General features: G+C 43.8%; 1 long non-coding RNA gene across 1 annotated transcript; it reads right to left on the bottom strand.

The window, feature by feature from the left end:
* Positions 1 to 15,816: 15,816 nt before the first annotated feature.
* On the bottom strand, positions 15,817 to 48,788 carry LOC122926406. The gene is made up of 3 exons (XR_006387663.1): positions 48,709 to 48,788; positions 44,452 to 44,549; positions 15,817 to 16,068 (listed from the first exon to the last, which is right to left on the bottom strand). It is a non-coding gene; the product is annotated as an uncharacterized LOC122926406 (long non-coding RNA).
* Between the last annotated feature and the right edge of the window lie 23,301 nt (positions 48,789 to 72,089).

Raw genomic sequence — 72,089 nt, 5'->3', positions numbered from 1 at the left:
GAACCCTGGTATTGTTATATCCCATAATGGCTGTGCTTCTTTGCACAAGCATAACTGTGAAGCAATGTGTATTTTTTGGGAGCTTCCCTCATGCATTTTTCAGCCATATTATTCCCTATTTCAGCTGCACTGCTAGATGCAGTTCACTCAGAAGCTGGAGGCATCTCTCTTATGTGTAATACTTCTCAATATGTTTGTTTTCAGCTCTGGAGCTCACAGAACAGAAAAGGAGGGAAAAATCTAACTTACAAAAAGGCAGATGGCTCCTGTGAATTCAGAAGCAGTCCCAGGATTAGGGTACATTCACAAGCCTGTATAATTTTATCTGGGTCCGATCCACATCCGTTTCTCATTTTGCAGAATAAATGTGGATCCATTCATTCCTATGGGTGAATAAAATGTGTAGACAACATTCAGTATGTTGTCTGCATCTATGTTTCTGCATTTCTCATCCACAAAAATATGAAGCTTGTACTACTATTGTCCGCACAAATCGGTCTGCAGCCCAATTCAAGCCAATGGATCCGCGAATTGTAAAAGACGTACGGAAACCATTCTGTATGTCATCCTTTTCTTATGGATCCTTTTTTCCACGTAATTGAAGTCCCTGCCTCCTGAGCTTGGTGCAAAATATTCTGATATTAATATTGCAAAAGCGGACACATGGAACAGAACGGATGCAGAAACAAATTACGGACACACGGTTCCGTTATTTGTGGACCAGAAAACGGAAAAGCATTACACAGTGTCGTGTGAATGTACCCTTAGGCTTCTTGCACATGAAAGTGGCGTGTTTTGCGGTCTGCAAATTGCGGATCCGCTAAGGACGGATGCAGCCCGTGTGCCTTCTGCATTTTGCGGAATGGAACAGACGGTCCATTATAGAAATGCCTATTCTTGTCCGCAAAACATGCGGACAAGAATAGGCACTTCTTGGAGTGTTGTGGATTTTTTATTTGTGTGTGTGTATGTGTATATATATATATATATATATATATTTATATATCTTATTATTCTTATATATATATATAAATTAGTTTCTGTCTGTATGTCTGTTCTTTATGTGTGACCAAAAGACTGGACCGATCTTCTCTCCTGAGATATTCCCAAAAAATGACCTGCATTAGCCAATACAAGCCTGCAAGTCTTTCACCTATATCCTAACTGCCATACACATGGTCACATGTCACCTTATCAACCAATAGAAGCTTGCAGGTCCTTACTCTCCACATACACACAGTTTTATTTCAGGTTTCCATAACCCTGCCATTTTTCTTCACTGCTGTAGGTCAGCTTTAGGCTAGGGCTTCACGACACATAGGGCACTGCTGCATATGTTGCACCAATGTCACGCGACTGCCATGCAACAGTCGCAGAAAAATCCATCTTGGATGGATTTTTTGCGACTGTCGTGTCTCAGTCGCAGCATGTCGCACGTCACAGTGCGACACCATAGCCTATCATTATAAAAATTGTTGAGACAAAATGTTGCGCGACACATGTCGTTTAGCCCTAGCATTAGATGGGCAGGGTGCTATGGAGGTCACTGTTAAGGGGGCAGGGGCCACTGTTAATGTGGCAGCTGCTGTGGAGGTCACTGTTAAAGAGGCTTTCACTGTGGATTTAACTGTTAAGGGGGCAGGCTACTGTGGAGGTCACTGTTAAAGGGGCGAGCACTGTGGAGGTCACTGTTAAGGGGGAAGGGTACTGTGAGGTTATTGTTAAGAAAATTGGGTACTGTGGCAGTCACTATTAGTGACACATAGGGCACAAATACACTGCTACATGCATCCATCTTGGATGTATTTTTTGGAACTGTCGTGTCGCAGTCACAGCATGTCGCATGTCCCATAGCCTATCATTATAAATATTGTTGCTTGATATTGGTATGAGAAAATGTTGCGCCACACTTGTCGTCATGTAGACCTAGTCTGAAAGGGGCAGGGCACTGTGGAGGTCACTTTTAAGAGGGCAGGGGCCACTATTAAAGGAGCAGCTGCTGTGTGGGTCACTGTTAAAGGGGCGGGCACTGTGGAGGTCACTGTTGAAGGGGCGTTCACTGTGGATATTACTGTTAAGGGGGCAGGCCGCTGTGGAGGTCACTGTTAAAGGTGCAGCTGCTATGGAGGTCACTGTTAAGTCAGCAGGGCACTGTGAGTTGACTGTTAAGGGAGTAGGTTACTGTGGAGGTCACTGTTAAGGGAACAGGGTACTGTGGCAGTCGCTGAGTAGAATAATTACTCTTTAAAACATAACTGTGGCAGTCACTGTTAAAGGGATGGGTGCTGTGGATGTCTCTGTTAAGGGGCAGAGAACAGTGGAGGGCACAGATGAGGGGACGGTCCCCTATGGATTGTTAAGGGGCGGGGTGCTGCATAGGTCACTGTTAAGGGGACGGGACCCTGAGGAGGTCAGTGTCAAGGGAGTGGAGTGCTGTGAAACTTACTGTTAAAGGGGCAGGCTGCTGTGAAGGTCAAAGTCGAGAGGATGGGCTGCTGTGGAGGTCCCATTTTAACCACTTCAACCCCCCTAGCTGAAACCCCCTTAATGACCAGGCCACTTTTTACACTTCTGCACTACACTACTTTCACCGTTTATTGCTCGGTCATGCAACTTACCACCCAAATTAATTTTACCGCCTTTTCTTCTCACTAATAGAGCTTTCATTTGGTGGTATTTTATTGCTGCTGACATTTTTACTTTTTTTGTTATTAATCGAAATTTAACGATTTTCTTGCAAAAAAAAAGACATTTTTCACTTTCAGTTGTAAAATTTTGCAAAAAAAACGACATCCATATATCAATTTTTAGCTAAATTTATTGTTCTACATGTCTTTGAATAAAAAAATAATGTTTGGGCAAAACAAAAAAAATGGTTTGGGGAAAAGTTATAGCGTTTACAAAATATGGTACAAAAATGTGAATTTCCGCTTTTTGAAGCAGCTCTGACTTTCTGAGCACCTGTCATGTTTTCAGAGGTTCTACAATGCCCAGACAGTAGAAAACCCCCACAAATGACCCCATTTCGGAAAGTAGACACCCTAAGGTATTCGCTGATGGGCATAGTGAGTTCATAGAACTTTTTATTTTTTGTCACAAGTTAGCAGAAAATGATGATTTATTTTTTATTTTATTTTTTCTTACAAAGTCTTGTGACAAAAAATAAAAACTTCCATGAGCTCACTATGCCCATCACAAAATACCTTGGGGTGTCTTCTTTCCAAAATGGGGTCACTTGTGGGGTAGTTATACTGCCCTGGCATTTTAGGGGCCCATATGCGTGAGAAGTAGTTTGCAATCAAAATCTGTAAAAAATGACCGGTGAAATCCGAAAGGTGCTCTTTGGAATGTGTGCCCCTTTGCCCACCTAGGCTGCAATAAAGTGTCACACATCTGGTATCGCCGTACTCAGGAGAAGTTGGGGAATGTGTTTTGGGGTGTCATTTTACATATACCTATGCTGGGTGAGAGAAATATCTTGGCAAAAGACAACTTTTAAATGTAAAAACACAAAATGCAATCGCACACTGCAACCAGCTCTCTGCCCTACCTTTATGCTGGATGTTGAATAAGGCATTGGTGTACATTTTGGCCAAAGCGTAATAAGCCACTCACCGCGTCAAGGTTGCCTTCATGAGTGGTCCCTAACACATTCTAAAAGACAACCCCTAAAAGACAACTTTTCCCATTTCTTTATACAAAGTTGGCATTTGACCAAGATATTTATCTCACCCAGCATGGGTATATGTAAAATGCCACCCCGAAACACATTCCCCAACTTCTCCTGAGTACAGCGATACCACATGTGTGACACTTTTTTGCAGCCTAGATGCGCAAAGGTGCCCAAATTCCTTCTAGGAGGGCATTTTTAGACATTTGGATCCCAGACTTCTTCTCACGCTTTAGGGCCCCTAAAAAGCCAGGGCAGTATAAATACCCCACATGTGACCCCACTTTGGAAAGAAGACACCCCAAGGTATTCAATAAGGGGCCTGGCGAGTTCATAAAATTATATATTTTTTGGCATAAGTTAGCGGAAATTGATTTTTTTTTGTTTTTTCTCACAAAATCTCACTTTCCGCTAACTTGGGACAAAAATTTAAATCTTTCATGGACTCAATATGCCCCTCAGCAAATACCTTGGGGTGTCTTCTTTCCAAAATGGGGTCATTTGTGGGGTGTTTGTATTGCCCTGGCATTTGAGGGTCTCCGCAATCATTACATGTATGGCCAGCATTAGGAGTTTCTGCTATTCTCCTTATATTGAGCATACAGGTAATGAGATTTTTTTTTTCCGTTCAGCCTCTGGGCTGAAAGAAAAAAATGAACGGCACAGATTTCTTCATTTGCATCGATCAATGTGGATGAAAAAATCTCTGCCAAAAAAAAAAAAGGAGGGGAAAGGCGTCTGCCAGGACATAGGAGCTCCGCCCAACATCCATACCCACTTAGCTCGTATGCCCTGGCAAACCAGATTTCTCCATTCACATAAATCGATGTGGATGAATAAATCATTGCCAGGTTTTTTAATTTTTTTAAATACAAAGTGTATATGCCTCGGCTCATATGCCTCGGCAAACGTCGATCGGTTGGTCCACCTGGAAGGTAAAAAAAACAAAAGAAAAAAGAAAAAACCAGGCCGCAACGCAATAATTTTATTAACTTTTGAACAGAACATATAAACTTTAACTTTTTGAACTGAACATTAACCTTTTTGCTTACTGGTGATTTATTTATTTATTTTACCTTTATAGGACAAACCTCTCCTTCCCCATGGGACAATGTGCAAAGCGCAAATCGCCCAAAGATGTGGCGAAGTGCGTTATGCACTTTGTCCCAGGTGAAAGGAGAGGTTTGCAGCAGCTCTGTGTGAATGGGCCCTAATAGCCCTGTGTGCATGTCCTGGTAAGATGTGATCCCTATGCTAGGTGTACCTGTGTGTGTTACTTCTGGAAACACTCCCCTAAGCATAGGGCAGGGTGGTCAGGGCAGTCAGGACAGAAATAGCGGGTGTCACGCCTTATTCCACTCCTGCTACAGACACGACATCTTTTTCGGGGTGACGGTTGGGTTGAGGTACCGGCAACGACATTGGGGAAATGTCGCTCGTGTAGACGGCTAACTACACTGGTGGATGGGGCCACGGAACCTCCTGGGTACAGGAGGTTCTCGATGATCTCTTCCTGAAATTTGAGGAAGGATCCTGTTCTCCCAGCCTTACTGTAGAGAACAAAACTATTATACAGAGCCAATTGAATTAAATATACAGACACCTTCTTATACCAGCGTCTGGTTCTGAAACTAAATACGGAGACAACATCTGGTCATTGAAGTCCACCCCTCCCATGTGAAGGTTATAGTCGTGGACTGAGAGGGGCTTTTTAATGACACGAGTCGCTCGCTCAATTTGGATTGTCGTGTCTGCGTGAATGGAGGAGAGCATGTAAACGTCACGCTTGTCTCTCCATTTCGATCAAACAAAAAAAGATGGTAGGACAGCACCACTTACTTGAATGCATTCAAGGGGCTTTGCGGCGGTGCTCGTGACGTCAGGTCTCGGCCTCAGAGACCCCACAAATACCAGTAAAGATGAAGAAGGTCACGGCACTCCAAAAGCTATTCAATGTTCTTTAATACACCACAGATTCAGCAGCTGCTGAATCTGTGGTGTATTAAAGAACATTGAATAGCTTTTGGAGTGCCGTGACCTTCTTCATCTTTACTGTCTCTCCATTTCACCACGAGCAGTTTTTGGTTACACAAGGCAGCCCTCTCCCCCCTTGCAAGACGGGTGGTAACAAGCCGTTGGGGGAAGCACGCGCGACTAGTTCGCGCGGTGCCACAGCAGCCAATCTGTTCTAGAAACAAATGCCTGAAGAGGGCCACACTTGTGTAGAAATTGTCCACATAAAGATGGTACCCCTTGCCAAATAAGGGTGACACCAAGTCCCAGACTGTCTTCCCACTGCTCCCCAGGTAATCAGGGCAACCGACCGGCTCCAGGGTCTGATCTTTTCCCTCATAGATCCGAAATTTGTGGGTATAGCCTGTGGCCCTTTCACAGAGCTTATACAATTTGACCCCATACCTTGCTTGGGATGTATTGTTTGAAGCCAAGGTGCCCGGTAAAATGTATTAGGGACTCGTCCACGCAGATGTTTTGCTCTGGGGTATACAAATCTGCAAATTTCAGGTTGAAGTGGTCTATGAGGGGCCGAATTTTGTGGAGCCGGTCAAAAGCTGGGTGGCCTCTGGGACGGGAGGTGGTGTTGTCGCTAAAGTGCAGGAAACGCAGGATGGCCTCAAATCGTGCCCTGGACATGGCAGCAGAGAACATGGGCATGTGATGAATTGGGTTTGTGGACCAATATGACCGCAATTCATGCTTTTTGGTTAGACCCATGTTGAGGAGAAGGCCCAGAAAAGTTTTAATTTCGGAAACTTGGACTGGTTTCCACCGGAAAGGCTGGGCATAATAGCTTCCCGGGTTGGCGGTTATAAATTGTGTGGCATACCGGTTTGTTTCTGCCACGACTATGTCCAAGAGCTCCGCAGTCAAGAACAGCTCAAAAAATCCCAGGGCCGAACCGATCTGAGCTGTCTCAACCCGATCTCCAGACTGGGCGGTGAAAGGGGAGACTACAGGTGCGGCTGAAGTTGGGGACTGCCAATCAGGATTTGCCAGCACCTCAGGGATTCTAGGGGGTCTACGGGCCTGTCTGTGCGGTGGCTGCGACGGGGTAACTACTGCACGTGCCACCGTACCAGCTTCAACTGCCCTTCTGGTGCTCGCCACTTCACCATGTTGTACGGCAGTGCTGGTACTAGGTCCAGGGAGGGCTGCGCTGCTGGTGTATGCCTCACCATGTAATCCGACAGCGCCAGCCCCACTCTGCTGTCCTTGAAGCGGATCCTGCGCAACCTGTGGTCTAGCGACACGGGGCCGGGTACGCCTGGTGCTATCAGGGACCTCAACCTCCTCGTCCGAACTTTGAGTCAGACTGCCACTGCTTTCTACAGGTTCATATTCTGACCCGCTGGATTCGTCAGATGAGGGTTCCCATTCCTCATCCGACTGGGTCAGAAGCCTGTAGGCCTCTTCAGAAGAATACCCCTTGTTTGACATTTGGGCAACTAAATTTAGGGGTATTCCCTGAGACTACCCAAGAAAAAAAGCAAGCCTGTCTTACAAATGGGAGGCTAGCGAAGTACCGGAGGCCGGTGCGGTTGATAAAAAATATCAAAACAGTTTTTTTATCACCGCAGCGCGTGTAAAGTGAATGTGCAGTGATCAAAAAATATATATTTTTTGTCACTGCGGCGGGGCGGGCGTGGGTGAACGCACGTGTGGGCGACCGATCAGGCCTGATTGGGCAAACACTGCGTTTTGGGTGGAGGGCGAACTAAGGTGACACTAATACTATTATATGATCTGACTGTGATCAGTTTTGATCACTTACAGATACTATAAAAGTACAAATGCTGATTAGCGATACGCTAATCAGCGAATCAGTGACTGCGGTGCGGTGGGCTGGGCGCTAACCGATCGCTAAGCTACCTTACCAGGGGGCCTAAACTATCCTAAAACCTAACGGTCAATACCAGTGAAAAAAAAAAGTGACAGTTTACACTGATCACTTTTTTCCTTTCACTAGGGTATTGACAGGGGCGATCAAGGGGTGATCAAAGGGTTAATTGTGGTGCAGGGGGGGTGATCTGGGGCTAAAGTGTGTGGTGTTTGGTGTACTCACTGTGAAGCCTGCTCCTCTGCTGGTCCTTTTGGTCGGTTGGTTCCAGCAGAGGAGCAGGCTTCACAGTGAGTACACCAAACACCACACACTTTATCCCCAGATCACCCCCCCTGCACCCCAATTAACCCTTTGATGGAAGCAGGGAAGCCATTTAATACATCATATTTACTAATATGATGTGTTAACTGGCTTTTGATTGGATTTTTTTAAAAACATTAGCTTGCCAGCCACGATCATTGGCTGGCAAGCTGATGACGTGACCCCCCTGGAAGAAATGCCGGCCCGCGATGCGCATGTGCGGGCCGGCTAATCGCGTCATCTTGCGTCTCGCGAGATGATGCGCCAATGCGTGACTCTGCCTGCAGCTGCCGCCTCCGGACCGCGATCCTGCGTTTGGCGGTCCGGAGGCGGTTAAGGAAGTGAGGCACTGTGTGGGGGGGGGGTCAGTGTTCAGGGGTGAGGGGCTGTGGAGTTCACTGTTAAGGGGGCGGGGTACTGTAGAGGTCACTGTTATGGGGGATACTGTCGATATCTTTTAATGACACACAGAAACATTAAATTAAATAGATGAAATATACCTGTGCAAAGCCGGGTTCTTCTGCTCATATATATACATATATATTAATAAGACAATGCACAAGAGGCATTATTGTGGGAAAAAAACATTTCTCAGCTTTTATTTACATTTGAGCAAAAAGTGTCCAGTCCAAAATTATTCATACCCTTCTCAATAATCAATAGAAAAGCCTTTTTTGGCTATTACAGCAATCAAACACTTCCTATAATTGCAGACCAGCTTTTCGCATGTCTCCACAGGTATTTTTGCCCATTCATCTTTAGCAATGAGCTCCAAATCTTTCAGGTTGGAGGGTCTTCTTGCCATCACCCTGATCTTTAGTTCCATCCACAGATTCTCAATTGGATTCAAGTGTGGATTCCAAAACGTTAATGTTGTCTGCTAACCATTATATCACTACTTTTGCTGTGTATTTTGGGTCATTGTCATGCTGAAATGTCCACCAGTGTCCAAGGCCAAGTTTTTCTGCAGACTGCCAGATGGTGCCATTTACTGTGATTAGGTTCCCTAGTCCATTGGCTGAAAAACAGCCCCAAAGCATTAGGTTCCCACGACCATGTTTGACAGTGGGGATGGTGTTCTTTGGGTTGAAGGCTTCTCCTTTTTTATGCCAAATGAAGGAAGCATCATTGTGACCAAACAATAAAATGTTTGTTTCATCTGACCATAACACAGAAGAATAGAAGTCTTCTGCTTTTTCCAGATGAGCTTTTGCAAAGGCCAAGCAAGCTTTTATGTGCCTTATCTGGAGAAGTGGCATCCTACTTGGTCTGCATCCGTGGAACCCAGCAGTGTGCAGTGTCCGTTGGATTGTCTGCCTTGAGACATTACCACCAACAGAGCCCATATTCACCAGGATGACCTTGGTGGTGATCTTTGGATTCTTTTTCACCTCTCTAACTATCCTCCTGGCCAGCACAGGTGTCACTTTTGGCTTCCGACCACGTCCTCTGAGAGTTTCCACAGTGTGGAACATCTTGTATTTTTTGCTCAAATGTAAATAAAAGCTGAGAAATGTTTTTTTTTCCATAATAATGCCTCTTGTACATCGTCTTATAATCTTTTGGGAGACACCTATGTCATTTCCCATAATAAAATTACTTGTTGGTTGAATAAAAGTAACTTTAAGTAAAAATTTGCCTGGGGTATTAATAATTATGGGCAGCACTGTATATATATATATTATCAGATATAAACAACAGCACTTCCAATGTTATGCAGAATTCAATCTTTATTCGTAAGGCAACTTCACATTCAAGTAATGTTTCGGTCAAAAGTGACCTTTTTCAAACACTGATATAATACTAACAATATAAGGCAGTCAAATTAGAATGACATCAAGTATGATCATGTTGAAGAAAATAAGTAATCAATTTGTATCATAGAGGTTTTCAAGTCTGAACAATAATTTATGGACATTGTGCTCATGCCATAAAATGTACTGACACAAAGTGTCAGAAAATGTTGAAATACATGGTAATAATAGCTGAATGGGTAGAGCTCATGGTATGACCTGTATAAATGGTTAGAATTGAAAATATAGGGTTAACAGGAGAAAAGGAATTTGTGGGGAGTAGAACACAAAACCCCTAAAGTAGATAATGCATACAGGGCCGGGCTGCTGTGAAGGTCAGAGTTAAGGGGATGGGCTGCTATAGCGGTCAAATTTTAAGGAAGTGGGGCACTGTGGGGGGTGGTGTTAACGGATGAGGGGCTGTGGAGTTCACTGGTAAGGGCCGGGGTATTGCAGAGGTCACTGTTATGGGGGATACTGTCGCTATCTTTTAACGACACACAGAAACATTAAATGAAATAGATGAAATATACCTGTGCAAAGCTGGGTCCTTCTGCTAATATATATATATATATATATACATATATATATATATATATATATATATCTATATATATATATATATACAGTACAGACCAAAGGTTTGGACACACCTTCTCATTCAAAGAGTTTTCTTTATTTTCATGACTAAGAAAATTGTAGATTTACACTGAAGGCATCAAAACTATAAATAAACACATGTGGAATTATATACATAACAAAAAAGTATGAAACAACTGAAAATATGTCATATTCTAGGTTCTTCAAAGTAGCCACCTTTTGCTTTGATTACAGCTTTGCACACTCTTGGCATTCTCTTGGTGAGCTTCAAGAGGTAGTCGCCTGAAATGGTATTCCAACAGTCTTGAAGGAGTTCCCAGAGATGCTTAGCACTTGTTGGCCCTTTTGCCTTCACTCTGCGGTCCAGCTCACCCCAAACCATCTCGATTGGGTTCAGGTCCGGTGACTGTGGAGGCCAAGTCATCTGGCGCAGCACCCCATCACTCTCCTTCATGGTCAAATAGCCCTTACACAGCCTGGAGGTGTGTTTGGGGTCATTGTCCTGTTAAAAAATAAATGATGGTCCAACTAAACGCAAACCGGATGGAATAGCATGCCACTGCAAGATGCTGTGGTAGCAATGCTGGTTCAGTATGCCTTCAATTTTGAATAAATCCCCAACAGTGTCACCAGCAAAGCACCCCCACACCATCACACCTCCTCCTCCATGCTTCACGGTGGGAACCAGGCATGTAGACTCCATCCGTTCACCTTTTCTGCATCGCATAAAGACACGGTGGTTGGAACCAAAGATCTCAAATTTGGACTCATCAGACCAAAGCACAGATTTCCACTGGTTTAATGTCCCTTCCTTGTGTTCTTTAGCCCAAACAAGTCTCTTCTGCTTGTTGCCTGTGCTTAGCAGTGGTTTCCTAGCAGATATTCTACCATGAAGGCCTGATTCACACAGTCTCCTCTTAACAGTTGTTCTAGAGATGTGTCTGCTGCTAGAACTCTGTGTGGCATTGACCTGGTCTCTCATCTGAGCTGCTGTTAACCTACGATTTCTGAGGCTGGTGACTCGGATGAACTTATCCTCTGCAGAAGAGGTGACTCTTGGTCTTCCTTTCCTGGGGCGGTCCGCATGTGAGCCAGTTTCTTTGTAGCGCTTGATGGTTTTTGTGACTGCACTTGGGGACACTTTCAAAGTTTTCCCAATTTTTCGGACTGACTGACCTTCATTTCTTAAAGTAATGATGGCCACTCGTTTTTATTTACTTAGCTGCTTTTTTCTTGCCATAATACAAATTCTAACAGTCTATTCAGTAGGACTATCAGCTGTGTATCCACCTGATTTCTCCACAACGCAACTGATGGTCCCAACCTCATTTATATGGAAAGAAATACCCCTTATTAAACCTTACAGGGAACACCTGTGAAGTGAAAACCATTTCAGATGACTACCTCTTGAAGCTCATCAAGAGAATGCCAAGAGTGTGCAAAGCAGTAATCAAAGCAAAAGGTGGCTACTTTGAAGAACCTAGAATATGACATATTTTCAGTTGTTTTACACTTTTTTGTTATGTATATAATTCCACATGTGTTAATTCATAGTTTTGATACAATTTTCATAGTCATGAAAATAAAGAAAACTCTTTGAATGCCCACTACTGGGGGCACTAATAGGGGGTAGGGCATTATAAAACAGGCCACACCACTACAGGGGGCATTATAATATAGTGGGCAGTAAAGGGGGGTTATAATACAGGGGGCATTATCATACAGGGGTCATTATACATATGGGCACTACAGGGGTGATTATAGGTACTGGCACTACAGGCAGCATTATAATATGGGGGAACTAGAGGGGGTCATTATAACTACAGGAGGCACTGCAGGGGGGGCTTTATAATGACTGGAGCTACTACTATTAAGGGCAGTCTATCACTATGGAGGGGACTATCTGTATGGCACTATTATTTTTAGCGTATTGTGTTTGTGGTCATTGTTTAGCACAGTGACCACAGTATTGGGGGTAGCAGCAGGATAATAATGCTGGGGCACCAGGAGAGGAGGCTTATGGAAAAGTGAGGAAGCTAAGATGTTGGACACTTTGCAAAGAAAAGATGCGGCTTAAGAAGCCACTAAAGTGGTCTGGTCCAAAAGATGAGAAAAGACAATGTTTACATTAGAGGAAGCATCGCTGCAAGTAATAGGTATGTAATGTTGTATTGTATTATCCTGTAAGTTTTTTTTGCACAGTATATAATGTCCGTTTTTATTTATTTATTTATTTTTATCAGTAGGGCTGAGGGGTATTATTTCAATTTTTACCTCAGGTAGCAGAAAGGCTAGGTGCACCCCTGGCTTTACTAAAGGCATGCAATTATAATACTTGAAAAAGTTTCACTGCATCTGCCTTTACATTTATTGTGAATTTAGCAGAGGAGATTACAAGATGCTTTACAAAAATTCTGATACTACTGGCTGTTGTACAGTTAGAGAGCAGTATGGCCAGTTGTGTAACTGAGCATGGGAACATTCCTTATACATGATGGTAGCTGTGTGATGTTATGTGTGGGAACAGATTTATCTGAATGAAAACATGTTATGTTGTCTATCACCATGTGATCACATCTTTCATTTCTCACCGCTCAAAGGTTCAGAACGAAAAATGCATGTCCTGTCACCTGTGTTTGTCATAAATAGGGGCGTCTCAGACTCATGGAGGCAGCCTTCACAATTATAGCAAAAGACAAATGTGCAGATACACAGACATATATACATTGTAAGTGGCCATATTTAATCAAACTCAATAGATAAGAGGAGAAACAAAACACATTTAGGGTAGTGTTAGAACAGGAAGTATATATTAGATGAAAGCTGTAGTTTTATTTGTGGGCTCCAGTTCATGGTTCATTAATGATTGTCCTGACCAACATGGCTTGCAGAGATGCAGTAGACTTTACAAAAGGGCCCAAATATGCTACATTTATACCTGATCCTACATACAAGCACACAAAGATACTGTTTGCATTTACAGTAGATTCTGAAAAAAGTGTTGTTTCTTTTGTTGTTGTTTTTTATTGGGTTTTATTTTTTTTGAAAATCCGCAATGAGCAGATTGATTAATTACAAGAAAAGGTTGTTAATGATACATACGGATAGAAATAACACTCTTCCATGGGATTCTTAATCTCAGGCAGAACTGCCATCAAACTGTAGTTTAAGGCTGTGTCGTTTAAAGCTCCCAACGTATCGTACATGCTGAATGTGTCTATTGGGTTACATTAGCCAGATGGAGATCAAAAGAGTTATTTTGGCCTCTATCTGGATGGTAGTTTTCAATACTGCATAAAAAAACAGTATGGAATAGCATAGTAGCCTGCCCTATTCCATATATTGGCATTCGTTAGAAAAAAACAAATGTCTTAATTATATATATATATATATATATATATATATATATAATTTATTTATTATTATTTCTTTTTCAACAGGACAATAGGTGATGAACATCACTTCATAGCATGGTCTGAGGCATCCCTTTAATGTATTTCTCATGACGTATTGACGTATACATTAAACGGAAGCCATAAACATGATGTCAGCATAGCATTATTCTTAGGTTCACACTGTATTTTTTATTACATGTATGTTCTGTAAAATATTGAATACTGTTAACACTCCCATTCATTCACATTTTTTGTATGATCAGTTGGGTTCTGTAGTTTTCACATGTTTACAAAAACCATGAAAAAAACAACAACCTGTAGCTGTGATCAGATTTGCAATTTTTGTGCCAGTTTTATGAGAAGAACATAGGAGTGGATAGAGAAGTATTAATCTTTCCTTTATATTCTTACTTTTTTTTGCATCCACTCCTGGCTTAGTGCAGAAGGGCCCAAAGTCTTCATCCAAACAGCTTTCTGTTTTGGATTGTTCCAATGATGGGAGAAGAACAATTGTATGAACACTTATTTCCAATAAGTGCCCCATGTAGATGTGCTGCCAATCACCCGTCAAACAAGCAAAACAAGAAAAGGTAATTTTTCAGGTGATCACTAGTGTTGATCGCAAATATTCTAATCGCAAATTTTTATCGCGAATATTGGCACTTCGAGAATTCGCAAATATCTAGAATATACAGGGAGTGCAGAATTATTAGGTAAGTTGTATTTTTGAGGATTAATTTTATTATTGAACAACAACCATGTTCTCAATGAACCCAAAAAACTCATTAATATCAAAGCTGAATATTTTTGGAAGTAGTTTTTAGTTTGTTTTTAGTTTTAGCTATTTTAGGGGGATATCTGTGTGTGCAGGTGACTATTACTGTACATAATTATTAGGCAACTTAACAAAAAACAAATATATACCCATTTCAATTATTTATTTTTACCAGTGAAACCAATATAACATCTCAACATTCACAAATATACATTTCTGACATTCAAAAACAAAACAAAAACAAATCAGTGACCAATATAGCCACCTTTCTTTGCAAGGACACTCAAAAGCCTGCCATCCATGGATTCTGTCAGTGTTTTGATCTGTTCACCATCAACATTGCGTGCAGCAGCAACCACAGCCTCCCAGACACTGTTCAGAGAGGTGGACTGTTTTCCCTCCTTGTAAATCTCACATTTGATGATGGACCACAGGTTCTCAATGGGGTTCAGATCAGGTGAACAAGGAGGCCATGTCATTAGATTTTCTTCTTTTATACCCTTTCTTGCCAGCCACGTTGTGGAGTACTTGGACGCGTGTGATGGAGCATTGTCCTGCATGAAAATCATGTTTTTCTTACCTTGCAGACTTCTTCCTGTACCACTGCTTGAAGAAGGTGTCTTCCAGAAACTGGCAGTAGGAGTTGAGCTTGACTCCATCCTCAACCCGAAAAGGCCCCACAAGCTCATCTTTGATGATACCAGCCCAAACCAGTACTCCACCTCCACCTTGCTGGCGTCTGAGTCGGACTGGAGCTCTCTGCCCTTTACCAATCCAGCCATCTGGCCCATCAAGACTCACTCTCATTTCATCAGTCCATAAAACCTTAGAAAAATCAGTCTTGAGATATTTCTTGGCCCAGTCTTGACGTTTCAACTTGTGTGTATTGTTAAGTGGTGGTCGTCTTTCAGCCTTTCTTACCTTGGCCATGTCTCTGAGTATTGCACACCTTGTGCTTTTGGGCACTCCAGTGATGTTGCAGCTCTGAAATATGGCCAAACTGGTGGCAAGTGGCATCTTGGCAGCTGCACGCTTGACTTTTCTCAGTTCATGGGCAGTTATTTTGCGCCTTGGTTTTTCCACACGCTTCTTGCGACCCTGTTGACTATTTTGAATGAAACGCTTGATTGTTCGATGATCACGCTTCAGAAGCTTTGCAATTTTAAGAGTGCTGCATCCCTCTGCAAGATATCTCACTATTTTTGACTTTTCTGAGCCTGTCAAGTCCTTCTTTTGACCCATTTTGCCAAAGGAAAGGAAGTTGCCTAATAATTATGCACACCTGATATAGGGTGTTGATGTCATTAGACCACACCCCTTCTCATTACAGAGATGCACATCACCTAATATGCTTAATTGGTAGTAGGCTTTCGAGCCTATACAGCTTGGAGTAAGACAACATGCATAAAGAGGATGATGTGGTCAAAATACTCATTTGCCTAATAATTCTGCACGTAGTGTAGTGCTATATCTTCGTAATCGCAAATATTATAGATTTTTTTTTTCATCAGTACCCATAATCCCTTACTGCTTCTTGCCTGTGGGACAATGAGAAAGGTGCAATGTCTTTGACTTTAGGAGTAGTGTTGATCTTCATTTAGCAGGAACTGCGCTGGCATCACCACACTCACCACGTGGTGAGCGCGATTACGTCATCAAAAGTCCTTTTGCAGGTCCTGAAAGAAGAAGAAAGAAGACGATGTCAGCTGCGCAAACAAGTGGATGAGGGGAGTTTATAATTTTATTTAACCCCTCAATCGACATCTTAGTAAGCATTCTGTATTAAGAGTGCTATTATTTTTCTTTATAACCATGTTATAAGGAAAAATAATACAGTGAATTTACTTTAATGGGGTCCGGGGTTGCTCATCCCTATCATCTCCTAGCAACCATACGTGAAAATCGGACCACATCCGCACTTGCTTGCGGATGATTGCGATTTTCACGCAGCCCCATTAATTTCTATGGGACCTGCGTTGTGTGAAAAACGCAGAATATAGAACATGCTGCGATTTTCACGCAATGCACAAGTGATGCATGAAAATCACCGCTCATCTGCACAGCCCCATTGTAGTGAATGGGTCCAGATTCAGTACGGGTGCAATGCCTTCACCTCGCGCATTGCAACTCACCCGTGTGAAAGGGGCCTTAGTGTTGATCGAGCATGCTCGGCCGAACACCAGTTCGGCTCAAGCATCTCGATACTCGGCATATGGCAGTATTTGGCTGAATACCGCATGTGCTTGAGCTCCATGCTCAAGTCTCCTCCCCGCACGTTTGTTGGCTGCTATGCAGCCAATAAACGTTCAGGTGAGTACTGCCCTTTCGCTGTAATGCCGTAGCCATGTTGGTTACTGGCATTACAGTGATTGGGTGGCCGGAACGGGTCATCAGGTGCTATATAGCACCGATGACATGTGTTTGGCTCAGTGTTAGTCAGGGAGAGCTGTGCTGAAGAAGGGAAAGATAGTGTAGGGAGTGAAATTTTCTTTTTTTTAAGTTGAAAAACTTGTCAGAGACCCAAAAGTCCTTTTAAGGACTACTGTTGTGTGTGGCAGCAGCAATATATATTTTTAGCGCAACCTGCGCTAAATTGCTAAAACTTTACATACCCAAAAATCCTTATAAGGACTATAGTGTGTGGTAGCAATATCAATTTTTAGTGCATCCTGCGCTAAATAGCGTGCAATAGTTAGGCCGCTGCAGACAGCAACTTTATCTGCGCTACATCTCTTGTGTAACTTGTGCACATCCAAAAAATATCAGTGACATCCAGTGTACTTTTTCCATAGACGGTGTCCGCTGTGGACAGTGACATTACCTGGGGTACATCTCCTGTATAACGTTTTCACATCCCAAATACCTGGGACATTCCCTGTAATTTTATAATAGCCGCTGGTGACATCAGCGACATTATCTGCAGTATTTCTCATGTGTAATGTTTCCACATCCCAAATACCTGTGACATTCCCTGTAATTTGATATTAGCTGCTGCTGACATCAGTGACATTAACTGCAGTATTTCTCCTGTGTAACGTGTGCGCATCCCAAAAATATCTGTGACATCCAGTGTACTTTTTCCGTAGACTGTGTCCGCTGCAGACAGTGACATTAGCTGCGCTACATCTCCTATGTAATTTGTGCACATCCAAAAAATATCTGTGACATCCAGTGTACTTTTTCCGTAGACGGTGTCCGCTGCGGACAGTGACATTAGCTGCACTACATTTCCTGTGTAACGTGTGCACATCCCAAATACCTGTGACATTCCCTGTAATTTTTTATTAGCTGCTGCTGACATCAGCGACATTATCTGCAGTATATATCCTGTGTGATAATTCCACATCACTTATGCCTTTTTAAATTTTTTTGCAAATACACTTTACAAATCCTTTGCTACTGTACGTGTGACATACTTTGAAGCCTATATGACATTTTATATGAAGAAGGCGAGCAGTAAGGGAATTGGCCGTGATGCTGATGATGCACATAGAGGCCATGGCCCTGGGCGTGTTAAAACTGTGCCTGCTGGCAGGGCACAAGAAAAAAATCATCCACAATACCTAGCTTCATGTCTCAGTTTGCAGGGAGGCGCAGAACAACGCTCTCGAAGTCAGACCAGTGCGACTACCCAGGTGGTCGGTTGGATTGCAGCAGATAATGCTTCCAGTTAAGCACCACCCTGTCGTCCACCAAGTCCAGTCTCAGTAACCAACAGTCTGGTCAACACAATCCTCACCCTGATCCTCCTTTCTCCCACCACGGAGAGTCTTGTCAAACAAGTGATCCCACACACTGATATTCAGAAGAGCTCTTTTCAGCGCCATTCCTTCATTTAGGCTTTTCGACAAGCCCGCTTGAAGAGGGACATGAGAGCTTGTGCCCCGATTCTCAAACTTTTGAGCATCCACAGTCACAAGATGATGACGGTGGGGAACGGCAATTAGTGTTTCACGAGGTGGATGATGATGATGAGACACAGTTGCCAATTAGTGTTAAGTGTGAATATTCGAATTGTGAATTTTAATTGCGAATATCGCCATTTCGAGAATTCGTTCATATTTAGAATATATTTAGAATATAGTGCTAAATATTATAATCGAAAATTAATCGCAAATATATTACATTGCCGATTTTTGCAATCAAGTAAACAATGACTGGAGATCACGAATTCTCGAATTTGCAAATTTGTGGCAAATATTTGCAAACTATAGAGAATTTGAATATTGCCTATGCCGCTCATCACTATTGACAATAAGTCAACGGCAATTAGTGTCTCAAGAGGTTGATGATGAGGATGAGACACAGTTGTCAGTAACTGAGGTTGTTGTTATGTCAACAAGTCAGGAGGATGAGCAGAGTGAGGAAGTGGAAGAGGATGTGGTGGACGATGAAGTCACTGACCCAACCTGGACAGGTGGCCAGCCGAGCGAGGACAGCAGAACAGAGGGGGAGGAATTTGCAGCACCGCAACAGGCTGGAAGAGGCAGTGTGGTGGCAAAAGTGAGAAGGTGGGCCGCACCAAACAGGCCCACAACTGTTCCCCAGAGCACACCCTTGCGGAAATCTCCCTTGCCAAGGGGTAGATGCTTCACAAGCACCATCAGCGACCACATCCACTTCCATGTCCCAGCGCAGCATCCAAATGTCCTTACCTCAGGCATTTGAATGCAAGTGAAAATATCCAGCCACCAACCCACAGGCCATAGCACTAAATGCGCAACTTTCCAAATTACTGGCCCTGGAATTGTTGCCATATAGGCTTGTGGACACTAAGGCCTTCCGCCGCCTGATGGCGGTGGCCGTCCCTCGTTACGCAGTCCCCAGATGCTACTATTTTTTATGGTGTGCCATGCCCGCCTTACACCAGCATGTGTCCCGTAACGTCATCCGTGCCCTGACCAACACAGTTATTGGGAAGGTCCACTTAACCACTGACACATGGACAAGTGCTTTTGGCCAGGGACGCTACATTTCCCTGACGGCACACTGGGTTAACGTTGTTGGGCCCGGGAGTGAGTCGTACCCTGGGATGGCACAGATGCTACCGACGCCAAGGATTGCGGTCCCTAATTCCATCAGGGTTTCCACCACCACCTACATTAGTGGCTCCAACCCCCACTTCTCCTCCTCCTCCTCCACTTCCACCTTAGAATTATACTCTTGCAGCACCAGTCAGCCATCAGTCTATAGCTGGAAGCAGTGGGGAAGCGTCAACAGGCCGTGCTAAAGCTGATCTGCTTAGGTGTCAAACAGTACACCGACGCAGAGCTGTGGCAGGGAATGAGACCAAACTGAGCTGTAGCTTTCGCCAATCAACCTAGAAACCAAGCATGGTTGTGTGTGTGCCCATTTTTGCAAGTCATCGACAGCTTCCGCCGGTCTGTCTATGCCGCTGCAGCGATTACAATTGCCAGCTCACTGACTGTTGTGCGACATGAGCACGCTCTGGAACTCGATGTTCAACATGTTGGCCAGGCTTTGTGAGTAGCAGAGGGTAGTAGTGGAATACCAGCTGCAACATGGTGGTCGCCTTTCCAGTCAGCTTCCGCTCTTCCCAAGCGAGGAGTGGGCATGGATGTCTGACCTCTGTGAGGTTTTAAGAAATTTAAGGAATCAGCACACATGGTGAGCGGCGATAATGCTATTATAAGCGTCACCATACCAGTTCAGTGTCTACTCAAATGCTCGCGGCTCACAATTAAGGCCAACGCTTTGCATGTGGAAGAGGTGGAAATGGAGGAAGCCATTACACAGGGTGATAGCCAGACCACCATCAGTTTGTCTTCTCATAGCAAATTGGATGATGAGGAGGAGGAGGAGCAGGAGACTGTTGCCTCCGCTACAGAGGGTAGTACCCATGGAAGTTTAATTCCATCTGTTCAGCGTGGATGGGCAGAAGAGGAGGAAGATGATGAGGAGATTAAGAGTCATCTTCCTAATGATGACAGCAAAGTCTTGCCTGTTGGAACTCAGGGACACATGGCTGACTTTATGTTAGGCTGCCTTTCCCGTGACTCACGTGTTTTAGGCATTTTGGTACAACACCTATTACTGGTTGCTCACCCTTCTCGACCGCTGCTACAAAGAGAGCTTCTCATCTCTCATTCATCTGGTAGAGAGGATGAGCAAAATAGTGCAATACCAGAAGGTCATCGTTGAAAGATTATTCCAAAAATGTTCTTGCTGACGCTGGCGGCAGAGTACGTAGTTCAGAGGAGGGGAGACAAGTGAAACACACAGCAGTTCCAACAAAGGCAGGGCAACACTTTCCAAAGTCTGGGACAGTTTCATGACACCCCACTAGCAACCTTACCCTAATGCGCGGCCTAGTGAGGGAAACGTTTTGGAAGATGGTGAAGGAGTACGTAGCAGACCGTGTCAGCGTCCTCAATGATCCCTCAGTGCCTTACAACTACTGGGTGTCCAAGCTGGACATGTAGCACGAACTGACGCTCTAGACATTGGAGGTGCGGCCTGCCCTGCCGCCAGCGTTTTGTCAGAGCGGATATTTAGTGCTGCTGGGGGCATAATAACTGATAAGCGCATCAGCCTGTCAACTGAAAATGCTGACAGATTGACTCTTATAAAAATGAACAAGGCCTGGATTGTCCCTGACTTCTCTACTCCACCAGAGGAAAGCGGCTGAACATAAAGGCACTTTAAATGTGTTTTTTATAATGTACTGAATGCACTGTATTCCCATGCACCCCTTCCACCACAAAAAAGGATATATGGTTAAATCTTCCTTTTCTCGTCCTCCTCCTCTTCCATAATATCAACATGCTTATTAGTCTACCCTCACTCCTAATGTTGTAGAGAGTCAGCTCACCTGCAGGCCCTCACATATAATGTTTTTGAGGGTTAGCTCACCAGCAGGCCCTCAACTATAATGTTTTACAGGGTCAGCTCACCAGCAGGCACTCAATCATAATTTTTTCAATGATTAGCTCAGCAGCAGGCACTCGGCCCTAATATTTTAGATGGTAAGCTCAGCAGCACACCCTCGCCTGTAATGTTTTAGAGGGTCACCAAAAGGCCCTTGCTCCTAATGTTTTTGAGGGTCACCAGCAGGCCATTAATCATAATTTTTTCAAGGGTGTATGATGCCCTCCTTTATGTGTAATGAAGGGTGTATTGGAGTGCCGGTTCCTGGTAATTTTTGGAAGCCCTTTGAGTGTAGATGTCCCAGTACCTGAACAATTATACCACAATGTGAATGAGGCCGTCCATCATGTGATGAAAAAAGAAACCTAGAATATTCGTGATTATGAATATATAGCACTATATTCTACATCTTTTCGAATTCTCGAAGTGCCGATATTCATGATAAAATTTAGCGATTAGAATATTTGCGATCAACACTGTACTATTCAACAGTGAGAAGTTGCACAAGACAGTAGTGCGTTACAAAGCAATCCATACTTATTGCAGGAGTGAATTTAAAAAAAGAAAAGAAGTAGCAGCAGTATCTGTTCTTAATAATTTCTCTCTTTATGATCCACTCATGATTTTGATTTCCAAAACTGCACGCAGAAACCAGACTGTGTGGTCATACCCAGTGGCGTAGCTACAGGGGTCGCAGCGGTCGCAATTGCGACCGGGCCCCTGAGCCAGGGGGGCCCATGGCCCCCCCACCGCCTCCTATTCAAAATCCAGGCCAGGGCCCGCCCCGGGGGCAGTGCGCACGGCGCAGCGCAGGCTGTTGGCGGCTCATGTGTCTGTCATGTCAGAGGGGGCGGCCGCAACATTGAGTGAGGTCTGACTGAGTGAGGAGGAGCCGGAGGCGTGGTTTCCGCGCATCTCCGGCTCCCAGTCAGATCAGACACTCAGATCGCAGGCGGCAGTGAGGACGCTGGCGGCGAGGTGCGTTTGAGACTGTCTAACTGGTGACAGTTGGAGGCCCCTGTTTTCCAGGACGCTGCATACGTTAATACTCATCAGACCTGACTGAAATGGCATCAACATTATTAGCTAAGTACATGCACGTCTAGCTTGCAAACAGGCATCTTTGCCTTTGTCATACAGCTTTACTTATATTGATTTCCTCCGAATCCACTGTCCAATTAATAGCAGCTGAAAGTTCATGCATATGATATGACCTTCCATTACCGCCCCAAACATGTGTGTTTCCTGCAGGTATTGATTTACTGAGGATGTTCTGGAAATAAATCACTTACGGTATGTGCACCATTGAAGGCTACATGAGCGGCCATGATAAAGTCCAAGTAGAACCTTCTGTTGGTTTTCAAAACCAGTTGCTCTATTAAAATAATGGTAACATTATTTATGCCGTATACATGGTACAGGGCAAAATGGATAGCATAAAAATTAAGGGTACTTTCACACTTTTCGCGTTTTTCTTTTCCGGCATAGAGTTCCGTCACAAGGGCTCTGTACCGGAAAATAACTGATCAGGCATATCCCCATGCATTCTGAGTGGAGAGTAATCCGTTCAGTTTGCATCAGGATGTCTTCAGTTCAGTCGTTTTGACTGATCAGGCAAAAGAGAAAACCGCAGCATGCTACGGTTTTCTCTCCGGCGAAAAAAACTGAAGACTTGCCTGAACGCCGGATCCGGCGTTTTTTCCATAGGAATGTATTAGCGCTGGATCTGGCATTCAGAATACCGGAATGCCGGATCCGTCGTTCCGGCATGCGCATGTGCAAATCGGTAAAAATGAGAAAAAATTTACAAGACGGATCCGTCGGTCCGCATGACAAGCGGAGAGACAGATCCGTCCTTGCAATGCATTTGTGAGACTGATCCGCATCCGGATCCGTCTCACAAATGCTTTCAGTCAGCGGCAGATTGGCGGATCCGGCGGCCAGTTCCGACGACAGAACTGCCCGCCGGATCACACTGCCGCAAGTGTGAAAGTAGCCTTAGCCTGCTCAATTCCTGATGAAAGTGAGTCCCAAGTCAGGCTTATCCATCACGGTTCACCATTCCATTTTAGAAACAGGGGCACCATAGGAATCACGAAGGTAGGGTGAGCGCCAACAGCCAAAGCTAAAGGCAGAGGTGTAGCAATAGGGAGTGCAGAGATAGCAGTCGCTCTGGGCCCAGGAGCCTGAGGGGGCCCAAAGACCCTGATGCCGTATAAGAAGACACCAGTATTATAGAAAGTGCGTGCTGGTTGTTACAACTCTTTCTGAAGGGGTTAGGTGGAAAATTTGGCATGGGGGGTGCTGCTTCTACTTTTGCCTCAGGCAGCATAAAGGCTATGTGCTTCTCTGCCCCTGGCCACACAGCGCTTAGGGAAGGGGGGGGGGGGGGCCCAAGCTGGACTCTTGCACCAGGGCCCATGAGCCTTTAGCTACGCCCCTGGTCATACCCTAAGACTTTTGCTACCAACACAGATTTTGATGCAAATGTGTGGCTAAATTCACACAAATTACATGCGGGTTTTGCTGCAGATTGTACTGTACTATGTACTATGTATTGCAAAGTGTAAAATCCACTGTGAAAATCTACATAATTCTGCATATGAATTACAATGCTCAGATTTTTTCATGGATTTTTCTTTTACATGTGCATAAGGTTAAGAGAAAATGCACTGTTAAGTGCCCGACAATGACTGATTATAATATGGACATATTGGTCGGCAGCCCAGGGATCATAATTTCTGCGTACGAATTGTGAGGGTAAGGAGATTTGACAATCCGCACGTGCACAGTGTGAGGGTAAGGAGAAAAGGCCGTCAGATCTCCTTACCACTGAGTGCACACGCGCGGTGTCCGTGCCATGTAGTTTTACCTTACCTGTGCACTTGCGCTGTGGCGCACACCCCCGGAAGTCACGAGGGGTAAGGTATATTTGACGAAGTAAGGATTTTTGGCAGAACACCGGCTCACAGCTGCTGAAGTCCACGCCTCCTCCATTTTGCTGCCGCTGCGAACTAGCCGGAGAATAAGGAATTCAGAGGAGCAGTGCAGCAAGAAGGTGGAGGCAGCAGCAGACATTATCTGCACCCAGAGATGTTCCCTGCAGTCTTGTGTTATCTGTGATATTACACAAGACTTCAGAGAACATCTACTAAATTATCTGTACCAAGAGAGTTATTGCTGTTTTATCTGGGGCATTACATAGGACTGTAGGGAACATCTATATTCTCTATACCCATAGGGTAATCACTTTGTTATTTGGAGTTTTACATAGGACTGCAGGGAACAGCCGGGAAGTTATCACAGCTTGTTTCACATTTGTGCTGACAGGAACAACCTCCCGGATCTGGCATTACCGTGCGCTGCCGAAATGCCATCTGCCCCCTTAACTATAATGAGGTCCGGCGGAGACCGTCGGAAACCTGGCAAATATGCCTGGAATCAGCTAGACAAATGGGGTTTTTTTTGTTTGTTTTTTGTGTGGACGATTCCCAGCATTCTATGTCGAAACAGCCTGACAGAAGGCTATCCTTGCAGTGTACAACAATCTGGGTTGTTACATAGGACTGCAGGTGACATCTACTATGTTACATATGTGTACTCAGAATCTGAGTACAAATAATTAGTAGATGTCACCTGCAGTCCTATGTAACACCACTTATAACATCTGAGTACAGCTATTGTAGTAGATGTAACCTGCAGTCCTATGTAATATCTCACATAATTTACATATTGATGGCCTATCTTCAAAAAGAAGGAGGGGGGTGTCAGGGGAAAATCGAGGGGGGCCCGGAGTTGGGTAGACAGCCCTGGTGCTTGGATTTGAGGTGTGAAATCTACACCTCCAGTCTGCAGCAGATTTGCCACATCTGAACATGGCTTTACGCAGCACTGACGTTAGTAAACATATTGAATTGAGCTTTTCTGTGAAGCAAAGATGGTTTATGAAACTTGTTAAATCCTGCATTCTGGATAATAAGCCTTCTGCCAGAACGCTAACAATTGTCTTGTGTTTGCAGTTTCAGCTCCCTGCCAAGTCTGATCCACTTTGATAAAAGCACATCCATAAAAGGTCTAGTGAGTAATGGCCTTGACAAACCATGCCTATAAACAGTGATCTAATACTACTTTTATTAAGACGAATCAGCTAAAGTTTACTGATAGCGAGTGCGATTTTCTTATATAACGCTATCATGCACACATTGTGTGGAGAGATTATTTGTGGATCCGACATTTTCCACTGTTTCTGCTGAACATGGCTTTGTGAACATAAAAGCATACAGCCATGCACTTTTCAGCTTTTCTCACAGTACTTCCATGCATTATAAATGCACCAAGGCTTACCATTCAGCAATGCCAGAAGGTCCCATGAGGACAAGGAGTCGGGAACCCTACTATACTGGTACTGGAGTGGTTTTAGCTGTTTGTTCATGACATTTGGATGATTAAAGAGGTCCATAAAAAAAATTATATTTTCTCCATTAAATTATGACAGCCAATGTACACAATCAGTGGAGTAACTACAGGGGAAGCAGCTGCTTCGGGGCCCGAGCTGAGAAGTCACATCAGGGGCCCATGCCTGTCATAGGTATACAGAGTATGAAGAACCTTTGAAAAATAGCAATGGTAGGCTAAAGAACCTTTGATGATGTCATTATGTCAATGATCGCAGATCCTTTAGCCTCCAAAATACACCAGAGAAGAAGGAGAAGAATGGAGAAACTGCAGCCTGTAAGTATATAAGTGTAGGTGTGCATGTGTATATCTACTGTATATGTGTGTATATATGTGTATGTATGTGTGTGTGTGTGTATGAGGCTTTGTGTATCTATGTCATGAATAAGCCAGCACTCGGTCTACTGTCAGCGCTGCACCCACATACTTGAACAAGCTAAAAGAGACTCCTGCTCCAATATACTGTCTATTGCCTAAATCCAATTCCTGCATAGCATTTATTCATAAATGGTTTACCATCTATTCAATTCATGCTTTGACCAGATTATTCACAAATATTGGCACATTCTTGGCAAATCCTAGGCATTAGAATTTAAGAATCCACCATTAGGGTCCATTCACACATCCGTAGTGTATTGCAGATCCGCAATACACCCGGACGGCACCCCCATAGAACTACCTAGAACATGTTCTATTTTTTGGGGGGAGCCGCAGACCGGAAGATTGGGGCCACGCATCTCTTCCAGCCCCATAAAGAATGAATGGGTCCGGATTTATTCCGCAACGTTGCGGAATAGATCCGGACCCATTCTACAGACGTGTGAATGGACCCTTAATCTGCAATAAAGATAACAGCCGTTTTCCTGATCAGATCAGCTAGTGCATGCGGACCTGGGTAGCATGAAAACAAGTAGAACCTCACAACCCAAAAAATGGCACCTTTCCACCCAGTGCTCACATGTCATCAAGGACCAATACTTTCACCACCCACCACGAGTAGGGCATATAAAATAAATATATATATTTTGCCTGTGATAAATGCCAACGTTATGTATACCTCATCAACTTGCTTACTGTACATAGGTGAGAACATACAGATGGTAAAAGACCGCATCAGTAAACACAAATCGACCATCGGAACAAAAAAATCTGTTATTACCAATCCCTTTTGATTTTGATGAGCACCACTCATATTAAAAAGAGAAGCCTTCTGGATACACATTCTAGACACGGTACAACCCAGAGGACTCAATAGAGATTATGAGATAGCAAGTCTCAATGACTAAATCGATTTTTTTCTATCATTTTTTTTTCAGACTGCATTGACTCATTCCAATGAAAATGATGAAAATATTCCAATGAAAAAGATTATCATATGTTTCGTTTTATTCAGCAACAACATACAGTTTGTTTCTATTTGTCAGTTTGTTTCGCTTGGTTGATTTGTTTTGTATCTTTTACTTTCATTTTGGTAATGACACCAGGTGAGATGTCACTTGCGCGTAATCTGATTACCTGCATTAAATAATACCATTGTATGTTACATAGCACACTAGCTGATGAAGGCTGGATGGGCCAAAACGCGTCCTAAGCATATGTAACTGAACTAATATAATAAAGAACACATCTAATTGAAGCTGAAGTGCTTGCTGGGATTTCTTCTATTACTATTTGTGTATCTGTGTCAACATCTGCTTATTCTCTATATAGGAGATAGCACCAGTGTCTTAAATATCTGGCTATAAGTAGATATCTATAATTAAAAGTATCTGTATCCAGGGCCGACATCATTATCATTGCGCCGCTGAGCCGGGCAGCATACAGCACGGTACACAGGCCGGAAGATTCCTGCATCGCATCGCTGACAGCAACATGAAGGTAAGTATAGGTGTTAATTTTTTTTATTAAAAAAAATTGGAGTTTGCAGTTTGGTCAAATTGAGGAAGAGGAAAATTAGCATTATAGGGGCATATACTGGGGCCACTATATAAGGGAATTTTATTCTGCACAGACTATAGGGGGCACTGTGGGGGCACAATATAGGGGAATTTTCATCCTGGCACAGACTATGGGGGAACTTTATAGCGGAATTGTCATCCTGGCACAGATTATGGGGGCACTATATAGGAGACTTTTATTCTGGCACAGATTATGGGGGCACTATATAGGAGACTTGTATCTGGCACAGATTATGGGGGCACTATATAGGGGGATTTTTATTCTGGCACGGATTATGGGGGCACTATAAAGGGGAATTTGTATTCTGGCGCAGATTATAGGGGCACTATATAGGGGAATTTTTATTCTGGCACAGATTATGGGGCACTATATAGGGGGATTTTATTCTGGCACAGATTATGGGGGCACTATATAGGAGAATTCTATTCTAGCACAGATTATGGGGGCACTATATGGGGAAAATTTATTCTGGCATAGCTTGTAAGGGGCACTATATGGGGGAATTTTATTCTGTCATAGATTTTGAGGGGCACTATGGAGAAGGGGGAAAGGAGCACTATGGGGGCATATACTGGGGCTATTATACAAACCGGATTCCCAAAAAGTTGGGACACTAAACAAATTGTGAATAAAAACTGAATGCAATGATGTGGAGATGGCAAATGTCAATATTTTATTTGTAATAGAACGTAGATGACAGATCAAACGTTTTATCCGAGTAAATGTATCATTTTAAAGGAAAAATAAGTTGATTCAAATTTTCACGGTGTCAACAAATCCCCAAAAAGTTGGGACAAGTAGCAATAAGAGGCTGGAAAAAGTAAATTTGAGCATAACGAAGAGCTGGAAGACCAATTAACACTAATTAGGTCAATTGGCAACATGATTGGGTATAAAAAGAGCTTCTCAGAGTGGCAGTGTCTCTCAGAAGCCAAGATGGGTAGAGGATCACCAATTCCCACAATGTTGCGCAGAAAGATAGTGGAGCAATATCAAAAGGTGTTACCCAGCGAAAAATCTATCATCATCAACTGTGCATAACGTAATCCGAAGATTCAGAGAATCTGGAACAATCTCTGTGCGTAAGGGTCAAGACCGTAAAACCATACTGGATGCCCGTGATCTCCGGGCCCTTAAACGACACTGCACCACAAACAGGAATGCTACTGTAAAGGATATCACAGAATGGGCTCAGGAATACTTCCAGAAACCATTGTCAGTGAACATAATCCACCGTGCCATCCGCCGTTGCCAGCTGAAACTCTACAGTGCAAAGAAGAAGCCATTTCTAAGCAAGATCCACAAGCTCCGGTGTTTTCACTTAAAATGGAGTGTGGCAAAATGGAAGACTGTTCTGTGGTCAGACGAGTCACGATTCAAAGTTCTTTTTGGAAATCTGGGACGCCATGTCATCCGGACCAAAGAGGAAAAGGACAACACAAGTTGTTATCAACGCTCAGTTCAGAAGAACATATGCTCCCATCCAGACATCATCTCTTTCAGGGAAGACCCTGCATTTTTCAACAAGATAATGCCAGACCATATTCTGCATCAATCACAACATCATGGCTGCGTAGGAGAAGGATCCGGGTACTGAAATGGCCAGTCTGCAGTCCAGATCTTTCACCTGTAGAGAACATTTGGCGCATCATAAAGAGGAAGGTGCAACAAAGAAGGCCCAAGACGATTGAACAGTTAGAGGCCTGTATTAGACAAGAATGGGAGAGCATTCCTATTTCTAAACTTGAGAAACTGGTCTCCTCGGTCCCCAGACGTCTGTTGAGTGTTGTAAGAAGAAGGGGAGATGCCACACAGTGGTGAAAATGGCCTTGTCCCATGTTGACACCATGAAATTCTGATTCAACACATTTTTCCCTTAAAATGGTACATTTTCTCAGTTTAAACTTTTGTTCCGTGATTTATGTTCTATTCTGAATAAAATATTAGAAGTTGGCACCTCCACATCATTGCATTCAGTTTTTATTCACGATTTGTATAGTGTCCCAACTTTTTGGGAATCCGGTTTGTATAAGGGAATTTTATTCTGGCACAGATTATGGGGGGCAATATGGGGGCACTATATTGGAGTATTTTATACTGGCACACATTGTATGGGCAGTATGGGGACATTATTTCTACTGGGGGTACTAAGAGGGGGTATTTTTGTACTGGCACACACAAGGGGTCATTGGCACATATTATGGGGGCACTATGGGGATATTGGTTCTACTGGAAGTACAGAGGAGGTATTTTTTTTACTTTCACACACATTATTTTGTACTGATATGCAATGGGGCCATTTTTTTGTACTGGCATACATTATGGGGACATTATTTTGTACTGGCACACATTATAAGGGGAATTTATATTCTTTCTTTTTCTGGAGTATAGTATTGGGGAGCACAGCGGATACAGTGCTGGGGGTGACATGATTGGGTGTTTAGAAGATGGGGAGGATGATGGAAAGGTAGGAACCTAAGAAGTCTGTCAATCTCTGCAGAAATGAGACGTGGCTGAAAGAAATCATCAGAGTGGTCTGGTCTGAAACGAGAAGATGAGGAAAGAGCATATCTACATCAGAGGAGACATCACTGGATGTAAGAGGTATGTAGTGCTGTATTACCCTGCATGTTTTGTAGTGCTACATATAATGTTAGGAAGAGGTTAGGTTGAGAATTTGGCATTGGGAGGGGGGTTGTGCTGTTTAAATTTTTGCCTCAGACAGCAGAAAAGCTAGGTGCACCCATATATATGTGAGGGATCACTTCTTTCAGGGGGTCACAATCATAGACCGCCTTCACGGACATCAAGATTCAGGTCTAGACTTGTGCTTTATTGTGACACATCACAAGCAAAACAATACAAAATAAACTCCTGCCCGCCTGGGCCCTAACTAACACAACTTTGTTTTCCCTGACTCACCTCTAAATACTCTCAGTCTCAGGCTCCAAGCCTCAGCAGGTCAGCCCACCAAACACAGTCCACACGGGGAAGAGATTCAGCTTCTCTAAGCCACATGGTCACAGCCCACCTGGCTCTGACCACACAAGCCTCCAGTCTTCCCTCTCTGTAAGGTCACTTCCTTTTACCCAGACAGACAGTCTGGGGTGGGCTTTTACTATCCCTTAATGATCCCAGGTGGTTACACCTGGAGATCCCTCAGGCTAGGGTAAAAACCTGCCCTGGAATGGGGTGGACTGGGAAGGTCCCGCTACCAACTTCATGAACTACTAAAGAAAAATAGCTTCAGCAACTATGTTTGCAGAAGCCAGCACCATCCTGGATCTTACTTACCTCACCCAGTTGAGGAACCTGGGTGAGATATACACCCCTTCCAGGGCTTTACTGCACACATCACTGTTCACATTGACACATATTCCCCCCTCTTCTTTAGACTTGAGGTTTGTGGATTTTCCCACATTGTACCATGCATGCCCTCTGGAAGATGTGGCCAGTGTCATATTTTTTCCTTTATTTTGCCACGCCCAGGCCAGCAGAGCTTCGTTTGTCACCAACACAGACTTTCTACCTAGTAGAAAATGCCTAAGGGCCTACTGTGCCCATCTAATGGCCAGATACTCTCTTTCTACTGTTTTCTGAGTGATGATGACACACCCTCGCACTCTTTGATTCTTGCGCTCATGCTCCCTCAGTTTTTTTTTTTTTAGCAAAAGATCGCATCTCTCTTTTTACTTTACTTCCAGAGTTTTGATCTTGGCTTCTGGAATTCTTTTCAGAATATGTTTTAATGAGATCGACAGACTCTTCATTAAACTTCTCTGGATCTTGCAGATGCTCAGACCTTTTCTGGTACTGCTGCAGCTCTTGACTGAACTGTTTGCACAGTTGCTCCCAGCCAGGGGAGCACCCAGGAATTTTATCTAGGGGGGGGTCCGAAAGGCAAAAAAATGTGGCATGTGTAGTGCGCTGTGCTAATTAAATTTTTCAAAGCCCCCTTTATATTTAAAAATGCAGGGAAGGGGTGTAGTGTGTTGCGCTGATTCTTTTACTTGGCGATTCTAAAAGCTCTGTAGGAAAATAACAATGCGGCGTGCGTAGCATTGTTTTTTTTTGTTTTGTTTTGGCCCTGCTCATTATATATGTAGTCCTCCTACATATAATAGGCCACTCCCAACAAACACTGTACAGCTGACATTATATAGTTGCGGCCTGTCTCTACACATCATACGGAGAGAGGGTGAGGTCTGTCCTGTTTCACATCATACAATAAACAGCAGGCTACAGCCAGGAAGCTCCTCCGCTCTCCTCCCTCCCCAGATCCTGCTCAAGGCCTATGGTTCCCCCCACCATCTGCCACCCGCCCGTGGCCTGCTGCCCCCCTTGACCGTCCTCACCCAGCTCTGCATCCTCCTTCTGCAAATGGCAGGGGGAGGACCCGGAGCATCTCCTCTCCTACATAGCGCCACATACCTCTTACATCCAGTGATGTCACCTTTGTTGTAGACGGTCTCTTTCCTCATCTTCTCCATTCAGACCAGACCGCCATGATGATTTTTCAGCCATCTCCCATCTCTGCAGAGATTAACAAACAGACATTAGTTTCCCACATTTTCATCATCTTCACATCTTCTGAAAACCCTTTCCTGCCACCCCCAATACTGTGCCCACTGTGCCCCCAATACTATACTGCAGAAACAGTCCCCCTCGAAATATTGCTACCACACAGATAGTGCCCCAATACTGTGCAAGCTGTGTCCCCAATACTATACTGCAGAAACAGTCCCCCTGGAAATACTACTACCACACAGATAGTGCCCCCTTCAACAATTATTGGCACACAGTGCTCTTAAAAAATAACTGCGCCCAGACACGAATAGTATAAAGATAATGTCCCCCAAAAATTATTGTGCTAAGCTAATAACGTGGCAGGGTGCCCCCCAAAGTAACAGGGCTCCCCAAAATAGAAATAATTCTCTGCCAGAGCACACTTAGTAGTAATAATGCCCCTATAGTGCCCATACTAGTAATCATGTTCCTCATAGCCCCCCAGTATTAGCAAAGCTCCGCATAATACCTCCTAGTACTAATAATTCTCCCTACAATATGACAGTACATGAAATACCCCCGCTTAGTGCCCGCTGTTGAGCTAATGTCCCCATAATGTATGCCAGTATAAAACATCCCTATATAGTGCCCCAGTAAATGCCCTCATAGTGCTCCTCTCCCCCTTCCACATAGTGTCCCCCATAATATGCGAGTAAAAAATGCCCCTTCTAAGTGCCACTATATGCCCCAATAGTGCTCCTCTCCCCCATAGTGCCGCTCTACCCTATAGTGCCTACCATAATGTGCCAGGAAAAAAATGCCCCCTTAGTGCCACCAGATGCCATAATGCCCCCATAATGTGCCAATAAGAATAAAGGCCCGTTTAGAGCCCCCACTTCCCCTTAGTGCCCCCAAATAATGCACCTATAGTGCCTCCAGATGCCCCATAGTGCCATTCTCCCCTATAGTGCCCCCATAATGTGTCAATAAAAAAAAAAAAAACATTAGACCCCCCAGATGCCCCCATAGTGCTCCTCTCCCCCATGGTGCCGCCCCATAATGTGCCAGTAAAAAATGCCCCTTCAAAGTGCCACCATATGCCCCAATAGTGCTCCACTCCTCCATAGTGCCGCCTTCCCCTATGGTGCCTCCCATAATGTGCCAGTAAAAAATGCCCCCTTAGTGCCACCAGATGCCATAATGCCCCCATGTGCCAATAAGAAAAAAAGGCCCCCTTAGAACCCCCACTTCCCCATAGTGCCGCCAAATAATGCCCCTATAGTGCCACCAGATGCCCCGTAGTGCCGTTCTCCCCTATAGTGCCCCCCATAATGTGTAAAAAAAAAAGCCCCTTTAGAGCCCCCATTGTGCTCTTCTCCCCCATGGTGCCCCCCAAATAATGCCCCTATAGTGCCACCAGATGCCCCCTAGTGCCGTTCTCCCCTATAGTGCCCCCCATAACGTGTAAAAATAAATAAATAAAAAAAGCCGCTTTAGAGTCCCCATAGTGCTCCTCTCCCCCATGGTGCCCTCCAAATAATGCCCCTATAGTGCCACCAGATGCCCCATAGTGCCGTTCTCCCCTATAGTGCCCCCCATAGTGTGTAAAAAAAAAAGAAGCCCCTTTAGAGCCCCCATAGTGCTCCTCTCCCCCATGGTGCTCCCCCCCATAATGTGCCAGTAAGAAGTGCCACTCAAAAAAAAAGTACCACCAGATGCCCCATAGTGCCATTCTCCCCTTTAGTGCCCCCATAGTGACAGCTCCCCCCCTCCAAAAAAAATTAAAAATACACAGATTCTTACCTCCATGAGCAGCACTGCGATGCAGTGCTGTGTGCTGCCCGGCTCAGGCGGCGCGATGATGATGTCATCGCGCCGCCTGAGCCGGCCTCTGATAGGCTGCAGGCATTAGTGCCTGCGGCCTATCAGAAGAACAGGGGAGGGACACACCTCTCCCTCCCCTTCTCTGCCGCAGCACATTCATCTGTATCGGATTAGATATGGAGAATGAGCGCTTCCACGATGGAAGCGCTCATCTCCTACTGCCCCCCCACCGTCGCCGCCGCAAATGCCTGCAATTACATCCAGGGCCGCGCCGCCTGTAGGTGCGCCACTGCTCCCAGCCATGGTCGTGTCCCGACACTCTCCTTTGCTTTGCGGAGCTCCTTCAGCAGAGCATGCTTGCCACCGCTCGCTTCTTTTAAATTTATCTGGTTCACTTCTTCGTTGGCGACTTGCAGTTTCCCTTCCAGGGACCTCCATTTTGTCTCCACCTTTTTCCCCCAGTTTTTACAGCATTTCTTCTTCCAGATTTGCTAGTTCTGGAATGATAAGAAGTTCCATTTCCATGCACTTCCTTCTCTTCAGCAGTGGTTTTCTCAGGTTTGGTGGCAGTTTCAGAGACCTCTGCTTCTTCAGTGGCTTTTTCCACTTCGACAGATTCTCCTTCAGCCTCTTCTTTGGGCTCTGCAGCATCTGAGGATTTCTTCCACTCCAACTCATTGGCCTTAACTTCTTCAGTCTTTGTCTCTTTGGAGTCTCCAATCTCTTTTGCTAGCCTTCTCATCCTTCTCGGACATGGCCTCATATACTTGCACTCGTAACTCCTCCTCCTCTTTTTCACCAAGGTTGGAGGCACCGGGGACACTGGGGTCTTTTACAGACTCTTCGTTTTCTGGCATTCTCTCTAGAGGGTCACCCACAACATTGTTCCCCATGCAAGCTCCAGGAGAGCCATTCCCCAGTAGTAGACCACATCTGCACACTTGGTCGTCCATCTCCCCGTATTCCTTCCCCAGAAGGCTACCGGCTTCCTGGAAGGTATCGAGGGCGGAGGGAATGTCTTTCGTGACCAGGTCCTGGCTACACACTGCCATAAGTCTCTTGGCTTTTGCATCCACACCAGCCCCATCAACGGGTTCAGCAAAAAGATCTTCCATCTTCTCTTTCTTCGTCCAGCACCGCAGCGTCACCATCTCCAGACCCCTCTTAACAGGCTCTGGCTTAGACTTCTCCTCTTCAGGTTTCTTATTTTCCTTCATTTAAGCCTCAAGTGCTTCTTCAAGGGCTCTAGTCAAGGAGAGGGCCTTGGTCTTCTTCTCCCGAGTATCGGCCTCCGCTCGGTCAAGTTCTTCGGCATATTGGGCAGAAATTTAATTCTCTTCAGTCAGAAGCCGGTCAAACTTCTTTTGTTTCTTCTCCAGGGTAAACACAATTTGTCTCTGGTGTTCCAGGTCCACCATCCGATCATCCAACTCTTGCTCAAGTTGAGCAATCCTGGCTTCCAACAGTCTTTTCTCATCCAATAGAGCAGACTTCTCTGAGGTGCTGTTTGAGATCTCCTCAGCCACCTCATTCCTTTGCTGCTCTGCATGACGTCTGGATCGCTCAGAAGCTGCAAGTTACTCTTGAAGTTGGAGAAATTCTTCCTCTATTTGTGACTTCAGTTCATTCATCTCTTTCTGACCTGCCAGGAAGTCTTCCACTGCCTGGGTATAATTCTCGGACACTATGCTGACTTCTACCCACTTGATAAGGTTCATCTCTTGAATCTGCTCAGGCTCTCTTTTATGTGCCTGGTTTTATGTCACAACACCTATCAACTCTGAACCTGAGATCACTACCTATAGAACCCTGTGGAGAATGGTTAACGACACCTAGTATGTGTGGTACACCCTCTAGCACTGCCACATATATCCCAATGGGTTCCCTCAGCTGTGTGCTCTCAACATTTATCGTGCCATGGGGGAGGTCGGCCCTGGGTGCTAGAACAGCCGGTTCTCGGGGGGTGCCAGAACAGAAGCAATGAGCAATACAGATGGAAGCGCTGATTGCTTTTCTCTTTATAAGATGCAGTGCATCTTATAAAGGGAATACTATTATGGAAGCGCTCACTAGTCTGCAGGAGGAGGGGGAGAGAAGCGCTGTGAGCGCTGTCCAGTACTTCCTCCTCCTCCTGCTCGCTCTTCTTAGGGCTGGTGCTGCTGTGTCCTGGCTGCCTGCAGCGTCATGGCATATAGAGCGCACTCTGACCTGGCGCTGCAGGCGGTCAGGTGACTGCAGCGCTGGCCCTGAGAAGATAAGACAGCCAGGACAAGGGAGTCTGTTCTGAGGCCTGATATGTTGGTCTGGAGATCTAATGGGGGTCTTATATGGGGGTCTTATCTGAGGTCTGATATTGGGTTGGGGTCTTACAAGGAGGTCTAATGGGGGTCTGATCTGACGTTTAAAACTGGGGCCTTATATGGGGTCTGACATAGAGGTCTAAAGGGGGTTTGGTCTGAGATTAGGGGATCTCAATTAGGGTTTTATATGGGGTCTGATCTGAAAGGAAGGTGTTTTTTTTTATACTAGCGCACAATATAAAGGGGTGTCTTTGTACATCTGTGTGGTACCAGTATTTTCAGGGGGACTGTTTCTGCAGGAAAGTATTGGGGAGCACAGTGGACACAGTATTGGGGGTGGCAGGATGGGGTATTGAGAAGGTGGGAGGATGATGGAAAAGTAGGAAAGTAAGATGTCTATTTGTTAAACTCTTCAGAGACGAGGCACAGCTGAAAGAAGTCACCGTGGTGGTCTGGTCTAGCAGGAGAAGAAGAAGAAAGAGAATATCTACATCAGAGAAGAGAAGTCACTAGATGTAAGAGGTATGTGGCGCTGTATGACTCTGTATGTACTGTAGCACTGTATGTAATGTTTTCCAAGTATGTCTTTAAAGGGGTTGTCTTTTTTTTTTTTTTTTGTATGAGTGCTGCCTTCTCTGCTCTGTTTACCTGCTCATCACTGCAAATGCTATGGCAAGCAGGTGAACAGAACAGAGAAAGCAGCTCTCATATGAGTGCTGCCCTCTCTTCATACAGCTGGGGACTGGGGGCACAGAGGGCATTACTAATATGAAGGGGCACAATGGGCATTTCTACTAAGGAGGGGGCACAGATCCAGAGGGCATTACTTCAATGAAGGGGGCACAGTGGGCATTATTACTGTGAAGGGGGCACAATAGGGATTTCTACTATGGAGGGGGTGCAGAGGGCATTACTAGCACAGTGAGCATTACTACTATTAAGGGGGCACAATGGGCATTATTACTGTGAAGGGGGCAAAAAGGGCATTATTACTATGAAGGGGGCACAGTGGGCATTATTACCATTTCCCCACAACTCCCAGAACAATGGAAAAATCACAGCCCAACATTCCCTCATGCATGAGCGTATTTGTAACATCAAGTTCACAAGTCACAGTTCTCACTGGAGTCTCACACTCAATGAGAACTACAGGATAGTCCTTACTATCCGCATGAATGTCCCCAGCTACCAAGCTGGCATGTACCAGGCTCTCTGTGTCCAACAACACTTGGACTGGACTCCCCTTTACCATAATGTCACACATTTGTTTAGCAGTCTCTAGTCCTGGTGTCTCAACACCTCCCGACTCGGCAGGATATGTCATCAATAGTAAAAAGCGGACAACCCCTTTAAAGGGGCTGTATATATTGATGACCTATCTTCAACCATTACCCCTGATGATTAGCTGTTTGAAGAGGAGTCGGCGCTCCATGCTTCCACTGCTTCCTGGTCATTACACTGTGCATTGTTTTCTTTGCTGCTGCAGCAGAGTAGTGTAATTACAAGTACTATCTGTTCAACTGGATGGAGCGAGTACTTGTAATTACACTGTGCCTCTGAGATTACAGGCAGGGTGGAGCACTGCTTTCTCTTCAAACAGCTGATCAGCCGATCAGATATTGATGCCCTATCCTGAGTATGGGAGGAGGGTGCCATTTCAGTTTTCTTCTCAGGCAGCAGAAAGGCTAGGTGAAGCCCTGCTGAAAGAAGGAAGTGGGGTTAGGGCAGTCTTCCCTGGGTGCCAGCTGTCAGGAGGTTCCGGAGCAATGAACACTTCCATAGATACAGATAGTGGGCATTTCACTCACTGACCACTCAGCTCTCCTAGCTCCTTCCCTATTCCAGGAGCCGTCTGCTTACATTCAGCCCTGCAGGCACAGATCGGGCTGCCGTACTGTATAGGCGGAGCCCAGGAATATGCCTGTGCACTCCTCCCATACAGTGCTGCAGCACGATCTGTGCCTGAAGGGGAGTGCTGGAGGGGGATCTGATCATTAGGAAGAGGACAACGTGAGTAGTTACAGTTTTTTATTTTATTTATTAATACTGAGGGGCACAGAGAGGGCATTACTACTGTGAGGGGCACAATGTGGCCAAATGTACTGCAAGGAGGAAAAATCAAGGCATAAAAACTGTGAGAGGTACAATGTTTTAAAGTATGGGGGGAAGGGGGGTATCACCGAAAAGACCTGCCACGAGTGCCAAACACCTTAGGCACGCCACTGCTTCTTTAATTCAAATTCAGAATATATGTGCCCTGGTCCTGCCTCATATTAAAAAAAATGCCCTCACTGACCTGCCAATACAAAGCCAAATTGTTTTTATTCAAAGGTTTTATTTTAAGTAAGCTGACAGAGTTTGCACCCCCAGGAAAGAGGGGATGATCCCAACTGGGCCCCCTCTTGCCCTGGGCCCCATAGCAGTTGCAAGGTCTGCCACTATGGTAGTTATGCTTCCGGCTACTCTGTGTATTCAATCTTCATTGTTAATGGCTGGGCAGTATTGAAGGTGCTGCACGGCTATTAACAATGAAGACCATCTATACAGTACGGTCTTCATTAGCTAAATGAAAGGCAGTTGCGGCTAATTGGTTACGCCGTTCCTGACTGCAGCATGGACGCATGGAGTCGAGATCATGGCTGCTCAGTGTGGCCGTACCCTTAGGGTACGGTTACACAGCACGGTTGCGATGAGGTCAGGATGCAGTTAGGAACTGCAGTATCTCATTTTCCAATAGAAGTCAATGAGAAAATAGGTTTCTGAGATAGATCTGGCAGTTTCAAAGTTGTTATGACTGCACCTGATTGACCGCATATAAGACACGTCCTGCAGCTGCTGACTGAATGGAGATATACAGTTGAGTGGCCGCTTGCGGAATTTGTTTTAACATAAGTGTTATTATTGGAAGTTAATCAGAATGCTAAAGAACCATAAAAATGTACACTTCAAATAACGGATGATTATGCACGCTGTAACCGACTGCATGCATTACCTAACCATATCTTGACCGTATCACAGCTGCACCATGTGGCTGTACCCTTAACATCCTAGTGCAAAAAAAAAAATTGGCTTTCCTTGATAAACTATATTACAGAAATGTCATCCCTATCCCTACACCATATTAAAAAATAAACGGAAACGGCTGTTATACTTCAAAACACAATAAAACACAAAAGACAAAACCTTCTATAGTAATGCAAAGAAAAAAGTTAGAAAGTAATGAAGAAGAAGAAAAAATAACTCAGCCACTATTTTCAGTTATCAAAACCAGTATTGCTTACTTAAAAATATGATTTTTGTGACCTCATTGCAGTCTCCAGGTATAAAATGTCTGTATTTATTTAAGCTGTGGCAATAGAACTAGAATAATAACGTATTTCCTATATCTCTCTTGTTCGTTTGTTTTAACAGGTTCCCTGCATCATGTTGAGCTCCTAAGAGGACTTTCTTTCTTCTGCCCCAGATGGTTTTTGTCTGTTGCGCCATTGTCTAGATGTCTTAGATACAGCTGTCACAATCTGAAAAGGCTGCTCTATGCAGCGGAGCGGTTGTTCATTTGTTATATGACATCATTGAACTGTAATATGGCAAACTAATATTACACTGTTTGGCCATTGTATGGTTTTGTGAGAACGAAGTAGAAATGATATAAATCATAGGTAACACAATAGTGTTACGTTATCGAATGGCTGTATGGAACGTACATCCTGCAAGGCACCATGCCAACACGCAGCAGGATGAATGGAAAACTCCTTTTATCAGACTCAATATTACATATTATAAATACACACCTGTTTGTATTGCTTTTACTCTCCAGGGCTCATTTAGCATTTTTAAAACAGGAGGAAGGGATTACAGGATGTGTTTCTGCTCCAACACCTAACTTGTAAAACGTATTAAATGGCTTGTAGACAGACATTACTCACAGTTATCTGTTCCCAGACACATCTGAGAATATAAGCTTCCTTGTTAGTTGTGGTGGGACAGATAAAACACACATACATCATGCTGTTTATTCCAGGCGAATGTTGTCTGTAGATCTGTCCAAACTATTGTGGAGCAAGTGACGTTCACTGGGACTGGGATTGGCACCTATAATATCAAGTTGGCTTTTTGGGGGTTTTCAAAAACTTGGAGTACATCTAGATGGACAAGGTGTCTTTTTTCAGCCTTATAAAGTATGTTAATATGTTATGCTACTATCTATTTATTTATTTGGTATGAGTAAAAAAGTTAATACAGCAGAAGAATATAAAGTAAGATTATCATGAAAAGTTTGTTTTATTGTTTCAATTTTTTAACAGATATTATAAATGCAAAATACTCAATGGCATTTTTTATTCTTCACAGCCCAGTTACGGTGGATTCTCACATAGCATAAGTTTTAAGCCATGTACAAATCTGTTACAAAATCTGCATGTCATGTGGATTTTGCATATTGCCGCGGGCTAGATTTGCAGCAGTTCGATGGAAACTACCAATTGAATTTGGAAATGAATTATCTGTGGTGTATAACTGCCCAAAAGGTTCTAACCTCAGCAAAACTTTTGTGATACGTCAAGCTTAAATCATTCAAAATGGCAGCCATAGTTTCATAGCTCAGAAGACAGAGACTATGGCATCTGCCACCGAAAAGGGATAATTTTTGGACCATTTTATAATTTAAAAGTAAAATCAGTACAGTGTTATTAAACAAGCTGTTTGTTACCCCAGCGACTATGTGTTTACCCATAGCCATAGATGTAGCTGTCACTTGAACATAACAAATGCTGTTTTTGCATTAAAGAGAATAAAAGGGATTGGATACAGTCCTACGAGACGCCAGAATGCCATACATGCCTTTTTAGAGCAATTGGGTACCATATTTATTTGAACCAAATGAAATCTGATGATGAATCTGACCACAATTTGCTGGGAAATTCACTCATCTCTAGACAGTATATTAAGTACATGGAAAAAAAAAATATATATAATTAAGTATTTACTCTTTCCCTTCATTATATAAATGTATGCCACTGTCTCGACCCTTATCTTGACTAATAGAACTGTAGTTCTAGGGAGTCAAATGTCACAGTGACAGGGGTTGCCATATTGCTCACGTTTGTGCTCTGGCATACTGACTATGGTGGTTTCCGTGTTGGCTGGTTATGTAGTAATGACAGCCTGTGTGTTTACTGTCTCTTCCTTGTTTTCCACTCCCTGTCTCCTAGTTCGTGTGGGGTTAAAGTCTTGGTCTGCATGTGGTCACTAGGTGCTTTATATTCCCGTTTGCTGTGGGCCTTGGGGTCAACCTGTCTCCAGCCTTGCTGGGTGCAGGAGCTATGCACCTGACCTGGGTTATTCCATCTGCCCTGTCTGTGTGACCACCTAACAAGACATCTAGGTCACCTTGTTTTCTTTGGTATCTGGTCTATGACCACCATGTGTCATTCCACATGGGGTTCAGACTTCTGCCTGTCTGTGCAACTCTGCCTTTGACCACCATGTGTAGTTCTGCATGGGGTCTAGACTTCTGGTTGTCTGTGCCTTGTGTGCAGCTCTATCTGTTCACCCATGTACTAACTTTGCATAGGGAACAGGCTTATGCTAGTCCAGGACTACGCCTTTGGTAAGGGGTTCTCTGGAGGGAGGACATCTACTGCAGTATGTGTGCAGCTCTGCCTGTGACAGTCATGTGTGGTTCTGCATGGGGTCCAGGCATCTGCTTGTCTGCCTGTTTGGGCAGCTCTGCCTGAGATTGCCATGCATCTGTTCCGCATGGGGTCCAGACAGCTGCCTGTGTGCTGATTCCTATTTGTCTTGTCTGTACTGTGTCCTGTGCGCTTATGTTTAGGTTCCAGTACATGTGCTTGGGTTCCAGACCTTGTTTTGTGTGGACTGTTGGTGCTTGCACTGTCAGTCTATGCAGGTAAGTGGCCAAGTGCACTGGGACCATCCTGGAGGTGCGACCAGTGAGCCCTCAGCTAAGTTCACCCCCACCATCTGAGGCTCGGTGAAGAATGGGTCTCACTGAGTCTCTGCCCTCTGGGTTTGGCCCCAAGTAAAACTGGTGCACTTGGTCCAGTGGTATTTCCTGCCACTGGTCCCTTACCTACTGATCAAGTTTTCTGCCATGTCTGTATCTTGTTATTAGTATTTGATTTTGGTCCTTGCCTTGTCTGTCTGATTGCTTTCCTCGTGTTTGTTTGCCCGAGATGTTCTAGGGGTTGGTAGGACCCTCGTTAGAAATAACATCAAATCATTTCTTTCTACTCTATAAGCCTGTATAGTTGCCAGAGAGAAGAAATCTCCAATGACTATGGTTTATCTAACATGTCATCTCCCTAGACCCCTGAGAGTTCGACATGGGGGTAACATAATATTGGGATTCATTGCAGTCGCATGAAAATGTTTTAGGTTTTCAGTTAGGTTTTGCAAGGCTGTGTTTCTAATATAAAGGTATGTAGGTAAGCTATGAAGTCATGGAGTGTTCTCTAGATGTCCGCTCTCTTGGCTACCTCATTTGTTATGTTTGTAATTGTTCTTTATTGGGGAGATGAGAAATGTATTGTTTGTTTTAAATAGAAGGCAAAGAATTTCTCAGAAACAAGAGCCCTTATAATGCTCATTTATAGTTACTATATATTTATTTTACACATATTACCATGTGTGCAATAGCTGGGTAAAAAGAGTAATGTAAACAAATCAGTAACCTAATTGCTTCTGATTAACTTCACTACAATGATTTATTTATCTTGAATCCAGGTACCCATGGTAGGTTCATGTGGAACAGCAGTCAGTAGTGGCTTTTACGTACTATAAACAAACCTGAAACGTTTCACTTACTTTTAAAGAGAATAAAATGCCGTCAAGTTCCAAAAATAACAAACGCAAGGTAAAGGCGATTCTTTTATAGGTAACTTGGGTTGAATAAAAGGCAAAGACTAGAATTCCTTAGTACATGTTCTACCCTGCTGCTTACATCTATGTCTCCTCAGTAGAAATTTAGTATCAATATCAATATTTTATTTAATTGATCAGTATAGAACTGGAAGTCAGTCAACCAAAAGACATGTGGTGTTAATAGAATTCCATGCAGGGGTAGCAGCTATAGTGCCTACTAAGGGGCCCAAAGCGTGAGGGTGGCCAAGCCAGACACACAAGAATACAAAACATAGAGGATGCACAATATTACTTCCATTGTTTGCAACATATTCCTCTTCTTCCTGTGTGCTGAGGGACATCAGTACAATCTTCCTCCAGCCAAGTGTCTCCTCACCTGTGGTCTGTGCGTACACTTCTGCAGTAGTGATGTTGATCACTGGCCTCAGCAGTCTTGTGCATCACTGCTGAGACCAATGCTTGGCTGCAGCAACATGTTATTTCTCCAGGAAAGTAAGCAATGACCTGTAGCGATCACTGGAGCGTCATCATTGGCCGGTGGGGATTTAAAGGCCATCTGTCAGCAGATTTGTACCTATGAAACTGGCTGACCAGTTGCATGTGCGCTTGGCAGCTGAAGGCACCTGTGTTGGTCTCATGTTCATATGTGCCCGTATTGCGGAGAGAAATTGTTCATACATGCAAATAATCCTCTAGGAGTAACGGAGGTGTTGCTGTTGCTCCTAGAGGCTCCACTCTCTCTGCAACTGCCGTATCCCCTGCACTTTGACAGGGTTAGGCAGTGAAAACGTGATCACACCTGGCCCTGTCAGAGTGCATAGGGGGAGGCGGTTACAGAGAAAGCATAGTCTCTAGGAGTAACGTTAATGCCCTTGTTGCTCCTAGAGACTCATTTGTATGTGTGAGATGGGGAAACAGCTCTCATTTTGTTAACATTGTACTTGTGTAAATGAAGTTAAATGATGTGAAGTTAAATGATATAAAACTCTCAGGGGTGGAGTTTCAAAGCCTTTAGAGGAAGTGAGTCAGCAGCCATCTTAGAGTGAGCCTAGGAGAAGATACAGGAGCTGTGTGTGAGGAGAATCCCTCAACATCCAGGTGTCAGAGCATCCTTCAGGGACCAGAGCTGCAGCCAAGTGGAGCTGATCGTGACCGAACCATGTTTGCAGATGCCAATAGGGGGGACATGGTGTCATGACCCCACTATTTTCATGTGCATATATTACATTATTATTTATTACTTACCTGGATACAGATGGGGATGGTACAGGCAGAGGTCTTAATTGAAGAAGCAGGAACAAATTGATTGGAGGAGAATTCAATGGATGGCCTCAAGGATGAACCTATAAAAGAAGAGAAGAGATCATTACTGCGCAGTCACGTAAGTGGAAGTAAACAAACCCCCTCCCAACCCACCCTTTTTTTTTCTTTTCCCAAATTATGTCACGGTGCTAAGAATGGGGTAAAGTTGCCCTTTATGGCGGATTCGTTTGATGTTGTTTATTTTCAATATTAATTGTCATTGGTTTTAGTTAATTGATTTAATTAATTTAATAATTTAGGTAACATTAGGCTCCGTGGCCATTTATAATCCACTAATAAAAACTTAATTATTCTTCAAGAGAGTCTAATTATTTATTTATTAATGCAATTGGTATATCCTAATTCCTGGGATCTATGACACCATGTCCATGACCCTGATCTTGTCCAGAGGAAGGAGAATTGCTGCCAGGAATGCAGATGAGAGCTGAGGAGTAAAGCCACAGACACTGCAGTACCGCATGCTTGGTGGGTCAACCCTTGTTCCGTCCACAGTCACCAGCTTATACAGACCCGGGTCAGTAAGACTAATCAGTAAGTCAGTTAGTTAGGTTTTCTCTTTTCAGGCCACAAGTATTGTTAAATACTCATAACAAAGACTTCACGTTTAAAATGGCAGTTCATACCGGAGAGCTGATAAGCTTCACAACCAATTCAGGACAGGCTTGCGTTTATTCAGGAGAAACACTATAGGCATGTGCCATTTGACCAGTTGTTGGGAAGGGGGGGATACTATAGCATGTAATAAGATTGTAAGTTGTTGTGCTGTACTGCAGGCTAACCAGCATCACTCACCTACATAATTGTTCCTGATTCTAGGGTATTAACAGATAAGGTGTGGCTGGTCCATTTAGGCCCACCAGTAGGTAAATGTAATGCTCATACATCCAGCATCCACCAGAGGGTGCCAGTGCTGCACAGCACACAGGTCTCTGCCTCCTGGTTGGGTGTATGTAAATTTATTCATGTGTAACAAGAAGCAGCCACATTCTTTACAACGTTTAAGAAAAAAATGTTTTGGCAAAACTGGTGTTGGATTTGCTTTCCTCGTTCGTGACTTTGCTGTATCCTGGGGAGCCAACCCAGGTACAATTCTTACACATGTTTGATAACTGGTCAGCCAGTTTCATAGGTACAAATCTGCTGACAGATGCCCTTTAACAAGTTAGCAATGTTTTTTTTTTGTCACATGCCTTACATTTAGGCAAATTTTTTAAACTCCCATAAAACCCTGTACCTCTAATGTTGCTGGCAATCTTGTCTTTTCAGATTTTTTTTTTTTTTATCAGGCAGAACTGGTAGCATTGTTGAAAACACATGATAGTCAAAACCTCTCCAGCATATTCTAGAAAATACTTAAAGGGAGTCTGTCACCAGATTTTGACCTTATAGACCAATACATAGCGCTCTAGCATAGCAGTCTATGATTCTAATGGTACCTTTTGATGTTTTCTTGTGAAGTTTCCCCAAGGCAAAAACAGACTTTTAGTCATATGTAAATTAGGGCTTGCAAGTGCCCAGGGGCGGCGTTCACCTCATTGGTGCCCAGGCTGTTCTGCCTTTTTTCGTCATATCCCCACCCCAGCCTCTTCCTCTGCCCGCGCTTCCTTTGCGTCCTCCTTCTCTGCAGCGAGATCCCGCGCCTGCGCTATCCATAGCTTTGCCAGGGCATGTTCACTGCGATGCCCATTGTGGGCACAGCATCGCAGTAGCTACTGCGCATGCCCCAGCCAAGCAATGGAGAGCGCAGATGCGGGATCTCGCAGAGCGGGGCGGGCAGAGGAAGAGGCTGGGGCAGGGGATATGACGAAAAGAGGCAGAACAGTCTAGGCACCAACGAGGTGAACACCGCCCCTGGGCACTTGCGAGCCCTAATTTACATATGAATAAAAGTCAGTTTTTGTCTTGGGGGAACTTCAGAAGCAAGCATCAAAGGTACCATTAGAATCATAGACTGCTATGCTAGAGCGCTATGTAAGCGGTCTATAAGGTCAAAATCTGGTGACAGACTCCCTTTAAAGGGTCCGCATTGCTAAGAAAATTTCAGTTTTTATATATGCAAATGAGCCTCTAGGAGCAACAGGGGGGATTGCTGTTATTCCTAGAGGCCCCATGCTCTCTGCAACTGCTGTACCCTTCCCACTTTGATTGTCAGTACCAGGCATGATCACTTTACTCTGCCTGGCCCTGTCAATCAAAGTGCAGAAGGTGCAGCAGTTGCAGAGAGAGCAGAGCCTCTAGGTGTAATGCCAAGGCCCAATTTGCTCCTAGATCATTTGCATATATTAAAACACCATTTTTCTCATCAATGCGGGCACATATGAACATGGGACCAGCACAGATGCCTCCAGGTGACAAGCGCACATGTAATAGATCAGCCAGTTTCATAGGTACAAATCTGCTGACAGATGTCCTTTAAAGGAAGCGTGTCAACAAAAAAGTTATCTGCCAGTTAAAACCAGATGGCAAAGCATATCCTTTTCTAATGTGTTTTTATTTTCTGAATGCTGATTTATTTATTCTATTACCTGAACATTATTATAGGGGCAGCCATATTGCCTGTTCTTAACAGCAATAAGAAAGTTACTTTATGACAGCCACATGGTCCATAGACACAATGGTCAGGAGGGGACATCATTGACTTATAGTTTTCAAGGCATGCTCTGTGACCTGTGCAGAGGTCAAGAGGGAGTAGTTAAGCTTTCACAATAACCTGTTGTGAATGGTAGATCCAGTCTTATCTATAAACAGAGGGGATATCTACAGACAGGATTAGAATAATTCACTTGAATGGGGCTGAGCTGCTCCCAGGCCATGTGACAGTTGAATGCGTCATCACTCAGCCTAGAAAAAGCTGAGAGCAGGTCACTACGCTCACAGGAGCACCAGTGCCTTCTCAAATAGCTGATCAGCAGGGGTCCCGGGTGTCGAAATCCCACTGATCAGATACTGATGACCTATCCTGAGGATAGTAGAAAAAATAAGGTGAAAGCAGCATCAACTTAGCATCCAGACTCCCCTAGGAATGCCTCAGCCCACCAGCAACCATGGATCCATTGCAGTTGCTCCATAGATAGTCCAAACACAATCGACGGCAGCATATCCTTAAAGGGTTGTTTATTTAAATTGGGTCCATAAAAATTTACACAAAGCTTGAGAAACACTATGATGTAGTCGAAACGTCGCACTACCTTTGGCACTGTGTGTACAATTTTATGGACCCAATTTAAATAAAGAACCCTTTAAGGATATACTGCTGTTGATTGTGTTTGGATAGGTCTTCAGTATTATCATTTCGGAAAACCCCTTTAATGGAAAAGAGTAGTTTCCATAAATAGAAAAAAAAAAAAAAAAAAAACACCCCCTACAGTCCGAGTGCTAGGAATTTAAACTCCCTGTAGTAAATGGGCTCACTAATGGGTCCTCTTGAGTTGCCAAACTGTATACAACTGCATATTAGTCATTTTTCATTGTGCTTTCACTGTACTTCCTGTCTAGGTTCCCTTCACAAATATCTGGTGATCTGGCACAGCCTCCGTGACGCCTAAAACACCAGAGGAAAACTTTAAAAAAAAGAACTGTATCCCATAATTTTCCATGGCATTGTTCATGTACATCAGGTATATCAATTGTGATGGCTCATGTAAATAGTCAGTCTGCCGGACACAACTGGTGTACGTGCACAAAGCTGTAAGTAGGTAAGATGGAGGCAGTGAGCTGAGTGTTGGTGCATACTGCACAAATATTCCCAGGTGGATGCTGCACACAATTTTGAGATGCTAAGTATATTACAAACTTTCTTCTACAGACGAGGTATGAATAGTTAAGGTGGGTTTGTGGAACCTGCTGGGTCCTGGAAATCCCCTGTAAATTGTATACACATACTTTCAAGTTTAATTTGCATATCTCTGTTGGATAATTTCTTCCTGGATTTCGTCTTTCAATTTTTACATCATTAATAATACTGTAATCAACGCATATAACATGTCACATCCATTACACTTGAAGCATCTTCCGATTTAGAAAGGAAATCCATGTATATTGTTAGCTACGAATAATAAACTCCTGTAACCGTAAGAGAAATGTTTAGCTGCCCACAACTGATAAAGTATAGCTGCTTTGACTTAACTCCTTTCCAATGTTAGACATGTTTATACAAGACTAAATTGACTTATAGCATACCTTTCGTCATCTCTAATGCACGTATACACATACTGAGCAACGGTATGGCTTCATGTCCTGCCTGCCGGCCAGCACTGACGTGTAGTAGACTGCACTACATTCTTAATAGCATGATTCAGTTACTTTCATTTTTCAGAGCTCCTTTGGAAAATGAAAGGTGGTAATCTGATTGGTTGCTGTGGGCAACTCACAAGGTTTACCTTTACAACAGTTTGATAAATCTCCCCACATTTTTACATTAAACATATTTTTTTTAATCATTTTTGGAGATATTTTTAATTTTCTTTTCAACACAGGTTTTGTAAAAGAGACTTGATTAAATAGTTTTACATCATTTTTGGTTGCTGTGTGGCGAAACCAACCTCGCCACTGGGTTTTGGAGAGGGCTGTTTAAAAGCCTCTTGCCTCAGGATTATGGCCCATAGTAACTTTAAAGGAGAAAACAGACCGGCCGCTCAGCTTAAATCTGTCTGTAGAATTGAATTTTATGTTATTATGCGTTCGGTTAAATTGTATGTTATGTTAGCGTACCCAGATAGCTAATATTATTGTATTCGTGTATTCTGAGTGCCATTCACCTAATGATATGCACTCAGACTTGAGCTATCTGGGGATATGTTAAATGTCTGTGTTTGCTGTGGGGGTGTGCCATTGTGTGTTTAAATGGTGATGTCTGTCCTGTTGTCTCCACATGTGTATTGGTGATCTCCCTTTGTCCTGAGAGATAATTGGATTGCCTTCGGTTGTCTCTGGGACAGAGAGGAGGAAACCATGATGCATTGTGGGGATGTGTTGTATCTGTTCTGTATTTGCAAAACTGTAATAAAAACCAGGCTGGGTGTGCCAGAACATCAGACCACTGCTGACCCTCAAGACGGAGACTTGTCTCGTTATTGGGGGGATTCCCTATATGCTGTTAGAGACTGATTGCCAGGAGTGTAAGCTGATTGGATGCTTTTCCTGTTCGTCTGCTGGCAGCTATTTGTGAGGTTCCAGTTTGGAGTGCTATTTGGTATCCAGTTCGGGAGGTTGGTGTTCTGCAGTAGCTGTGCCTGTCTCTCGGAAAGGGGCATATCGCCTAAACGGATCTTAACCCCTTGTCTGCTGAAACGGTCCGTTACAGTTGCTAAACTTAAAATTGATGCTGAAAATGCAAGATCGGTGTCTAGAAGTTACAGGAAAAAACACTAGAAAGAACACAGGGGTATTTATCAAGCTACTGTACTTACTCCACTGTTGTGGCATTAAAAAGTCACTAATTATGGCATGCTCTGTAATATGTGACTTTTTTTGATCTTCTCACCACCTTTCTAAAGTGGTGGAAAAAGGGTATGGCTTATTGGGAGGTGGGGGGAGGGGGCTACTATGGCTTGCCAATCCCTAGCTGGCATGCCTAATTTATTAGGAAGTATCTGCCTCTTAACCCTTTAACACATAATGCCATACATACAGCATTATGCGCCTGCAATTGTATTATACAGATGGCACCAGGCCGCAATGACGGGGAACTGCTATCTCGCTGAACCCTTTTTGGATAAGTTCCCTGCTGCCCTGTGCATGAGGCACTGCACAGCAGGGACAGTGTAAAAATCCTATTCACCCTAAGGCCCCTTTCACACGGGTGAGAATTCCGTGCGGGTGCAATGTGTGAGGTGAACGCATTGCACCCGCACTGAATCCGGACCCATTCACTTCAATGGGGCTGTGCGGATGAGCAGTGATTTTCACCCATCACTTGTGCGTTGCGTGAAAATAGCAGCATGTTCTATATTCAGCGTTTTTCACACAGGCCCCATAGAAATGAATGGGGCTGCGTGAAAATCGCATAGCATCCGCAAGCAAATGCGGATAGAATGCGATTTTCAGCCATGGTTGATAGGAGATGATGTTAATAAATTGATTAAAGTCAATTTACTGTATTATTTTCCCTTATAACATGGTTATAAAGGAACATAAAAGCATTCTTAATACAGAATGCTTAGTAAAATGTTGCTTGAGGGGTTAAAAAATATAAATTTACTCACCAAGTGGTGAGCACAGTGACGTCAGCACAGGTCCTGCTGAATGAAGATAGGAGGATCTTCTATCTTCATTCAGCAGGACCTGCGCTGTCGACACTGTGCTCACCACTTGATGAGCGTGATTATGTCATCAAAGGTCCTTTTGCAGGTCCTCAAAGAAGAAGAAAGAAGACGATGCCGGCTGCGCGATCAAGTGGATGAGGTGAGTTAATTATTATAATTTTTTTAACCCCTCAAGCAACATTTTACTAAGCATTCTTTATTAGGAATGCAATTATTTTCCCTTATAACCATGTTATAAGGGAAAATAATAACATCTACACAACACCAAACCCAAACACGATCTTCAGTGAAGAAGTTCAGGTCTGGGTAACACATTCAGTTTTTTATCATGCGTGTGAAAAATGCATTGCACCCGTGCGATAAAAACTGAACAACACAATCGCAGTCAAAACTGACTGAAATTGTGGTACCGGGATGCCCGTCTGAAAGAGGCCTAATAGATCTCTATAAGGCTACTTTCACATTAGCGTTCGGGTGTCCGCTTGTGAGCTCCGTTTAAAGGGGCTCACAAGTGGCCCCGAACGCATCCGTCCAGTCCTAATGCATTCTGAGTGGACACGGATCCGCTCAGAATGCATCAGTCTGGCAGCGTTCAGCCTCCGCTCCGCTCAGCAGGCGGACACCTGAACGCTGCTTGCAGCGTTCGGGTGTCCGCCTGGCCGTGCGGAGGTGTGCGGATCCGTCCAGACTTACACTGTAAGTCAATGGGGACGGATCCGTTTGAAGATGACACACTATGGCTCAATTTTCAAACGGATCCGTCCCCCATTGACTTTCAATGTAAAGTCTGGACGGATCCGTCTGAGGCTACTTTCACTTTTTTAACAATATAATGCAGATGGATCCGTTCTGAACGGAGCCACCGTCTGCATTATATGAGCGGATCCGTCTCAGAAGGATCCGCTCTGAACGCAAGTGTGAAAGTAGCCTTAGTGTGAATAGGACAAGGGACCAAAAGATCCCAGGTTCTTAATAGTTAATAAATAAAAAGTTAAGAAAAAACACCAAAATATAAAAATAAAAAAATTACCCCCCCCCCCTTTTCCAATTGTACATATACAAATAGAAATGTTTAATGGGGAAGACGTTTGAATGAGAATAGAGGATATGCAGCTTCAGGGACATTGTGATGCCCGTTTTCTTGGATGCTGTTAGAAGTTTATCTACAAACTGATGAACATTTTCAACTCTGACATTTCCTAACAAAATAATTGACACCAGGGAAGGACTGGGAACTTAAATTGGCCCTGGAAAAGAGTTGTAGGCGAGTCACAATGGACAGAAAATAGGACAAGTACGCACAGCCAACAGAAGTAGACAGGGCTTCCAATACCATAGTGCAGCACAAAATACTGCTTCAGCAAGACCAAATACCACAGTTCTGCACAAAAAAAACTGAAAACCAGTCAGTATCTGGTGTGGCCACCATTGGCCTCACGCAGTGCAACACATCTCAGTCACATAGAATTAATCAGGTTGTTGATTGTGGCCTTTGGAATGTTGGTCTACTCCTCTTCAATACCTGTGCGAAGTTTCTGAATATTGGCAGGAACTGGAACACGCTGTTGTATACACTGATCCAGAGCATCCCAAACATGCTCAATGGGTGACATGTCTGGTGAGTATGCTGGCCGTGCAAGAACTGGGATGTTTTCAGCTTCCAGGAATTGTGTACAGATCCTTGCAATATGGGGCCATGCATTATCAAGCTGCAACATGAGGTGATGGTAGTGGATGAATGGCACAACAGTGGGCCTCAGGATCTCGTCGTATCTCTGTGCATTCATAATGCCATAAATAAAATGCACCTGTGTTCGTTGTCCATAACATATGCCTGCCCATACCATAACCCCACCGCCACCATGGGCCACTCGATTCAGAACGTTGACGTCAGCAAACCGCTCACCCACACTACACCACACACGTTGTCTGCCATCTGACCTGAACAGTGAAAACTGGGACTCATCCGTGAACAGAATGCCTCTCAAACGTGTCAGACGCCATCGAATGTGAGCATTTGCCCACTCAAGTTGGTTAGGACGACGAACTGCAGTCAGGTCCAGACCCCGATGAGGACGACAAGCATGCAGATGAGCTTCCCTGAGACGGTTTCTGACAGTTCTTTGCAGAAATTCTTTGGTTATGCAAATCGATTGTTGCTGCAGCTGTCCGGGTGTCTGGTCTCAGACGATCATGGAGGTGAACATGCAGGATGTGATGGTCCTGGGCTGGTATGGCTTATGGTTCAGAAATGAGCATTCATTGCACGGGCAACAGCTCTGATAGACATTCCTGCAGTCAGCATGCCAATTGCACGCTCCCTCAATCGTTGTGATATCTGTGGCATTGTGCTGTGTGATCAAACTGCACATTTTAGAGTGCCCTTTAGTTGTGGGCAGTCTAAGGCCTCATGCACACGACCGTTGTGTGCATCCGTGGCCGTTGTGCCGTTTTCCGTTTTTTTTTCGCGGACTTTCAATGGGTCCGTGGAAAAATCGGAAAATGCACCGTTTTGCAGCCGAGGCCGTGATCAGTGTATCCTGTCCGTCAAAAAAATATGACCTGTCCTATTTTTTTGACGGACAGCGGTTCACGGACCCATTCAAGTCAATGGGTCCGTGAAAGAACACGGATGCACACAAGATTGGCATCCGTGTCCGTGATCCGTGGCCGTAGGTTGCTTTCATACAGACGGATCCGAAGATCCGTCTGCATAAAAGCTTTTTCTGATCTAAGTTTTCACTTCGTGAAAACTCATTTCCGACAGTATATTCTAACACAGAAGCGTTCCCATGGTGATGGGGACGCTTCTAGTTAGAATACACTGCAAACTTTGTACAAGACTGCCCCCTGCTGCCTTGCAGCACCCGATCTCTTACAGGGGGATATGATAGCACAATTAACCCCTTCAGGTGCGGCACCTAAAGGGGTTAATTGTACTATCATATTCCCCTGTAAGAGATCAGGGCTGCCAGGCAGCAGGGGGCAGACCCCCCCCCCCTCCCCAGTTTGAATATCGTTGGTGGCACAGTGTGCGCCCACCATCGCCCCCCCTCCCTCCCTCTATTGTAATAAATCGTTGGTGGCACAGTGTGCCCCCACCATCGCCCCCCCTCCCTCCCTCTATTGTATTAAATCGTTGGTGGCACAGTGTGCCAACCACCATCGCCCCCCCCTCCCTCTATAGCAGTAACATTGGTGGCAGTGTGCGGTCTCCCATTCCCCCCCCCCATCATTGGTGGCAGCGGAGTTCCGATCGGAGTCCCAGTTTAATCGCTGGGGCTCCGATCGGTAACCATGGCAACCAGGAAGCTTCTGCAGCCCTGGTTGCCATGGTTACTTAGCAATAGTACAACAGTAGAAGATTCATACTTACCTGCTTGCTGCTGTGATGTCTGTGAACGGCCGGGAGCTCCTCCTACTGGTAAGTGACAGTTCTTTAGCAATGCGCCGCACAGACCTTTCACTTACCAGTAGGAGGGGCTCCTGGCCGGACACAGACATCGCAGCAGCAAGCAGGTAAGTATGAATCTTCTACTGTTGTACTATTGCTAAGTAACCATGGCAACCAGGGCTGCAGTAGCGTCCTGGTTGCCATGGTTACTGATCGGAGCCCCAGCGATTAAAATGGGACTCCGATCGGAACTCCGCTGCCACCAATGATGGGGGGGGGAATGGGAGACCGCACACTGCCACCAATGTTACTGCTATAGAGGGAGGGGGGGGGGGCATGGTGGTTGGCACACTGTGCCACCAACGATTTAATACAATAGAGGGAGGGAGGGGGGCCGATGGTGGTTGGCACACTGTGCCACCAACGATTTAATACAATAGAGGGAGGGAGGGGGGGGCGGGCGATGGTGGGGGCACACTGTGCCACCAACGATTTAATACAATAGAGGGAGGGAGGGAGGGGGGGGCGATGGTGGGGGCACACTGTGCCACCAACGATTTATTACAATAGAGGGAGGGGGGGCGATGGTGGGCGCACACTGTGCCACCAACGATATTCAAACTGGGGAGGGGGGGGGCTGCCCCCTGCTGCCTGGCAGCCCTGATCTCTTACAGGGGAATATGATAGTACAATTAACCCCTTTAGGTGCCGCACCTGAAGGGGTTAATTGTGCTATCATATCCCCCTGTAAGAGATCGGGTAGTCTTGTACAAAGTTTGTAGTGTATTCTAACCTGAAGCGTCCCCATCACCATGGGAACGCCTCTGTGTTAGAATATACTGTCGGATCTGAGGTTCACGAAGTAGCTCATATCCGACAGTATATTCTAACATAGAGGCGTTCCCATGGTGATGGGGACGCTTCAAGTTAAAATATACCATCGGATTGGAGAAAACTCTAATCCGATGGTATAAAAGAACTCCAGACTTTACATTGAAAGTCAATGGGGACGGATCCGTTTGAAATGGCACCATATTGTGTCAACATCAAACGGATCCGTCCCTATTGACTTGCATTGTAATTCAGGACGGATCCGTTTGGCTCCGCACGGCCAGGCGGACACCAAAACGACTTTTTTTTCATGTCCGTGGATCCTCCAAAAATCAAGGAAGACCCACGGACGAAAAAACGGTCACGGATCACGGACCCACGGACCCCCATTTTTGCGGACCGTGAAAAAAAACTGTCGTGTGCATGAGGCCTAAGGCACATCTGTGCAATATTCATGCTGTCTAATCAGCACCTTGATATGCCACACCTATGAGGTGGGATGGATTATCTCGGCAAAGGAGAAGTGCTCACTAACACAGATTTAGACAGATTTGTGAACAATATTTGAGAGTAATGGGTCTTTTGTGTATGTAGAAAATGTTTCAGATCTTTGAGTCCAGCTCAAGCAAACTGGGAGAAAAACCGAAAGTGTTGCGTTTATATATTTTTTTGTTCTGTGTGTGTATATATATATCTATTGTGGGGATTTGTTCTGGTACACAGGGTTGCGGACGCAGTATAGAGGCAGCGACAACGTCTTTAACTTAAACAGTTCTGTGTTTATTCACACATAAGGATAAGCAAAACAAAAAGTTAGTTTCAAGGAAAACAGTTACCTTGAGTCTGGTGTTTGTTCACACCATGCAGTAATGCAGAAGTCCTTGGACATAGCAGAAACCACCTGCTCTCACACCAACAAGGTAGCAAGCCTTTACCCAGGCCCAAACTCCCAGGTCTTAACACAGAGACTGACAGAGCTTTACTGTCAGAGAGGAGTAAATTCCTACCACCTGACAGTGCTGCCTGTGTTTTATAGCCCAAACCAAGACACGACCTGGAACGTAGGGAGCAGCCACCCACCTTGCACTTTGGCTGCTCCCAGTAAGAGCTGGCCTGGATCGGCTTTACAGCCATACTAAATAGCAAAACCATGTCAGCCAGCACTAGCTGCCGCTGAAACATGAAACTTCCATCAATGATGGACCCTTGCGCCTTTCTACAATATATATATATATATATATATATATACTGTATATTAAAATGAGTTTCGGACATCTGTCTGACTGGACGTCTGTCTGTCTGTTCTTTATGTGCGACCAAACGACTGGACCAATCTTCACCAAATTTGGCACACAGGAACATCAGGTGTCCGGGAAGGTTTTAGACTGGGTATCAGCTCTCTAGGACAGTGATGGCGAACCTTTGGCACGGGTGCCAGAGGCGGCACTCAGAGCCCTCTCTGTGGGCACCCATACCCTGGAAAACGTCTATGGTGTACCGATATGTCTTAGACTTTTCCTGTCAGTCATTAGCGCAAGGCGCACCATGAACAGCACAGGCAGCACACTGAATGTAGGAAGGATATTGTAGATAAATTATAAAGTACATGGAAGATATACTATATTGGACTGTAGTATTCAAGGTAAATTGCTGTGTTGGGACTTTGCGATAAATAAGTGGGTTTATGTTGCAGTTTGGGCACTCTGTCTGTAAAAGGTTGCTCTAGGACATACTGTTTCTGAGATATTCCTAAAAAATTACCTGCATTAGCCAATACAAGCCTGCAAGGGTTGCTCTTCATATGCCAACTGCCATACACACGATCACATGTCCCTTATCAGCCAATGGAAGCTCGCAGGTCCTACTCCAGGTTTCCATAACAACTGATCACAGGTTTCAGCAGTTCGCAGGTCCTTAAATATTCAGTCATATAACATGTCAGGATTAGATACACAGCTCAGCAGGCAGTATCTCACAGGATAGGATATAAGATACACAGCTCAGCAGACAGTATCACACAGGATAGGATTAGATATACAGCTCAGCAGACAGTATCACAAAGGATAGGATTAGATATACAACTCAGCAGACAGTATCACACAGGATAGGATTAGATACACAGCTTAGCAGACAGTATCACATAGGATAGGATTAGATACACAGCTCAGCAGACTGTATCATACATGATTGGATTAGATACTCAGCACAGCAGGCAGTATCACACACGATAGGATATTAGATACACAGCTCAGCAGTCAGTATCACACAACATAAGATTAGATACACAGCTCATCAGGTGTCCGGGAAGGTACACAAAAGGGCAGAGCCCCATGACGTGATGGCGTGAGGAAGTCACGTCGCGCTCTCCTCTCCTCCCCACCGCTTGGCTGCCCTGCTGAATCGCTGATGCCGGCGTCTTCCACCCCCTCCTGCTGCCTCCTGTGTTGGTGTCTCTTCCGGGTCGGTGTCTGTATGCCGCGACTGTGGGCTCGAATGGTCTGAGCGGCAGTGGTGATCTCCCCTCAGATTCTCCTGCTGTGCACTACCTTACTGCTGTGCTGCACCATCTGAGCCTGCTCCTGTGGTCAGCGGTGATCTGAGAAGGTTCCTGCTGCCGTATGCTGCCGTTGTGACATCAGGGGTTTGAGTGGCCCCTTTGACTCTCTGGTCCTCTGGGTCCCTCCGTTTGGCTTTTTGCCTGTTGCCCTCCGCGCTTGTCCGCAGTCTGCGACCCTCAGAGGAGCGTCCCTCTCCCCTCTCCATTTGGGTGCCTGGGCACCATCATGCTGGTGCCGAAGATTGGTGAGATTGTTCCTTTACTCTCCCCCCTCTACTAATATGAACTAACTGAGCAATGCAATTGAGCAACCAGTTAACCTGACTAATTGTTCATTTATCAGCTAACTCACTAACTATTTGGTAAAAAGGTCGTTGATGTGTTTTTTTGGTTACTGCACCTATAGAAACTGACGGATACTGTGGGGGGGGGGGGGGTGAAGAGAGGAAAATGGAAGAGAGAAAGGGGGAAGAAGAAGGAGGGAATGGCAACTAAAGCAAGTAGGAGCTCTGTGGATCTTTCTGAAGGATCCACGGGGAGGAGGGAATGTACAGAGAAGAAGTTTCCAATTAAGGCAGCAGCACAGTAACATTGCGGATATACCGCAGGAGGATGCTGAGCCCTAAACAGGACCTGCTCGCAGGTAGCATACTGTTAAGGTCTAGAAGCAAGACGATTTAAGAACGGGGCCATGCTAACATACTTCTTCAGCTATTGCGAGTGATTATATGCAGAAAATGTGACTATATACAGGGTCCTATTAATATACTCTCTCAGCTATTGCACTTGAATATACACAGGAACACCTTTGATTGGCGGGTTTTATGTGAAGAACCGGGCCGTATGATACATGGTTTTGAGTTTGGAGGTGCAAGGAGTGGGTGAGGGTTGAGCTAAGAGAGAACGGAGGTTTACGCATCCTGGTGTCCGGGAGTGAAACGGGAAGAAGAGAGGAGAAGAGGATCAGGAGCTGAACTCTTTTTTTTTTTTTTTTTTCCTTCATTGCTGGACTTTTTCTCAACATGCTAAGTTGTGGAATTTCTGCATATAGGAATTTTTTTGCTGCTGATTGTATGTGCGCGTGGGTACTGTAGGGTGGTGCTGTATTTTAGTGCAGTGGTTTGTGAATTGCTTGAACTGCGTCTTCCTCAGTATTATTTTCTGGGGAGGTCGCAGTTATGCCTCCAAAGGGCTTAAATAGAAAGTCTGTAGGTACCTCCTCGCCGGGAGGAGGAAAGGGTAATACTACCGTAACCGGTTTAGAAAAATACCTTAAATCCCCACCAAAAATTAAGAGCTCATTACGGGGGAATAAGGAAAGCCAGAGGGAAGTGGGTGACCCACCGGTTTCTGTGGATCAGGGGGGGATGGATAGGAGGTTAGGTAGTGGAGAAGGGATGGAGGAGATAATAAATATGGTAGATGGGAAGTTGCTAGAAATTTTGGAAGCGGTGCAAAAATCGAATCATAGCCTAGAGGAGCTGACCCTCAAGATTGCGTCAGTACAGGTGGATCTCTCCTTTATAAAAGAGGATATGAATAAAGTCAGGGATGAGGTCAAAGAGTTGCAGATATCCTCTGGAAGTATGAAAAAGGATCTAGAAGGAGTAAAAAAAAGAGTGGAAGGGATGGATGGGGAAAAAAAGATCCTTTTAGATAGAATTACCACAATGGAAGACTTGTCCAGGAGATCAAACATTAGGTTAGTGGGATTCCCTGAGGGGGTGGAGGGAGAGGACCCAACAGGCTTTATTCATCAGTGGCTACAGGATACTTTTAAAAATGAGGTTCTATCTCAATGGTTTGTAGTAGAAAGAGCCCATAGAATTCCGGGGAGACCTCCCCCAAAAGGGAGCCCACCTAGGGCAATTCTGGCCAAAATACAAAGCGGTAGGGACAGAGATGTAATAATGAAAACTAAAAGGAAGATGCAATTAATTGAGTTTAATGGAAACAACATTGAGATATATCCAGACTACTCCAGAGCAACACAGATAAAAAGGCGTGAGTTTAAAGAAGTTAAGAAGAGATTAGCGGCTGCTCAGATACAATACGCCTTGATATATCCTACTAAGCTTCGCGTTATATATCAGGTTAGCTTTTTTGGTTCTCCGGAGGAGGCAGTGGAGTGGTTGGACGCCAAAGGTATAGGAACATGAAAGGATAGGAATAAGCAGGACGTCGGATGGGTCATGGGGAGGAGGGGTAAGGGCGGGAAGGGGCTGAGTGCAAGAGGTGGGGGAAATGTTCGATTTCTACCGACCAGATGGGGGGGGCAGGATAAGGGGGGGGCAAGGGAGAGGGAAAGGGAGGGAAGGAGGATGGGCAATGGGAGGGAATGGTTGTCTTGTGGGGTTTGGTAATGATGAAAAGCAAGAAATTACAGGTGGGAGGTACACATGAGTAGGATTATCACATGGAATGTACGTGGACTGGGAGATAAGGTCAAAAGGGTTATGGTGTTTGATATGGTTACTAGACATCTCCCGGCCATTGTGGGATTAACAGAGACACATAATACAAAGGATAAGATAAATTTACTTATGCGGAAATGGGCAAAGTACCAATATCATTCATGTTTTTCTACCTACTCATGTGGAGTCAGTGTATATATCCATCATAAAGTAGATTATCTCCCACTAGATCAGAAGATTGATGACAGGGGCAGATATGTATTCCTTCACTGTCAGTGGAATGGCATAGTTTGTGTTCTAGCTTTCGTGTATATACCACCACCATTCTCCCTATGTGTTATTCACCGTCTAGTGGAGTTTGCAGACTCTCGAGATAAATGTCCCATACTAGTAATGGGAGATTTCAACAGTGTTATGAATAGTAAGCTAGATAGATACTCAGTGATATCAAATGATAAATATGACTTAAGTCAACCAACACTTCTTAAAAGAATAACTCAGGAACTATTACTGATAGATGTTTGGAGGTATCTTTATGATGACAAGCGAGTTTACTCATGTTGTAGTCGTGGGAGTAAAACAATGTCAAGAATAGATATGGCACTAGTTAGCCCAGAACTAATAGGCCAGATCTCAAAAATGAAGTATGAGGTTAATAGTATCTCAGACCACTCCCCGGTGAGCTTGACATTTAAAACTAATGTTAGGTCAAAAAGAAGAGAGTTTCGGTTGAATCCGCACTGGTTAAACTTGATAAATAAAGATGATGGTATCATTGCAGATATAGAGGAGTACTGGCAAATTAATTTAGGATCCACACAAATAGGGTATGTATGGAATGCATTTAAAGCATACCTACGGGGTATCCTCGTGGGTAGAATCAAGGGCCTAAAAATTGAATTTGCTAAAAAGGAGAAAGAGCTGGGGGATAAAATAAAGAAAATAGAGGAGGATCTTCTGGAAAATAATTCCTCCGAAATGGTGGCTTAGTTAGAAGAGGCCAAAACCCTATTAAAAAATTATCTGGTAGATAAGGCACAACAAAGAGTGTTTTTTGAGGGGGCCCGATATTTCAGGGAATCAGGGAAGCCAGGGAGACTGCTGGCTACACTTATACACAATCAAAAGGGGGAGAATAGAATCAAATGTGTTGAGAGGAGAGATGGGGGGATAACATCCAACCAGGGAGAAATTGAGCAGGAATTTGTTAAATACTATAAGGACCTTTACTCCTCGGAGGGAGTGGGGGTGTGTGAGGATATAAAACTCTTCTTGGAGGATATGCGGCTCCCCAGACTCTCCGAGGAGGACAGGGAATTACTGAATGGACCTATAGAATTGGACGAACTTCGGGATACTTTGAAATCTATAAAGGGCAATACTAGCCCTGGGTTGGATGGTCTCCCCTTCGAGATACATAGAAGATATGGAGACGTTATTCTCCCAGTTCTTTTGCAGGTCCTAAATGAATCAATGGACAAGGGTGAACTTCCAGCCTCCCTTTCGGAGGCTGTAATAACTCTGATAGGAAAAAAGGGGAAGGACGAGAGAAGGGTGGACTCGTACCGCTCCATCTCTCTTCTCAACACTGATTTCAAAATATGTGCTAAACTGTTGGCAAATCGCTTAAAAAGAGTTATAGGAAAAATAATACATCCAGACCAATTGGGCTTTGTGCCAAAACGTCAGGTTCAAACGAATATTCGACGAGCACTGTTGAATATCCAGATGAGCGGGGAGGGTGCCCACTCCATCCTGTCACTGGACGCGGAAAAAGCGTTTGACAGGGTGGAGTGGGCATACCTCTGGAAAATAATGCACGAGTTGAACCTAGGGGAAAAATGTATTAGATGGGTACAATTGCTGTATTACCATTCGAAGGTGAGGATAAAAATAAATGGGGAGATATCTGAGTCAATTATGCTGTAGAGGGGAACCAGGCAGGGGTGCCCACTCTCCCCATTATTGTTTGCCATATTTGTAGAACCGTTGGCGTGTAAGGTGCGAGCCGATGATAAGATCAGGGGGTTTGGGGGAAGGGGTGCATTAGACAAAATATGCTTATATGCGGATGACATCTTGTTTTTTCTGGATGGGGGGGCACAAATGCTGCCATACCTGATGGGGATAGTGAACCAGTTTGGACAAATCTCCGGCTTCAGGGTGAACTGGATGAAATCGGTGCTGCTCCCAGTCGGTTATGAAATTACGCGAACGGATATAAATGTTAAGATATTAAAATTCACAGAATCGTTTGAATATCTCGGAATAAAAATCAGCTCAAGGATCCAGGAGTATGTAGAACTTAATATTTCCCCCATGCTCAAAAGGGTTAAAAATAAAATAAGCACCTGGCAAAAATTACTGATTCGACAGGTGGACCGAATTGCCATTATTAAGATGGTCCTGTTACCACAGATTCTTTATGTTATGTCATCATGCCCCGTGTGGATAGGGGACCGCTTTTTTAATGCACTGGAAGGAATGATAAACAATCTCATATGGGGGGAAAAAAAGGGTTAGGTTGAAACAAAAATATTTATGGTTAGATGAAGAAGATGGTGGTCTGTCGGTTCCCTGTTTTAGAGGTTATTATTACGCATCCCAGCTTCAGTGGTTAATGACAGAGGATGACAGAATACAAAAATTAAAAGGGGGTTAGGGGGTGTGATCAAGTTTAACAGTGAAAACAAATGGGCACTGGAAGTGGAGTCTAATACCTTAGATTGGAGATATATTTATAAAAGTATAAAAGGAAGCACATTATCGAGTAATTTCCGGCTGATACAGTTCTTCATTCTTCACCGAACCTATATCACCCCTTGGGTGTTGAGCAGGATGTATAAAACAAAGGACTCTAGATGCTGGAAATGTTGGACGAATAATGCAGATTTTATACATCTCATCTGGTATTGTCCCCCTATGCAGGTTTATTGGACTCAGGTATTTCAGGAGCTCACTAAGTCAATTTGGTGTTCTGTGCCACTAGAGATTTCGACAGCAGTGCTTGGATATATTTGGAAAAATGGTTTGGATAGAAAAAGTAAAATGAAATGGGCAAAAAATTTAATGCTGGCTTGGGTTGTAGTGGCCAGAGAGTGGGGAGCGGACAGACCACCAAATATTGAAGAGTGGAAGAATCTATGCGAAAGGGTGCAGAGATATTAATATGCCTGCAAAATAAAATGAATAGGGAATGCAAACGGATAGGAGTAAAGAGGGATAAAAAGAAGTAGGAAGGAAGAGATTAAATGTAGATCGAATTAATAAATAAAAGAATATGATGGAAACCCCCGATATAAGATCGGGAAAGCAATGTTCTTTATTGAAACCCACAGGACAACCAAGGGAGGGTGGGGAGGGATTATAATTTTTTTATATACTGTTGATATGAGAAAAGAAACAGAATAAGTATAAGGATAGATTCTCGATATGAATAATGATAAATAGACAACAAATGCCTGTGAGGCTGTGAACGCTCTTGAATATGTCAATGCCTATGTTATCTGTTCTTTCTTTTGTGTTTTTTTGTTTTCTGGAATTTTTATATGATGAAAATGAAAATAAAAATAATTTATGTAAAAAAAAAAAAAAAAAGATACACAGCTCAGCAGACAGTATCACACAGGATAGGATTAGATACACAGCTGAGCAGACAGTATCACACAGGATAGGATTAGATACACATATCATCAGACAGCATCACACAGGATATGATGACATATACAGTTCAGCAAGGATTATATACAGAGTTCAGCAGACAGTATCACACAGGATAGGATTAGATACACAGCTCAGCAGACACTATCACACATGACTGGATTAGATACACAGCTCAGCAGGCAGTATCACAGAGGATAGAATAGTAGATGCACAGCTCAGCAGACAGTATCACACAGGATAGGATTAGATACACAGATCAGCATACAGCATCACACAGGATATGATTAGATATACAGCTCAGAAAAAATTAGATACACAGCTCAGCAGTCAGTATCACACAGGATAGGATTAGATACACAGCTCAGCAGACAGTGGGGTGCTGTAGATGTCACTATTATGGGGGATACTGTCGATATCTTAAATATAAACATTAAATGAAATAGATGAAATATACCTGTGCAAAGCCCGGTCCTTCTGCTAGTAAATATATATATATATATATATATATATATATATTAGGGTTGTCATGATACCAATATTTTGATTTGATTTCAATACCATAAAAAAGTATTACGATATTCGATACCACGCGAAAAAATAAAACACCAATAAAGCCTTGCGCAATCCATATTTTATGGAACGTCTGGCCCATAATAGAACAGTCCTATCCTATTTTTTTTGGGGGACAAGGTGACAAAAAAAATTACAAAGCATGCATTTTCTTTTTCTGTTACGACGTTCATCACATATGTTTTAATAGTTTGGACTTTTTCAGATGTGGTGATACCTATTTTTTTTATTGCTTATATATTTTTATACAGTATATAAAATTGGGAAAGGGGTGATTTAAAGTTTTAATAATTTGGTGTTGTTTTTTTACATCTATTAGCCCCTGGGATCTATTAATCCCTTGTCCTATTCATAAAAGAACTCTATTAGGGTGAATAGGATTTTACGCTGTCCCTGCTACGTCTAGACTGCCATACTAACTGATTGGAGGGCGGCGCTTGTCATGTTCTCTAACTGATACTAGGCAGTAGCTGTGCCTAGTATCGGAAAATAGTAAATCCTGGAATCGCAGCGATCTGGGTACGAAAGTATCGATTGGGTATCGAACGTTCGATACCCGATGCAACCCTTAAATATATATACAGTGGATATACAGTGGATATATAAAGTCTACACACCCCTGTTAAAATGTCAGGTTTCTGTGATGTAAAAAAATGAGACAAAGATAAATCATTTCAGAACGTTTTCCACCTTTAATGTGATCTATAAACTGTACAACTCAATTGAAAAACAAATGGAAATCTTTTAGGTAGAGGGAAGAAAAAATATAAAAATAAAATAATATGGTTGCATAAGAGTGCACACCCTTAAACTAATACTTTGTTGAAGCACCTTTTGATTTTATTACAGCACTCAGTCATTTCTGGTATGAGTCTATCAGCATGGCACATTTTGACTTGGCAAGATATGCCCACTCTTCTTTGCAAAAACACTCCAAATCTGTCAGATTGCGAGGGCATCTCCTGTGCACTGCCCTCTTCAGATGACCCCACAGATTTTCAATCGGAATCAGGTCTGGGCTCTGGCTGGGCCATTCCAAAACTTTAATCTTCTTCTGGTGAAACCAATTCTTTGTTGATTTGGATGTATGCTTTGGGTCGTTGTCATGCTGAAAGATGAAGTTCCTCTTCATGTTCATCTTTCTGGCAGAAGCCTGAAGGTTGTGTGCCAATATTGACTGGTATTTGGAACTGTTCATGATTCCCTCTAGCTTAACTAAGGCCCCAGTTCCAGCTGAAGAAAAACAGCCCCAAAGCAAGATGCTGCCACCACCATGCTTCACTATGGGTATGGTGTTCTTTTGGTGACGTGCAGTGTTGTTTTTTCAATAAACTTATCTTTTGGAATTATGGCCAAAAAGTTCAACCTTGGTTTCATCAGACCATAACACCTTTTCCCACATGCTTTTGGGAGACTTCAGATGTGTTTTTGCAAAATGTAGCCTGGCTTGGATGTTTTTCTTCGTAAGAAAAGGCTTTCATCTTGCCACTCTACCCCATAGCCCAGACATATGAAGAATACGGGAGATTGTTGTCACATGTACCACACAGCCAGATATTCCTGCATCTCCTTTAATGTTGCTGTAGGCCTCTTAGTAGCCTCCCAGACCAGTTTTCTTCCCGTCTTTTCATCAATTTTGGAGGGATGTCCAGTTCTTGGTAATGTAACTATTGGGCATTATTTTCTCCACTTGATGACCGTCTTCACTGTGTTCCATGGTATATCTAATGCCTTGGAAATTATTTTGTACCCTTCTCCTGACTGATACACTTTAACAATGAGATCCCTCTGATGCTTTGGAAGCTCTCTGTGGACCATGGCTTTTGCTGTGGGATGTAAAGAAAATTTCTGAAAAGACCAAGTAGAGCAGCTGAACTTTATTTGAGGTTAATCAGAAGCACTTTTAATAATGGCAGGTGTATGCTGACTACTATTTAACATGATTTTGAATGTGATTGCTTAATTCTGAACAAAGCTACATCCCCAGTTATAAGAGGGTGTACACACTTATGCAACCACATTTATTTATTTATTTTTTTTCTTCCCTCCACCGAAAAGATTTCAGTTTGTTTTTCAATTGAGTGGTACAGTTTATAGGGCACATTAAAGGTGGAAAAAGTTCTGAAATTATTTATCTTTGTCTCATTTTTTTTTACATCACAGAAAACTGACATTTTAACAGGGGTGTGTAGACTTTTTATATCCACTGTACAGGGAGTGCAGAATTATTAGGCAAGTTGTATTTTTGAGGATTAATTTTATTATTGAACAACAACCATGTTCTCAATGAACACAAAAAAGTCATTAATATCAAAGCTGAATATTTTTGGAAGTAGTTTTTAGTTTGTTTTTAGTTTTAGCTATTTTAGGGGGATATCTGTGTGTGCAGGTGACTATTACTGTGCATAATTATTAGGCAACTTAACAAAAAACAAATATATACCCATTTCAATTATTTATTTTTACCAGTGAAACCAATATAACATCTCAACATTCACAAATATACATTTCTGACATTCAAAAACAAAACAAAAACAAATCAGTGACCAATATAGCCACCTTTCTTTGCAAGGACACTCAAAAGTCCTGCCATCCATGGATTCTGTCAGTGTTTTGATCTGTTCACCATCAACATTGCGTGCAGCAGCAACCACAGCCTCCCAGACACTGTTCAGAGAGGTGTACTGTTTTCCCTCCTTGTAAATATCACATTTGATGATGGACCACAGGTTCTCAATGGGGTTCAGATCAGGTGAACAAGGAGGCCATGTCATTAGATTTTCTTCTTTTATACCCTTTCTTGCCAGCCACGCTGTGGAGTACTTGCACGCGTGTGATGGAGCATTGTCCTGCATGAAAATCATGTTTTTCTTGAAGGATGCAGACTTCTTTCTGTACCACTGCTTGAAGAAGGTGTCTTTCAGATACTGACAGTAGGACTGGGAGTTGAGCTTGACTCCATCCTCAACCCGAAAAGGCCCCACAAGCTCATCTTTGATGATACCAGCCCAAACCAGTACTCTACCTCCACCTTGCTGGCGTCTGAGTCGGACTGGAGCTCTCTGCCCTTTACCAATCCAGCCACGGGCCCATCCATCTGGCCCATCAAGACTCACTCTCATTTCATCAGTCCATAAAACCTTAGAAAAATCAGTCTTTAGATACTTCTTGGCCCAGTCTTGACGTTTCAGCTTGTGTGTCTTGTTCAGTGGTGGTCGTCTTTCAGCCTTTCTTACCTTGGCCATGTCTCTGAGTATTGCACACCTTGTGCTTTTGGGCACTCCAGTGATGTTGCAGCTCTGAAATATGTCCAAACTGGTGGCAAGTGGCATCTTGGCAGCTGCACGCTTGACTTTTCTCAGTTCATGGGCAGTTATTTTGCGCCTTGGTTTTTCCACACGCTTCTTGCGACCCTGTTGACTATTTTGAATGAAACGCTTGATTGTTCGATGATCATTCTTCAGAAGCTTTGCAATTTTAAGAGTGCTGCATCCCTCTGCAAGATATCTCACTATTTTTGACTTTTCTGAGCCTGTCAAGTCCTTCTTTTGACCCATTTTGCCAAAGGAAAGGAAGTTGCCTAATAATTATGCACACCTGATATAGGGTGTTGATGTCATTAGACAACACCCCTTCTCATTACAGAGATGCACATCACCTAATATGCTTAATTGATAGTAGGCTTTCGAGCCTATACAGCTTGGAGTAAGACAACATGCATAAAGAGGATGATGTGGTCAAAATACTAATTTGCCTAATAATTCTGCACTCCCTGTAGGTACATGAAGTGTCTGGGAAGGTTTTCATAAATGTCCCGACCCACTCGCTCGCTATTGTTTTTTGTTATGAATATCTAAATCGTTTGACCCAAATGTGTCACATAGATACATCCGGTGTCTGGGAAGGTTGTCCTAAAGGTCCCTATGCACTCGCTCACTGTTGCTATCTGTTATCAGCCACTATGGTCTATTTCTATGTCCTCTATACGCATCTGAACTATTTGACCCCAAATATGGCACATAGGTACATCAGGTGTCCAGAAAGGTTTTCCTGATGCACTTGCTCACTGCTGTTCTCTGTGATCAGCCAATATGTCTGTTTCTATGTCCTCTATAGACATCCAAACACCTGAACCATTTGACCCTAAATTTGCACATCGGTACATTGAATGTCTGGGAAGGTTTTCGTAAAGGTAAAGGTTCTTTTACATCAGTTTAGATAAATCATTTCCCATTGCATCTTATGTTTTTCGGGCACATATTGAAGTTTTCAGTCATAGCTCTTGATGCACAGAGGGAATGCAACTGCCTGACTTTTCTATTGCTCTATTATGCCAGTTTCACATGTGTTTAATATGGTCTGACCGTGGGTTGAATGACCTGAATGTTTGTAATAATCCATGCTTTAGATAATGGAGATTGCACCAGCCTCCTTTATCTAAAGCTTCTAATTTGACAGTTTTTATTAGTTATGTTTTTATCTTGCAGTAGCAGGTAGTGTACATTACTAGATAATCCTAGAGGGGAAGGTGTAGTGAAGAGGTTGCCCATAGAAAACAAATTATTACTTTCATTTTTAAAGGGACAAAATTAAAGTAGTAATCTGATTGTTTGCTTTGGGAAACTGCCTCATTTTTCTTTTATACCAGTTTAGATAGGGCTACTTTCACACTGGCGTTTTGGTTTCCGTTTGTGAGATCCGTTTCGGGGCTGAATGGATAAGGATCGGTTCAGAATGCATCAGTTTGCCTCCGTTCCACCTCCATTGTGCTCTGGAGGCGAACACCAAAACGCTGCTTGCAGTGAGTGTGAAAGGGTAAGGGTACATCCACAGGGGACACAAAAATCTGAAAAATCCACAATGAAAATTGCTATGGATCTGCTGTGGATTTCACCCTATGCATTGGAAAGGGTGAAATCCCCAGTAAAAATTAGCTTTTAAAATCTGCACCGCATATACATTTTGGTGCAGATTCCATATTTTTTTAACCAGCAAATGGGTGGAATTTATCTAATTCACTTTGCTAATACAGTAACATGCTTAATGTATATTTTCCGTGGCATAAAGAATCTGCAGTTTATCCATCTCATGTGGCTGCACCCAAACACTGGAGTACGTAACATTATATGTTTTACATTTCTATGTGTACCCTAAAAATAACTATTCCATATGTGTCTTTAGAAACATGGTTATAGCCGTAGTTGAGAATTTCAATGTATTTCCACTAAGTACTACAAAGCCAGGCTAACGTTATAATGTTGATTTGTTTTTTTGACAATTATATAACTTGAGCATGTTTTCCTTCAGTCTAAGTAAGTGACCTTAATGTTTTCACAGAATTTAAAAGGTTAATTTGTATGTTAACCCTGTGTTTATTTTCCTCCTACCTTTGGTTTTATTACAAGTATATTACAGTTTCCAGCAATGTCGATTTGGGTTAACACTGTGGGTGACCTCAATATTAATCCAGACCTACAGAAGCTGTGTGGTCTGGACCGTTTGATGTTGTAATTGGACAGCAGAACAGGTATTTTTCTAGTTTAGTTGATAAATGAGGAAAAATAGATCATGTTATTTTTGCTAAACCCACTAAGGTCAAAATGACCATAGTTTAGGGTTGTAGTTGATGATGAAAGTGGGATGTTTGGGGTTAGTGACTAAAACAGTGTATTGCAAAAAATGAACTTGATACATTAAAGTCACTTGGACACCCCAACGTTATATTCAAATATGCTTGCTGAACTCACTTCTCTGCAAGAGCTAGAGTTTTAAGCAAACCTACAAGGATTCAGTCATAGGACCTTTAGAAAGGAACTGTAAGGTACACTTTTGAGGGATACAGTATGGCTTCTCTCAAAATCATACTTCCAATTTATGTTAAACCTGTTTGATATGGTTGGTTCAGGGCACTTGCTAGACTAAACTAAGCGCAGCCATACACATTCAATAGCTGTGGGCCAGCTATAAGGAGATACCTATCACCAGTGATGGCCAGTTCGCCGTGTTCACCCGCGAACACATGCGAGCTGCCATCTTAACTGACAAGTCCTTACCTGTGCCTGTGCACAAGTCGGTCTGAAATGAAATGCGGTCTCCGGGTCCAGGCAGTTCCAAAAACAGCCCGATGAAGGCCCCCAGTGGCTGTTCTCGGAACTGCCTGCTCCTGGTGACCGCATTTCATTTCAGACCGGCTCGCACACTTACCTGTGAATCACCGGACTTAAGATGGCCACTCGCATGTGTTCGCGGGCGAACACGGCGAACTGGCCATCACTGCCTATCACGTCTGATTTGGCAGGTAACAGACGTGCGGTGCAGAGGGGAGCGAAGAGGAGTACCCTTCCACTAGGGAGAGGGAGGAGTGGTGACCCCTAGCTCACCTAGCACTGGCACCTGGCTGCCCTGACGTCCCTAGACGGGGTACTAACCTGTACACCAATCACATGCCTTGTCCCTGGATTACCCTGAAATAAGACATAGGTAGTGAATAGGGGGCGGTGGGAGCACTAGTCCTCACTACTGACACCTAGGGTAACAACAGGGAAAGGACAAACAACACAAACAGTCCCCGAAGGGAGACAACAACAGGAGTAAACCAGAGATCCAACAGCTCCAGTCCCAACAGCTCCACAGCAAAAGTTGTCCACCTGAGGTCAGAATAGAAGATCTAGAAATAAGGCCTATATCTGGCAACAAGGGAAGCAGAAATGAAAAATATGTAGTAGCTGGGAGTGGCTCACAGAGAAAAGCTGAAAGGAAAAGCTACAGATTCCTAAATAGGACAAAAAGGATCGCAAACCTAAGCAGGAAAACCTGGACCAGAATCCATTCTCACCTGGAGCGATCTCTTGAGAAACCAGTTAAATGAAGTGGCTCACTGCTGGTAATGGACGGTATGGTGCTTCAAACTAAAAATTGAGGACGCCACACCTCAAGTAGAAGGACAATAACAGAAATATAGAAGCGAGCACTCAGGGCTATGGCACACACTCAGATTTTATTGTTTAAAATATCACTAATAAAAATGACATAAAATGGATAAGAAAATATATAAAACAATTTAAAACAATAACTATGGTCGACCATAAAATACAGCAAAAATAAGGATTTCAATAATAAATAATATAAGGTGAGATGAAGTAAATCAACTGTATGACTGGTGCTGGATAATGAACTACGTTATAATATAATTACATTAATAAATATAGTGAAAAAATAGATAAGGTGACTTAATGTGAACAAAGGTGATTGAAATCCAGCGCGTAATAGCGCAAGTTGCTGAAGATATTCGCTGAATAAAAAGTTCCTGTGGGGAGTTGGTAAGTCCGAATGTATGGTGTAAATGCCACCGCACAGAAAAACTTGGCTATAATTAATGCAGTCCCGTAATGAGCTCAGCTGCAGTCTTACCTCTGCCTGGAAGGAGCCGTCCGAGATCTGGTCTCCTATATTCAGGCGAAGTTTCTTGAGGACGCTGAGTAAACTGATATGTCCGCCGCTCTGTCTCCACGGGTTCCACGCTGATCTCGCTCAAGTCTCGTGATGTTTGGAGCGGGACTTTCGCCCGTAGCAGCGCTTACTCGGATATTCCGGACAGTATTGTCAGCACGGAGAAACAGTTATTCATAGATCTTTTTTAAAGCATGGCCATGCTAAAAGTCCTTATTACGGAGGTAGTTGCGGAGTGTCTGTTACCCAGACGCGTTTCGGGATATTCCAATCCCTTCTTCAGTGGTACCTCCTGCAACTCAAACCTCCTATTTTTATAGGCGTACCTCGGGTCCTGCATAAACTCTGGTTGTTGTAATCCGGAATAGGAGTATCCAAAATCAATCTCCGCCATGATGCGGTTTTGGTGCGTTTCTGTT

The sequence above is a fragment of the Bufo gargarizans genome, chromosome 2 (genome assembly GCF_014858855.1).
Source record: "Bufo gargarizans isolate SCDJY-AF-19 chromosome 2, ASM1485885v1, whole genome shotgun sequence".
In the NCBI taxonomy this organism is placed as follows: Eukaryota; Metazoa; Chordata; class Amphibia; order Anura; family Bufonidae; genus Bufo; species Bufo gargarizans.
The sequence above is the reverse complement of the archived record's forward strand: the minus strand, read 5'-3'. Positions and strand labels throughout refer to the sequence as shown.